Raw genomic sequence first — 72,089 nt, forward strand, 5'->3', positions numbered from 1 at the left:
CAAAAAGCGCCGGCAGCCATGCGCTCCGAGTATCGCGATTCAGTCGCTGAGCACTGCACATCCGTCCACATTGCATGCTGTCTAGCGCGTTCTGCCTGCACGCCGTGGGTTAAAGGACGTGGTGTTCAATCCTGGTTACTGGATTTGGGACGCACTGCTAGACCCCTGGGGCGGCTGTGTAAACACGCGTTGTAAATCTAGGAGTTTGCTACAGAACTTCGCGACTGTTAGCGGTTCCCACACACGAGTTCGTGCAAGTGACGTTAACATAGACGATCAACCCGCCCTCATTTACATCTACGTTCACATTCGCATCGTCATTACCAGCCTTTCCGATATCGACTCACCGTGCATGGCGTAGCGCCGTTGAGCTCGAGGTTACGGGTTCCATCCCGGCCACGGCGACCACATTCTGAAGAGGGCTGTATGCAAAAGCCCTCGTGCAATGTGCATTGGGCGCACGTTGAAGAAACCTGCAGGGCCGGTATTTTGTAGCGATGCCTTTCCGGTGCTAATGCCTTTTCGTGCTTATCGCGCTTTGTCAGTGGTCAGAGCGACGGCCCGCTCGCGTTATCAACGGGCCCAGCCGGCCGTGAGCGGTGGATGATAAGACTAGTATAGAATAAGTCATAAGGCATCGCTACTAAATACCGGCCCAGAGCCGCTATTCTGACATTCCGCCATTTTCTTCGAGGCGTGACGTAGGCGCGACGCTTACAAAATGGCGCTGATGGCCCCATTTTGCTTTCGTAACGTGACGCAAATTTGACGTTTTGCCTAAGAAACTGTAATGCAGGCTTTGAACCTAGCGTTATTGATAAAGTAAAACAGTTTTCCTCCCCAGTAAATATAAAGCAGCTAGCTCAAAGCGTACGATTATTCCATCAAAATCGTTTCTCGCTTCCGTCGTCTGCATGGGCACAAGCTGTCGTCTGCTTCATTAGCTAGGATGCGTGTCCTCGGGGAATGGAATGAGTCATCGTATATTGGCGCCCACGCGCTTGCTTTCTACCTTGAGACAACATACGCGACCTGCCAGTGATGATCAGTGCACGCTCTAGGCTGCGTTATCGCTATCTCGTGAAACGCAAGTGACTCAGCCCGACTCGTCTAGCTGAGTAGCCGCCGAATATCATCGATAGCGTTGCGCGCGCCACAGGTATCCGCTTGCGCGACGCAAGCGCCGGCGCTGCCATCTCTTGTTCACGTCGCTGCTTACTCGCACCGCCTTGCGTGCATTTCTTTTTTATAAATTAAGAAGTCACCGTTGTCATAGCCTTTGATGACGCGAAAAATCAATAATATTGATTACAATACAAACGCCATAGTGAAAAGTGCAAGAACTCGCAGAAAGTTTGCTAGTTTCAACCAATATTATTTGAAATAAACGTGTTTTTAACGAAAATCATGGTTCAAAACACAAATGCCAACACCACCCGAGAGCGATGCAAATGCTATGAGCACGCGTTGTGAACAAAAGATTTTCATGACCCCAAATGACAGGGAAAATGTGGCGATACGCATGCCTCTCGACCGCCGTTGCATATGGCCGCTCATTACCATAATTCGTGCGGCTCGTCGCACCACAAATTACGGCGGAAAATCTCTGCAATGGCGGCCCAGCGGAACGTCACGCAACGTCAAATTGACGTTTACGAAACAGCCCTTCCTGTTACGCTATTCACGGGATATTCCTTCAGCCAATTAACAAGCTGACAAGCCGGCTATCTTGGAACGCCACCACATATTCGCGGAATTGCAGATGCATTGCACGGGCTTCAGTACGCTACCGTCCACTTTCCTATTAAAGCGGTAAAGTCGAAATATAGGTGCCAAGAACCACAAAAAAAGTCTTAGTCGATAAAATTTGCAGCTCTACGTCACGTTTCGTCATTCTGATGACAACTCAAAATTGCATTTTGCAAAACTTCCGTTTCCCGGCACAAATTTCAAAACACGTGACCTCTGGACAGCCAATGAGACAGCCAAGATGGCGGATAATGACAGCCGTGCAGCCGCCATGCGTGTCCAGAATAGAGCCCTCAGGTGGTCAAAATTATTTCAGACACCACCACTACGGCGTGCATCAATCATGTCATGGCCCTGGCACGTCAAGTCCCAGAATTTCAACAATATTCGATATCGAGAGGAGTTATCACAGCCAACTATAGATGAGAGGCCTCTTGCATTCTAGATATGCAGCTGGAGTGTACGTGCCCCCAGTTAACAGCCCGTGCCCCTTCCGCTCTGTTTTCGACGATGGCCTCCGCGTGTCGCCGAGAGTTGGCTTTGAGGCTACCTGGCATGCGCTCCTGCAGGTTTTCCCGTTCATTCTGTTCACGATAGTACACGTGTAAACAAAACAAGGTGTATACTAGACATGCATTTTTTTTAACACCCCGTTGGAGAATTATATAGCATTGGGAAGCAGTTGCGACATCTTGCGACACTTCGTTCTACTGCGTATACGTTTGAAACGTCTGTATTGCTTGAATGTTCTCATCGAACGAAAGAAATCACCAGCCCTTCCCGTGTCTAAGAAATGGGGGTAAGCGAAGCTCGTGTGTGTACCTCACCTACTACTTTTCCTCCCTTTTCCTCCTACCTTTCCTTCCCTTTCGTGCAACTTTTCCTTCCCTTGCGTTATACGACTCTTTGCTCGGCGCTGTTGTCGTTTGCGTTCAATGTCTCGAGTTTGCTCGGCGGCGGGTGTCGCTCGCGATTCTTCGAAATTGCTTCAAAATTAAATCTGTTCATTACGTAAAGCAATGAATGGCTCCTACCCCCTTTAAGCAATGGCTCATACCCCCGTAAAGGTGGTCTTGCCATTACGACGACAGAAGTGAAATTCTACGCTGGAATGGCGAGCGGCAACGGAGCCAGCTGTGAAAGATGACGGCAACGATGAACGCGGGAGCAGTGGCACGAGCGCAACCCGAGGGGCGCCAACCAGCCATCTGTGGAAGACGACGCCGCTCGAGCCAATGCTGATGATACTTTTCCGCGTACACTGATCCCGACACAAGTGAACGGATAAAGCTTCGCTTAAATTGCGCTGCTGAGCACGAGGTCGCGGGATCGAATCCCGGCCGCGGAGGCCGCATTTCGATGGAGGCGAAATGCAAAAACGCCCGTGTGCTTGCGTTGTAGTGCAAGTAAAGAACCCCAGGTGGTCAAAATTAATCCGGAGACCTCCACTACGGCGTGCCTCATAATCAGAACTGGTTTTGGCACGTAAAACCCCAAAAAAGAAAAGCTTCGCTTAAAATAAGGACAACTGTGTATTAATGCGTACGGCTCTACCAATGATTTGCATCGGCATAAGAAGTAGATTATCGTTACTGTATTAATAGGTTCTTATACTCTAGTTTAAACAATGCACTGAGCACGGCACTATCGCGTCCCTCCTCGCGAGAGAGCAGTGTCGGACTGTTTAAATTGTTTTGCTGCACTGACAGACCGCACTGCCTTTGGGATCGGTTAACATTTGTACAGTACTATCTCCGGGAATCGACGCATAAAAGGATAGAAACACATACCCGATACGAAAGAGTCGGCGCAACTCACCGAGGTATTGTACTTAAAATGTCTGCAAACTCTTAGGAATACAGCGAAGCCGAACACCTTATAGTGCTCGTGTCATCTAACAAGAGCCGGCGGCTTGTTCAAGAGGATGTGCGAGATACTTACCCGTTCGTGAAGCGCCCAGTCAGTCGGTGTCGCGCCATCAGTTGCGGACAGTGGATGTGCCCCTGTGGTTGGTTAACAAGGCAGTCTTTGCACTACATGGAGTTAGTGAGACGGAGAGCAGGAATAATATTTTATTTTGACAGAAGACTTGTAAGGTGCAATTTTAATGCAATGGATGCTCAGTATAATCTGCGGAAAGCACTACTGTCAAGTGAATGAATTCGAAAGCGACTCAATGCCGCCTGACTGGACTTCATCCCCATACAGTGCATTTCAAACATACATATATGAGCATAAACATTTCTGCATAGGACATTCTGCGTAGGACATTCTGAGCAGCATCGCGCATGCGTGGTTTCTTGACTTTCCCGTCACAGCAGTACAGGTAACCATTTGCTAAGGACATTGCTCACCTTTCATTTAGTTTTCAAGCAACGCGGGGACAAGGTCATTAGAGGTTACCGATAACACTGAAAGTAGCAATAACTCAAGGTGTGCGTCCTTAAATCGACATCAGGACAACAGCGGAAGCAAGATTAAATTCAAACGCATTCAAATGCACCCGAAGAGCAATGTAAAGATTAACACAGCGTACAGCAAAAAGAGGTACAAGAGAAACTCCGGTAAACTAGTCGCTTTAAAAAAAAAAAAAAAAAAAAAAAAAAAAAAAAAAAAAAAAAAAAAACTAAATCGGACATTTTCTTTCGATGATTTCTTCGCGTGCACTCGTGCACTTGTCTATGCGTGTTTACATATGGTGTGGCATAAGGGGGAACAAATGTAGCTCTTTTAAAGCAGCCGTTTTACAATGGCTCAAGTAGTAGACTTAAAGCACAAAATGACAAAACTGTGCGTAATCTCTAGAGTCAGCAGACAACGACGTCAGAGCCATGTGAAGGGCAAAATGGTGGTTCATTGTTCCTACTGACCCTGCGCAGTATACATGATAACTATGCACACAAATCCCAATCAAACCACGGCGCCAATGCGGCACAGTATACGCGGTGAACAAGTGGCGACAGTGGGTAGCACTGTCCGATAAACAAAGGCCAGGCAATACAAATGTTAGACCATGTACAGATACATGCTACTCTACCTCGTCGAAGAGCAGTACGCTGCTCCGACTCCTGTGTCTACGATGGCAACAAATCTCTGCGAGGTTCCACGGTTCACAGCTTACGAACCGCTGAGACCGATAAGTGACACAGACAACGCACGGCGTGAGCACACCACACTTTCATAGCATTTAATGATTCAGGCACGTCATAACTAGAAACAGCTAGCATGGTGACATTTATCACCAACCAGTTTTAAAATAGACGTCATAACCATCATGAGCTAATCATGAAAGTGTTGCTGGCGAGAGTAACTACCCTTTCTTTCCCATTCATTGACATTGTGTGCTTTTGTAGTGGCATGTTGATCTGTTGAGTCGGTGATGAATGAAGTGGAAGAACCGAGAATGTGTATGAAGCCCTCGTTTCCGATAGGAGAAAGATGCCTAAACAAATTCGCTGAATGCTGAAACGAGCACTGAGATTAACCCAAGAACCAAAACCTAAGAAACGAGTTGTTAAATCATTCCAAAAGCGGATGCCCATGGACGATAGTAAGCCATCAAACCAGGCAGCTTTCAACCGGTATGAATCGGAGAAATGAACCATCAACGGGTTGTGTATACAACGGTGACCTTGGAAATGCTACCGAAATAATGAATTCGAAGTGCGCCGAATAGCAGTGAAGCTTTGTCATAGATCCGTTCTCGACCGAACAAAAGGAGCACAGAACAGGTGTGCACATACGAAATGAACAAACCAATACGCATGCAACCGGGTAACACGCACACACACACACACACACACACACACACACACACACACACACACACACACACACACACCAATATCAACGTACTGCTACGATAGTGCACAATGTGAATGAATGTCCATTACTCTCGCCACCAAAAATTTTACAGATCAGCTCATGAAGACAATCCTTATGGAAAACTGGGTGGTGTCCACGTAACCAGACCTTTTTGCTGTTCTGCTTCGTATTATCCTAACTGTTAGAAGCACCATCCATTTGCTGAGCAACATACCACTCTTTCATACAAGAAAAGCTTGCTGTACGAAACATGAAATATGCCTGCATAAAAAAACAAAAGGCAACAGAGAAGAACTGTTGAAGTACATCCGATGGATGGTGGCGGGACGGCGACGACAAGCAGTCCTTCAGAGCATTAACACGCCGCCAACACAGTGCAGGACACAGCCAAGACGGAAGCGTACGACGGTTTCGAAGGTCAGAGCAATTTGACTGTTTAGAGTCTGCAGCAGGACGATCGGGCTGAAGATTGTCATTCTTGAGGTAAGGCCAGGAGTGTTATTGTCGTAAATGAGCGTGCTGGAACATTTCCTTTGAGTCTCAAGCGATGACACTGGCATCCTGAAACGATACAAGGCCTGTTTGTTGGTCATTCGACAACAGTCATAGTATAATGAAATAGTGAAACGCTGACCAAAATTGAAAAAGGTTTCAAAAACTTCAAGACGTTCCGACCATTGTTTGTATATTTACCAGCATGAAGTGTAAGGGTGCCAGGCGAAGTTCTGTCTGCCAGCAGGACGCCATCGGCGAATGTAGAAGTGATAATCGCTCCTGGAACGGGTGGTGCTCGTCCTCTAATCTCTGGAGCGTAGACCGGAGAGTGAATGTGCCGGAGCGGCTGGGCGTCCTTGAGAGCCGCAATCGAAAACAGGAGCTCAGAACCTGGAGCGACACCGCGCTTATTTGTTAACCATTGGGGGACATAGCCGTAGTATTACGAGCCGTCTGTACACGGCACTTACCAGTAGTAGTGCAGGGTGAGGAGGAAAGTCGAGTCTGCCAGCAGGACGCCATCGGCGAGAGAATGTAGAAGTGATAACAGTTGCTCCTGAAGCGGGTGGGGCTCGAAGTAATCTCCTCTGGAGCGTAGACCGGTGAGTCAATGTGCAGGAACGGGCTGGGTATCCTTGTGGACCGCAATGGAACATGAGCTCAGAACCTGGAATCGACCCTCGCCACCAAGAAGGACAACGGTGAAGAAAAACGAGGCAGCTTACATGCGATTGCCAATCGGGAACGGACGCCGTGGAGCTGAGAGCAACCGCAAAAGAGAAAGTAGAAGCCGTCGCTACTTCGTTAATGTAAGCCTGCATTGTGAACATGAATAGAAAGGTCTCGCAAAAGAGGGAAAACTGAGGATGGAGATAATGAACCTCATGAGAGGCAGAAAGAAAAATGAGCGACGGAGAAGACGTAGATTTTGCAACCACGAGCCTTCGTGAAATCAAGGGCATAACAGTTGCCGAGCCGCAAATGCACAGATGAAGACGCCTGTCATCGAGGAAACAGCGCCCGACGAATTTAAAAAGTAGTAGAATATGACATGAAGGTAATTACAATAATGTAAAGGATAGCCCAGTATCAATAAATCGACTAACGACGAATGATCGCGATAATGCAGCAATAGAAAGTGAACAGTCAGCGTCAGTTAATCGGTCTCCGGATCATAGAAATTACGCGAAGCTGCCGAAGCTAGAGATGTTTATGTTTGACGGCAAGAAGTTGACGTGGCAAAGACTTTGTAGACAGTTTCAAAGCGCAGTTCATCAACAGAATTTACCAGACGTTCCACTACTTTGTCTTTTATGGGAAGGCAGCTGCACTGATTGAAGGGCTACAGTACTCCGAGAATTACTAGACAGCTGTGTAGCTTTTGAAAGAAGAATACGGTAATTAAAGGAAACTCCCATGAATGCGTTGATCAAGTTAAAACCAGTAAAAAATCCTGATGGCTTCAAAGGTTGCACATGATTGCAGTGGAAGCGCTCGGAGTGAATAGATTCGTACGCTCCAATGCTGATGCCAATTTTAAAGCGTAGGACGCGACCAGAGCTATTCATGGACGACGAGTTTTACAAGGACAGAGTCCAAGCTACTCCGGGCAGAAGTGAGGATTCTTTACGAGGAAGAAACAAAGATGTCGAGTGCAGAGTCACTAAACACAGATTTTTTCAGGAACTTGTAAGGTGCATCGAATAACTCCATTATTCCTAAGACAGTGAAGAAAGAGCTAAAAGAAAATGGGTTAATAGACCAAAGTTTACGCGCAAGACTTCAATGCTCAGTCCCAAAATTATGTCGCTATTCGAATCAAAACAACTTCACTGAAGAGTGCCGCCGATCAGTAACATGACATGAGGCAGAAGCTTCCATACGAAAACAAAAGCTCCTGGTACGTCTGCCCAAAATATAGGGCAGAATCTTGCAGGGCAACAGTCGTTTGCAAGCGTTGCGAATCAGCATGAAATGTGCAAAACGAAAATCAACGAGAGCAAATCAAACGACGCAAAAGGAAAATGCGATGTGCCTGATGGCAACTAGCACGTCCTAAACCACAGGAAGACCGTTCAGTTCTATACACGGCCATAGCATGGGCAGAATGTTAAAATAAAGGAGAGGATGCAAGAATTTCACGTGGAAGCCAACAAACATGCATGGGCCTGTGTGGCACAAAAACAAAGTTGTGAATTCCACCGCACAGACACTCGCGCTGGGAGCATTCGGACGAAGAGAAAGCGAGAGGTCTGAAGTAGAATCTTCATCAAAACAAAATCCAGATGGTGAATTAGTAACTAATCAAGGCCATTGAAATAGACGTAATATCGAAAGGACGACTTCGTCGACCCAACTAAAGGTAAATTATATACGAACAGAATGGGAATAAAGATTGCGGATGACAACGGCATTCTGAACCTTCAGACAGTAAGAAATTTGAATACAAATGTACTAACACTAATAAATTTTCGAAGCATCTCTGTTGAAACGACAGCAGACGTGGGAAATGACGTCACCAAAACTGGTGGAGATTGCTGGTTACGACGACGACGACGCATCCCATGCACAAGACCCCGTCCGGCAGCGGGAACCCGAGTTTTACGCCTGTGAACACCCCAGTTCGTGAAGCAAGCCGTCGACAACGAGGCTTGCCACCAGAGACACTAGGACAGCCTGCTATGACGTCTCAAATCACCGCAGAAGTTCCGACGCTTCCTACTCTGACCTACTGTACCCTTCAGAACCCGCTGTCGCCCCTGCCTTTCACGGAGATTTATATGAGGACGTGGATGACTGGCTAGGGAGTTTGAACGTGTAGCTGCGGTCAACTGCTGGGATAATGCCACAAAACTCCGGCGCGTGTACTTCAGCTTAAAGGACGCCGCCCGCACGTGGTTCCAAAATAGAGAAGACGTTAACATCCTGGCGTGAATTCCGACATCACCCTGTGGAGTGCTACAGGAATACCGACCACCGCGAACACGCTGAGCGTGAATTACAATCCCACGTTCAGATGCCGAATGAAACCGTCACCATGTACGTCGAGGATACGACGACTTTTCAGACGAGCGGATCCTGCTATGCCAGATGACAAAAAGTTACACCACCTGATGCGTGGCGTGAAGGAGCAACTTTTTGCTGGTCTGTTGCGAAGCCCTCCAAAAAGTGTGGCCGAGTTTCTGACTGAAGCTGCGGTGATGGAGAAAGTTCATCGGCGGTGTGCCCTCTTCGACTGGCAATTGTTCGCCACCTTTGGAAGCAGTAGCACCGAATGGGTTCGCGAAATTGTTCGCTTTCTCATCCACGAAGAAATGAAGCTCTACGGAGGCTGAGAATTACACTGGCGATTAGAGCTAAGAATGAAGCTCTAATTGCCAGTGTAATCCGCGATTAGGTTCAGCAAGCACTGCACAGCCACCGATACCCACTGATGACCAACGTGGTGCCCACTGATGCCGGACCAGCCCCCATGTTCGCAGATATTCAACCCCGTTCGTATGCGGAATGCCTGCGAAACTCCATACCTGTTTCTCGCCCCGCAGTCTCGGACGACACCGCCAGGCGCAATTCAAGCAGCGCACGCTGGCTTTGACGTCGACGGTCGCCGTTCACCCCCGCGAAAGTCTGATCTCTGGCGTACGTCGGACAGACGACCCCTCTGCTACCATTGCGGTGAGGCCGGTCCTCAGGTTGGCCAGAGGCCCAGGGAAATTGAAGAGCATTTGGCCCAGCAACGGGTACCTTTCACACGTCAATCGCTCTCCAAGCCCCCGTCGGGAAAACTGAAGGCAGCAGCCTTCGGGGGCGAGGTCGCTGGGACTCGAAGTGCGGAAGACCTCCCATTGACGCTTGTACGGAATGTCGCAGATTCACTGACAGCGGCAAGTTCTACGCTTAAGGAAGATAACACATCGGTCGCACCCCCGTACGAGTGCAGTGGCAAAGAATCGCCGGTTCCCCCCATCTGAACTTGGTGACCGAGTCTCGCTTGACATACCTGTGCCGATAGACTGTCTACAGGTCAGCGCATTGGTGGACACATGCGCAGATTATTCAATTAGCGGGAAATTGACAACGATTCTTACGAAAGTTATGACACCTTGGAATGGAACGCGCATTCGCACAACTGGAGGTCACGTCGTTATTACTCTGGGCCGCTGTACTGCAAGAGTTAAAATTCGTGCGTCGACATTTGTAGCCACCTGCCTCGTCCTCTAAGACTGTTCACGTCAATTCAGTACGGCACAAGTACGGCACAATTATAAATCTTCGTGAGCGTAGCATGACCTTCTCGACAGTATACGTGCCACAGAGCAAGACGCCGAGAGCTGTCAAACCTGCGCTGCGTGTTGCTGACGACAGCGTGATATTGCCGCCACGTGCCACTGTTCCAGTAGAAGTCACGTGCGAGAACCTCCGAGACGGGGACGCGGTCGCCGAAAGCAACGTCTCTTGCTGCTTCAAGGTACATGTATGCGCTGCCCGAAGCCTGGTTCGTGTTCGTGACAGGCGGTCGCAAATACTCCTCACACATTTCAACTACGAGCACCGACATCTTTTCCGCGGCACTAGCGTCGGCCTATGCAGATCCTGTCGCCGACGTTGCAGAGTGCTACGCATCTGAGGAAATTAATGCTGATGACAAATTTCTTGATCGCATCGATGTCAATTCGAAGCTTTCGGACGAGAGGAAGGCTACACTTCACGACCTTCCAAAGGAATTTGTCTTGCTTCGCCTATTCGTTTAAAGTCCGCCAAACACCCCTCACCAAGCACCGAATTACCGAGGATGTTGATCGCCCTATCCGGCAACATCCCTAATCATGTCTGTTAAAGAACGCGAGGCGATTCAGACGCAAGGAGATGCTCGACGATGGAGTCATTCAACCATCCAGCAGCCCGTGGTCATCGCGAGTTCTAGTGAAATGGAACACCACGCTTCTGCGTTGGTTACAGGAAGCTAAACAGCATCACAAATAAAGATGCTTACCCGCTCCTTCGGGTCGATGACTCTGGACAGGTTGCGGCACGTGGAGTACTTTTCATCCATCGATTTTAAAAGTGACTATTGGCAGATTGAGGTTGATGAGCGAGACCGATAAATGACGGCGTTTGTAACCTCAGACGGCCTTTATGAATTCCGAGTTCCTTTCGGCCTCTGTTCTTCTCCGGCCACTTTCCAGAGGATGATGGATAGCGTTCTCGCTGGCTTGAAGTGGCAAGGCTGTCTTGTATACCTCGGTGATGTCATATTCTCTGACACCTTCGAAGAACATCTGAAACGCCTACGAATGGTACTGGAAGTCACTCGCTGAGTTGAACTCGCGCTGAAACCTCACAAATGTAATTTCGGCTATGAAGAGCTGAAATTCCTTGGGCATGTCGTGAGTGCAGATGGAGTTCCTCCCGATTGGGACAAAACTGCAGCCGTCGCCGCTTTTTCCTGTTACATCAGACAAAAGAGCAGTGCGACGCTTCCTTGGCTTGTGCGCTTACTATCGTCGATTTATTGCCAACTTCGCCAAGATAGCCGAACCGCTCACGCGACTCGCCCAAGATGATGTACTTCTTGCCTGGACCACAGAGCAAGAGAGTATTCGCAGAGCTACGAGAGCGCACGCAGACAGCAGCTGTACTTGCCCATTTCGAAGAGGAGGCAGATACAGAAGTCCCCACAGATGCTAGCAACGTCGGACTTGGAGCTGTCCTTGTACAACACGGCCGTGTTGAGCACGTCATAGCTTACGCCAGTCGTACACTCTAGCCGAGGCCAACTACTCTACTTCATAGAAAGAATGCCTCGAAGTCGTGTGGGCGACGACGAAATTCCGGCCTTACCTCTAAGGCCGTCCCTTCAAAGTGGTGACTGATCACCACTCTCTGTGCTGGCTGGCAAATCATATCCGTGTGGCCGTTTTGCGCGGTGGAGTTTGCGCTTGCAGGACTTTGACATCACGATTGTGTACAGGTCCGGGCGCAAACACTAAGACGCCGATGCGCTTTCCCGCGCACCTGTGGGACACCCTGCTCGGAGGATGACGATGGTTTCCTCGGGACCTGGAAGGCCGAAAATCTCAACTTCCTCGGCATATTTCTCGCGAGTTATCCACCTTTTGCTCTCAGAAGGGGCATCCTGTACAAGAAAAATGCCCGTGGCAGTGATAAAGCCTTTCCCCTCGTTGTACCTACTGACATGCGTGACGACATGCTCTTTGCATGTCACGACGAACCCACGTCAGGACATTTGGGCTATTCGCCAATTTCACTTGAGTGCGCCAGCAGTACTACCGGCCATGACTTTCGTCTAGCGTGCACCGCTATGTGAAAGGTTGCCGCGAGTGTCAGCGCCACAAGACACCACCTGTGAAACCTGCGGGCCTACTCCAACCAATTTCACCACCTAGGACACCGTTCGACCTCGTGAGAATGGACCTTCTAGGACCCTCCCCTTTGTCATTCACCGGAAACAAATGGATTATCGTTGCAATGGATTACCTCACTCGTTATGCCCAGACAAAAGCACTGTCCCGCGGCACGGCTTCCGAAGTCGTACACCACATCATCCTGCGGCATGGCGCCCCGTTGTGTGTGATCACGGACAGGGGGACGTGATTTACAGCACAAATGGACATTTTCAGACAGCTGCACGAGTCATCGAAAAACAACAGCCTACCATCCACAAATGAATGGACTGACGGATAGGTTAAAACCATAGCAGACATGCCGTCAATGTACGTAGACGTGCAGCATAAAACTTGGGACGAGATTCTTCCGTACATCGTTTGCCTACAATACGGCAATACAGGAAACAACGCGATTTTCGCCTGTCCGTCTTGTTTACGGACGCAACGTGCAAAACATGCTCGACGCTATGCTTCTGTGCGACAAAACCAATGAAATTGTTCCAGACGCCGAGCATTACACTCAGTACGTCGAAGAAGCCCGCCAACTGGCTCGCGTAAACATCAGTTACCAACAAGGTGCCGATGCACGACGTTGCAACCTCCGCCGTCGAGACGTAGCCTATCGCCCTGGCGACCGAGTCTGGGTGTGGACCCCTATTCGACGTCCACGCTTGTCCGAAAAACCTTTAAGCCACTATTTCGGACCGTACAAGGTTCTGAAACGTGTCAGCGACGTTACTTACGAGGTATTTCCGGACGGCGTCATGTCTTCGAGTCGACAGCTTCGGCCCGAAATCGTGCATGTCGTATGGCTCAAGCCGTACTTCAGACAGTAGCTCTTGTGCCGGTGTGGCATCGAGTCAATGCTTTCAGAAGGGGGGGGGGGGGCACTAATGCCACCAAGCGTTTTGGGGAGAAAGCGCATGGAGAAGACGAGAAAGTAGAGGACCCGACTGAACGGTTCCGAGCCAGGACAAAACCACCTTGTCATCCAACCGCGTGACCATATATACCTGAACATACGAAGTAGATAAACAATCAATCGCTAACATACGTTTGCAATGAACCTGGAGAACCTATACTCTACAGACCCGACTGACGGAAACAAAACTAGGAGGAGACATCAGCGAGGAATAGGACGGCAACCTTCAATAAATATGGAGACTACGGGAAGCCTGAAAAATATTGTCACGAGCCTCGAGAAGTAGCCCTGAAGGTTTAATAAACGTAGAGCAGCTGGCTCTTGGAAGACGCGACCGTCGGGGCTGGCTCGAGCAGAGAAGGAGCGCGCGGTCTTCTCTTGGGCTCGACCCACTCTTGCCCTCGACCCACTACCTACAGGTGGCAATATGGCCCTCGGTGTACAAGAAACAAATTAGGGGCGCGAAAATGAAACCAGCTCTGAAATATCACCAGGAACTGAAGGTGTCTTAGGTGGAGAGCGACATTTAAGAGCTTTTTGGAAAATTTGCGTGGCGAAGGAAGTTTTCCCAAGCATAAACCAAACCTCGAGGGTCTGCATAATAAAGGCAGCCGTCAGCAAGTTTCTTCTGGAGCCCACAAAGTTTCAGTGCGGCCCCGTGAAGGTGTAGCAACAGAATGAAGGAAAACAGCAGAGAGAACACGAACAAGAGCGTTCATTGGAAAAGCTCCATCTTCTGAAAACACTTAATTCAATAGCAGGCGTTCGGAATCTGAAATGCCACAGGTTTGAGAAACCACGCGAGAACACATCCGTAGTGCAACAGAAGATTACATCGTTCTTGCCAGAACTAGCGCAGGGAGGCGAACAACACCGAGTCTCCCTGCAGGAAGCCACAGGAGAGAAAATGTATATGTACACGGCCGGCCATATAGGACGAGTAGAGCTCAAATGCGTCTCTAGCGTAGGCCGGATACTAGAATGTGCAGAAGCGCGCCGGATATCCTTGTGAATAGCCGCAATAGAAAGCAGACGGTCGGAACCTGAAATCACATTGGGCTTATAAGCACTCGAGAACACGGGTATAATACTATTCGGGTGTTCAAGGTACTTGCCAGGAGTAGTGCCGGGCGAGGAACAAAGTATCGTCCACCAGCAAGACCACCTGCGAAGGAATGCGAAGAAGCCAGCACGGTCGGCGACGGTTCACAAGGTGATCCTCTGCAACGAAGGGAGGAGCGTAAACACCAAAAACGAACAGCTGAAATTTCAACGAAATGGACCACTCACATTAGCTGCTGCAGGGCCGAGCTCCGCTGCAGACCCAAGTCGACGTCCTATGCCGCGATAGCTAAAGCTGGCGAGGCAATTCCGGATGTCGTTTGCTTCCGCGAATCCACATTTCGCTCGATAGCACTGACGCGCCCGGGCTACCTTGTCACGAAATAGTGGTCGGGTCGCAAGGACATGCAGAACGGGTTAATGTCCCTGGCGCAATCGATAGAGGACGGCTGTCAGCTAAGCCTGCCCGCAATTCGCTAAGCCTGAAGCTACACGCGTCGCCACCACGGGCGTGGTCCGTCCTCTTCGATTCCGTCACGGAGAAGACCCGATGTGGCCGCAGCTGTGCCCACAAACTTTCGGGCTTATAATTAATCATCTTAACTAAGCTTGCATAATTTTTGAATACAGCTACACTCAACTCACAGCTAACTTGTCACAAGCGTGCGCCACCCTCGCCAGCTTGGAGAACACCTAGCATCTATCTTACTTGTTGAGCATTTAAGCTCGTTGCGCAGAAACAAGCTCGCTGTGACGAGGAGTTGCTCCGCAGGTCCTCGGTTAGTGGCCACGCTCAGACTTCGATGTCCATAGTTGTCGGCCTATGTGCTCAGGTGGACAGCCATGGGACGATGGCTGCTTAATATGATATCTGGAACGTAGGTAAGAAAATACTTGTCCAAGTTAGTGCTGGAACCAGCGCAGCAAAATTCTCACGTGTATTTCTGCCACATTTCTGGGCGAAATTTCGCGTTTCGTTACCTCGTGAACACATTTATTCAATAAAAAAAAAACACAGCGAGAAGGTCACGTTCGGAGCATCTGCAGTTTTAATCAATTCCTTCCACACTGACGTAAAGAAATTAATAGCAATTCGACAAGCAAACTTCGAACAAGATTGAGTCCCACATAAATGCTCCTGTGTGACCGGCAGTTTAAAACGAGTTGCAAAACCATCTACAGTGCCTTGATAAAATATTTAAAACATCAGAAATCAAGCGTTATTGCCAGACGTTCACGCTTTCAAGCATTATATTATCTTAAGCTATCAGTAAATTCACAGTTGTACTTCCCGCTTCACATGAGCATGTTTCAAGCATCATACTTGCCCGAGAAAAAGAGTTAATCACTCAACACGCAATGATGGCCCAAACCGCATGAAGCTAGAAGTCACTCTTAACTGAAGCAACTCCACCCTTTAACAAAGGACCATCCAAGCAGCGTCGCTAACACTTCTTTCAACATTTGATCTTACTTGCACTGCAACCCAAACAACTCGCTAAAGCCGCTTACGTGAGCCTTATGCAATGTCCTTGCAACTTCTGGTCAGCTGTAGAAAGCGTAACCAAAACTGGCCACACGTACGATGTTCACATTTAAAAACTATGCAAAACAGCGTCTGTAACGGTTAGGGCATGTCGCATTGACTTAATTCGATTGGCTACTAACAAAAGCAATTACTATTGCCACCGGTGGTACCCTGCACCACACACACACACACACACACACACACACACACACACACACACACACACACACACACACACACAAAAACGGACAAAGCATTTCTGACGTCAAACGACTTCCCACCTTTTGGAAACACTGCCTGGAATGTCCTAGTGCACCGCCATCGAAAACGAACTCCTGGAAATACGAAACGACGGAGGGCTTACTGTTAACCACTCGAGGACATAGCCGATGTACGAGTCGCCTGTACGCGACACTCACCAGTAGTAGGAGCAAGACCCGTCTGCCTGGAGGACGCCATCGGTGAGGGAATGCAATGTAACAAGCACGGTCTGCCACGGTGCGAGTGGTGCTCAAGGCGATCTCCTGTGGGACGTTGGGAGGATGGCAAGGAGCAGTACACTGATGCCCTTCCGACTCGTAGGCCGCAATCGAAAGCAGACGTTGGGATCCTGTAACAACAATATTCATACTCAGCACTTCCACTAATACATATGAACGTGCAGTGCACGAAATATTCCTCGGGTTTCTAAAAAAAGCATGAATTTCACTACCGCTGCTTGGTTGTCTACAGGATAAATAGAGTGAGATAGCCCTACAGCAAACAAAGGAGCTTATAATAAATATCGGACAAAAGTTGTGTACAGTGGCAACATTTCTGGACCTAAAAAAAAAAAAAAAAGCCTTCGATTCAGTTTGAGCACTTTTCAGTAAGCCGTCTTACAGAATTAGCTTCTAATCAGGTGTAGCCCGCACCCTCTATCTGCAAATTGGTAAGCAATATGCTACACTGGACGATTATGAACCCAGTGTAATCTCAGTGACTACAGGTGCACTACAAGGCTCATTAGGGCAGCTTTTGGTTTTCCTTTATATATGCACGATATCACTTGTATCTTACTAACCGAAAAGGGGCTTTTGTACGTGGATGACATCAATGTTTTCTTTTCTGGTGGTGAATTAACAGAGAAAAGCAAATAGGTGGTTAGGAGAGTTGTCAAAGTTGCTAGATGTAAACGAGCTTTTACTGAATGTCGGTAAAACAAAGTACGATTTTAAGTCTCGCAGCACGGGAGTAAAGCCCGTTTCACATTGTGCGACTGTCTGCGAATTCGCACTTGCGAATTCGCAGCTGCGGTAAATAGGCCGCCGGACTCTTCGTGCGTGCGATTTTACAATGTTCGGCGTGCTTAACTTCTCTGCGAAAACACAGATGCGGTGGAAACAGATGACCAATAGTAGGCGGCTCGCTCATAAGTCATCGCCAGTCAGAATGCAACTAAAAGCAGCTGGATCGCTTTTATTTTGTTTCATTAACTACGTTAACTTTCAGGAGTTTAAATATATAGTTTAGAAACATTGCAGAGTCGTTAATTTAGCAAAAAAAAGTTGGTAAAACATGCACCGAACAATATACGAGTTTGCAAACACTGCTACAAGTATGCGAAAAACGCAGCTGCCATAGATTCATGTGAAACAGGATTGCGAATTTCGCATTTGCGGAAATCGTAGCTCAAATTAACATCAAAAGGCTAGCGAAGTTGCAAAAAAGTCGGGCCGTGCGCTTTGAAGTTTGGGAAACGCGCACTCTACAAGGGATTTTCGTGATCGTTACAAATTGCTACTCGTAATCAAACTACACATGCGGACTCGCGACATCTATTTATACTGAGATTAAGAGATCCAAAAAATTAGAAACAGCTTGATAAAGACTTTCCAGCTCAGAAATGTGTTTATATGTGGATTTTATTGGCGCAAGGGCCAGGGATGGCCAAAGAGCGCCTCATAAATGTGCTATCGATTAACTAAGGACAAATTATGGCAGACAGAGCGTTATCTTCTAGATCTGCGCTTTCTTGAATTACAGCTATCTTGAAACTCAAATTCAGCAAGCACAGCCCCCGATACATTTCAGAAAGCTACTTTAGAGGTCTTTTAAGGGACCAATATTCCTCTTGATGCTTCTTACCTGAGGGCTTAGCTAAATAACAGGTTTGGCAATTTTATTTTTTGGATGCCAAGATATTTTGCTGTGTATTTAAACTTACGCCAGAATCGGTTAGCCGGTTTTCCTTGCATAATTGATTATAGAATGTTAAGTTGAAATATGCGATGCATTGGACTCCCTTACCGCACGATAAATGCATTTTCTGTTTATGTATTTCGTGATATTGCTAGAGTGCATCAAAATTTCTATTCCATTTTCTTTTATTTTAGTGACAATGGAATGTTACCGTTGTCACTCAAGTGTACAAAATATCGAGGTGAGGGGCCCAGTCAGGTGCAGACAAGCATGTTTAGTCCACGATTTTCCTTGGTTGCTTTTCCCCCTTTGTGGTATATCTGCTTTCCAAATGAGTATAAAACGAATATTTGTAACTGAAGCGAAGATTACACTGAACTGAAAATGAAACCACGAGACTTATTTTTAACCACTCGAGGACAGCCGTAGTACAAGTCATGGGTGCGGAGTATACTTACACGTAGTGGTGCAGGGTGATGAGCAGTATAGTCTGCCAGCAAGACCGCACACCGGCGATGGAGCGTGGTCGGCCACGGTACAACTGGTGCTCAGGGCCATCTCCTGTGGGACGTTGGGAGGATGGCTGACGTGGAGCGGAACACTGGATATCCTACTCGTGGGCCGCAACCGAAAGCAGAGGTCAAGACTCTGAAACAATGAGGCATGGGCGCAGTAGGGTCAATTACCGGGCGAGTTGGTACATATTCAACAAGGAATTAAACCAGTTAACTAGACGCATACGCAGAGCAATGAACACAGGACGATGCTGGTTTTACTATCAAGTGACTCAACTAGGATCTTCCTGTGCGCTTCTTTGCTCTGTATGCGTCTTCGCTGGTTTAATTCCTTGTTCAATAAGGCATGCGCATGAGCAGCGCTACCAGCACTCAGGTGGCAATTAACCCGTTCAACTACACTCTGCGGCTACTGTCCGCGTCGGTTCTGCCTGCGCACGTGGGACAAGCGGAGCGGTTAGATGCGGCTTGGGCTGCGCAAGAGCCCAACGCCACAAGCTGCTTCCTGCCACACTATTTTATTGGATTACCTGGCGCAACTCTGAACAGCTACACGTGTGGAACACTGTACAGGTGCCCACAAAACTCTGAACGCCGGACCGGTGGCCTTTCGCCGGCGGAGCGCGCCGGTGAAAAAGTGGTGCCAGGGTCAGCGCATGCGCCGTTCCCTTAGCACGCTCGCCTCGTTCCCCAGTGCATCTAAATAGGTGTTGACTCGCTCCAAAGGAATTTAGCGTTGGCTGCCTTTTAGCGTTGTCACATGGGGGGCCGTGCGGATGCGCTCTAAAACGCTCTGTGCGCGCGTGTGTTCGCGATGGAGCATAAGCTTTGCCCGTGCGAGCGCGCTAATGGGCATCGGTGCCTTTTAAAGCGAATGGCTTAACTGGCTCATTAGTCGCAGGACGGTGACCATCGTTGACAACACTTGCGGTTACAAAAATCGGAAAGCGGCATATTACACCTCTGCCTTTCAATAATGCATGCAAAAGTGAATTTAGCTCCAAGTAGCTAAAATACTAAAGAGTAGTTTAAGAGCCCCAAAGACTACTTAATAGTAACTACGGTAATTGACAAGACCAATACAGACATCATACGACACCTTTATTGAAGCGTGTTAAAGTGAAATACTAAGGAACTAAGAATTACGATTAATTAAGAGTAATTATTTGCGAACACAAATAGAGACTACTCAATAACAATTCGAGACTCCGTGATAAGACTGGTCACGCCAAATTAATACTAAGTTCCAAAGAGCAGTACATACTAATAAGGATCAATTAAAGACTCCGTAACAGCAAGTAAGAAAAACCGAATTATGACCAACTAATAGTTATTTAATTAACGAACATAAGCAAACAATCGCAAATGAAATGACGTCAACGCAATAAAGCTTTCGCCGTCAAAGTCGTCTTAGCAATCGATATGAGACCCCAATGAACGTTTATTTCTTCTTTCATACGCATTTAACTCGCAGTTGAATACCCCCTTGATGAACAACGTAGCACCCACTGAACGAAAAATTGAATGTTTGCGCCAACCAAAGCAGACACGCGATCAAATGTTAGAGTACTCCTCAGTAAAACTGCAGCGAAGCGGCCATGAGTCGTAAATAAATAGCGCACTATGCGACGTTCATTGTGACTGCGAAGCATTAAAGAAATCTTTGTTATAGTGCCGCATGCATAAAATTCCTGTGCATGAAATTGACGTGTTGGAATACGCCGTGTGATGTCATTTTCAGAAATTATTACTGCACGCAGTCATCCTTGTTAAAGGAGCCGTCGTGTTACAAGTTATGATCTTATTCCCAAGTAGTGAATGCGGCTCGGAATATAATTGCACAAGGACTAAAATACATAGCGGAACACGATAATCCGGTTGAAAAGCGTGCTAGAGTGCTTCTACAGGCTAGCAGTGGTGCTCGCCCACATGAAAGACAAGCTATGAATTGATAGTTTCTTTAGGCGAAATAACTCAGATGTACAAGACATTAGATATAATTAAAAGTAGAGCATTGTGAATTCAAGGTTCTCCAATCAGTTATAAACACTCATGGATTCCATCCCCGCAAGCTATCCAGAAAGCATGACTAGCTCTTAGAATGAATACAGATTCCGACGAGAATACGCCACAAGGATTACGCATGCGTTTAGCGATTACGCTGCATAGCAGCGCGCGAGCACGCTGTAGCGTATAGGCCTCGACCTCCATTGGGGACATTGAAACCAGCCCAGCATGAGACCTTAAGCAGATCGCTAAGGAACTTAAGGATCCTTAACAGCTGCCGATATCAAGGACATGAACGGAAAGAGACCGGTCGACTAAAAAAACCAAATAAACTCGCAACGATATTGCAAAAAAAAAAATGCAATGCTTGCGAAATCTAGGTTATTGGTATGAATGGAATGATTGAAACAAAAGAATCGACCCCATAGAAAGTAGGAGTTCAGATTATATTGTCTATTGCATCCCTTAGGTTGAAAGGGAAAAAAAGTAAGCTGCTACTACGGGGTTCATTGACAGCGGGAAGCCGTCACGCACGTCGGGTCTTGCCCAAAGCAGCCGAGCCGTTCCAGCCTAGTGCGAGTTGCAGCGCCCAGGCTTCAGTCCCCTTAGCAGCCAAGCGATAGGAGCGACGCACGAGCTCTCTTCGTCATTGATTAAAAAATCAATCGGGACATGCTTGGTCAGAAAGCGGGAACTATTGAACGAATCCACCGTTTATGGAAGGCAAGACGAAAGAAGGCAAGGGTCGTTACATATGAGCTTCTCAATTTGCGATGAAGATTTCAAAGAGAGGTTATAAAGCAAAAGATAAGGACTGGTCTATCGGAGAAGACTTTGCACGAAAAGTACGAAAGATCATAAAGAAGCTTCGGACGGGACTAAGGGAAAAATAGCGTAAAAAAAAAACATGAGAAAGTGTCGCTCGCGTTCCACAAACTTTGCAGCAGCAATCAGCCATACGTCTGGTGCAACCTAAATAATGAACTCTCAATGCAGATCCAACGGACATGTCGGAATGTGTGTGAAGCGAAGGTTTTGTTAGGTGGTTCATTCCGGCGTCTTTCGCGCAGTGGAAGCAGGCGTGTACCCGTGCTACGCTAAGTGTTAGATTCACTTGTATTCCTTCATTCATTATAAGTACACCAGCCACTTCTCGGGCAATCACCCGTTCTGGGCATGTGCCGTTGCACCACCAACTTCATGGCCAATCCCTCGTTGCATATTTGCCACAATATTGTGCAGGTATGTTTAAAATCGTGGGTCTGGCATATAAAGCCCCGTAATTCATTTAAAGTAACGCTTCTGCCGCGCGCAGGTGTGAGAATGACTACGCTAACCTTCGCGCCGGCTATTAACAATTTCGCACAAGCATTGTTAATAGGACACGTCTTGCTGTGTCCTGTGCCTAACGTAGACGAACGCAAGGTAACGTTTAACATGAACTCGCGACTCTCGTATCGCACTGAACACTCAAGAACGTAAGCATTCGACGTAAACATCGCCGCAAATTATCGTCAATGCCAACAGCACAAGGCTTCGCTTACATCGATACCGATAGTGCGAGGGATCCGCATAATTTTTCTTAATTTTTTTTATGTACTACCGCGCTCAGTAGGAGCTACAAAATGAAGACGCGTGGCAAAGCGGCCGAGCGTCGTGGGTCCTACTGAGCGCGAAAGTGCCTGCAAGTATGCCCACCTGCTATCCTCCCAGTCGATAGCAGTAGTATTGTAAATAATTATAACATTAAGAGGACATAGGGGTAGTACGAATCGCGTGTAAGTGATATTTACCAGAAGTAGCAGGGCTCCAAACGAAGTCCCGTCAGCCGGGAGGACGCTGTGCTCAAGGCCATCTCCTGTGGGAGGACGTTGGGGGGATGGCAAACGTGGAGCAGCACACTGGATATCCTTCCTATTCGTGGGCCACAATCAAAAGCAAACGTTGGGATCCTGAAACGACAACGAGGATTATTTTTTAACCACTCCAGGACATAGCTGTAGAACTATTCGTCTAGACGTGGTATTTACCCGTTGTAGTTCAGGGCGATGACCAAGGTCTCGCCTGCCAGCAAGACCACACCGACGAGGGAACACGGCAGGACGCGGCACGAGTGATGCTCTGGAAGGCAGCGAGAACAGTAAGTACACACTGAAAAAAAAAAAAAAAAAAAACAGCAACAACGGCAACGAAACGGCCCGCTTACTGTCGCTGCTGTCCGGCCGAGCTCCGATGAGGACCGAAGGCGACGTCCGGCGTGGAGGGCTGCATTAAGCATGATTAGTAGCTAAAAGCTGGCGAGGTAATTCCGAGTGCTCCCCCGATTCCACATTTCGCTCGATAGCACTGACGCGCCCGGGCTACCTTGTCACGAAATAGTGGTCGGGTCGCAGTGCAATTCGGAACGGGTCCATGTCCCTGACGCAGTCGAAAGAGGACGGCTATCAGCTAGCCTGCCTAGTGTGAGCTAAGCCTTGTGTCAGCTAAGCCTGAAGCTACACACGCCGCCACCCCGAACACGGTGGCCCGTCCTCTTCGATTCCGGCACGGAGGAGACCCATGTGGCCGCAGCCATGCCCACGAAACTCCTCGGGCTTACAGTTAAGCAACAAAACTAACTTTACGTAATTTCCAAATGTAGCTTTACAATCCTAGCGAGCGCTAACTAGTGGAACTCAAGAAACGGTTAACTTCGCTAAGGCGTGCGCCACCCTCGCCAGCTTGGGGACCATCTATAGGACTTAACTGGTGAGCGCTAACGACGCTCGACGTCTGGAAGCTCGCCGTGACGACGCTCGCCGTATCCAGGGGTTGCTGCGCAGGTCCTCCGTTAACAGCCACGCTCAGAGTTGCTCCTCCACAGTTCATTGTCCAGGCGTCGCCGACGAGTGGGAACGCGCACAAACAAAAGAACAAGTATTCGGCCGGCACTACTTGCGACTTATACACTGCGCTGGCTTAACCGGGATGCCCCAAGGGCTGGAATGCCAGCTGGCCGTCGCATACAATCCGGGAGTTCGGAAAGGAGGGCGATGAACTGCCGAGAAGGAGCAACAAAGTCTCTCGAAGCGTGCCTCACATTTTGCAGGCCTGGGGGGGATGAAGCCATAGCTCTTCCAGAGTCGGACGTAAGGCTGGAACACGCATAGCGTGCAACTTCGTCAAGCGCTGCCACCGTTAGCGCGTAATTAGGACCAGCAGGACCGCGGGGTACGGTACGACGCAGAGGGCAGCCGACACGAGGTCCATCCAAGTCCACAGAAAAATGCAAAATGGCGTCCCAAGCCTCCGGATGTTTGGTATATGGCCACAACAACCACGATGCTAAGCACTTGGGCGCATGCGTTGATACGCCCGGCCACTTCGTCTCTTCTCGCATTGGTCTCTTCTCGAACTACGTCACTGGCTCGCTAGCGGTCGCGCCAGCGTTATCACCGCGCTCGGCGCGACTGGTGATGGTGAAGTCAAACGAACAAATAAAATGAAAAGAAAAAAAAAGAGAAACCGTAGCTGGCATACAGTTGCCGAACTCGGAATGTTCTAGAAGATTCCACATGCTTCCACCGTGATCTTGGGCAGCAATGGCATCAGCGCTGTCACCGTTGTTTTATCGATATGTAACCCGCCGACGGAACCTTCGCGGTTCCGTGACCGCCTTGGCATTTGCACTGGGCTCCGGCCGCGAGCATGACTTGCAACTCACGAACGTGTGTCGCAACATGTTTCGAGTTATCTGTACACGTCGTCGCCTTGTGCTACCGCACCGTTTCTCTTCGAACCAAAATTAAAATTAATTCTAGGCATTTGCGTGCCTGAACCACGATCTGATTAAGAGACACGCCGTAGCAGAAGACTCCGGGTTAGTTTTGATCACCTGAGCTTCTTTAACGCGCATCTAAATCTTTTTCGCATTTCGGCCGTTATCGAAATGCGGCTGCCGCTACCGTTAGAGAACCCAGGACCTGGAGCTCAGCAGCGGGACACCGCAGCCACTCGGCTACTGCATGCGGCGGGCTGCTTCGGACTGCTATAGTGACATGGGTTTGGCGTCCATTAAAAGCATCCGCATTCAGAACGTTTCGATCTCTGTATGACTTGCGCCACTTGAGCTTTTTCACGATGTTGGTGTTCTAAAACGCTATAGCATCCTGTCTTTGCTAGCAACGCAATAGAAAGGCGGAAAACGACGATAGTGAATAGAAAGCATTCGTCATATACTCTGAATGACCTGGCGAAAAGACATCGCAAAAGTTTTAGGACGAGAAAATCTCACGCAAGAAGATTTCATAACCACAAGAAATGCCATCCCGAATTATTCGATAAAGCACCTAATCACAATTAACATTTAAAAACATTTAGAGCAATGACAATTTAAATGAATACTGCCCGACTCGCCCCCAAAAAATGTGCAAGCGCTCATTTTCTTTATTCATACAGCGCCGAAATGCCAGGAGACACCTTTACATCTCTACTAACAAAACAATTATAGGCATGTATACGTATCATTGAACAGGGCATACATTTCAAGAAACAAATGTCCACTTATTTTGCTTCTTATTTTACACAGATTGAAGTTCTTGTATCAACTAATAAAGGGGCATTATAAGATGGACATAACAAAGATCGTAGCCTTCTCCTCCGGATACGCTACTCGGCAAATACATAATTTCACTATAACTCCTTTTTCCTCACGCAGCAACTCTTTTAAGTATTCTTTTTTTCCGCGCACAATAGTGGACTGGCACCAGCTAAAAAATGACGTCGTCTCTGCGCCAACATTAACTTCTTTCTTATCATGTTTACTGTGACATTATTTTGTTTGTACCATGTTTGCAATGACAGTGTTTTACTTCTTTAGTGTAACGTTGCGGGTGCCCAACCTGTATGCTTTGTATTTATTCAAATAAGTTTTTCTTATTAAGCTGCGCATTTTCTGTACATACCAATGTATTAATTATGTTTGTACCACCCTGCTAAAATCACCGCACAGTGATTGCAGTATTTATAAAATAAAATAAAATAAAAATAAACACTAGACGCCATAAGACGCATTTACAAGGGCACCATATCTCAGAGGTGCGCGAGGACCGTAAACTTGATTTCTCGCTTTCCCAAAGAAACACTCCTTTTGGAGCCGCGTAATGCGTTCTTAATCGCGTGTCACCTCGGATAAGCGCTGCGATAGTCTGGACCGCAGACGAAACGACCTGGAAGAACTCGTCTGCTCAGTCGAGCATGAAGGTAATTTCGACTCGTGATATTGATTACTACTTCTTTCCGAGTATCCGGCGATATTTCTTGACGGTATGCAATAACTCAACACTTCACCTACGCTCAGCTACCATGGTAAAAGGTGCCGTCGGTTAAGTACAAATGCGCTCTAAAAAAAAAAAAAAAAAAAACGAAAAAAAAACGCGCATTTTGCCCGAAAGGCGAACCATCAATTGCGATAGCAAATTTACTAGTAGAGTATACGGACTAAGAATAGTAGTTTTATGGGCTGCATAAACTTGGACACATTTGCTTACTAACTGAATTAACAAGCATGGTGTCAGCGCGCTCAAGCACACATGAATAGATCACACTCGACGACCGCAGACAAGCAGTGTCAAAACGCTGGCGTGTGCAAGCACGGCAAGTGCAGTGACCGAAGGTTCGCGCTCAAGCACACATGAATAGATCACACTCGACGACCGCAGACAAGCAGTGTCAAAACGCTGGCGTGTGCAAGCACGGCAAGTGCAGTGACCGAAGGTTCGTGCTGTCTGTCGCTTCAACGGAAACTGAGCGGCGAAAGCACAGCGCATACAAAGGTCAGAGCCGTGTGGGGATCGCTTTCAAGATACGGTGCGCGCGACAGCCCTCAGCCGCGGGCGAAAGCACAGCGCATACAAAGGTCAGAGCCGTGTGGGGATCGCTTTCAAGATACGGTGCGCGCGACAGCCCTCAGCCGCGCAAAGTACGCAGTTGCTGGCAGAGTAGAAGCCGCGCATCCTTCCTCTCGCGCTGCCTTCCCGCTTTCTTCCTTTCGGGTGGGAGATTGAGTCGCTAGTTCCCCTTGCGCCCGGTCGCAAGATGCGCATTTAGCGCGGCCGGGATTGAACCCACGACCTCGACCTTAGCAGCGCAACACCACTGTCACTGCATGGGCTACCGTGACGGGTAACACGCGAAAACGGCGGGTGGATGGCGAAGCCCGATTGAAGTTCGTGCAGCAGCTTCCCGTGACGTCATATATTTAGACAGCATCTCTACCTGTGTAGATAAAATGTTTATCCGTAAAGAAGGAATACACTGTATTCTAAACGGGCCAGAAACTCAAGTCATATGAAGTATGCAGGCTTCTTTCCTGCGTTAATACTGCGCAAATACGAGCAAATAGTTTTAAGACCCATGACGCTCCACTGGCGTACATGTACTGCTGTTTGTGCGCGACATTAAAGAAAAGGATTAAATTTATCTTCTTCGCTGGTAATTAACATTATGCCGCCGTATAAATGAACACACACTTTTAATTTACTACTTCACCTGGTTTAAACTGATTTGGTGTATTTCTTTAGCATCTTTTAAAGGTAATTCTGGTATGAAATTCGGACGACTAACGTCTCTTTTTTTTTTCCTTGCAAGAGCGAGAGGCGATGAGTTTAACGGTACCTGGAGGGGTTAGCCTGGCAACCGGCTTGGCATGCTATTTAAGGTGAGATATTAAGGGATGAAGAGAAAGGGAGCAAGAAACAAAACAAATCAAAACAAAAAGCGATACACGCACATTCACACATTAGTTAAATTAATAACACAGCCATTTGTGGATGTTATTAATTTTTCGCGTAGGTATCCTTCCGTTAGCGATATTGTTTCTTTTGCTGCGACAGCAATTAGAAGCTTGAAAGTGGGTTTGCAGTGTTCATTCATCCATCCGTCCTCAGTCATCTTGAAGTCGTCGAATGCAAAGAGAAACAAAAATGTGTCCACAACCGCTTCTGGGAGTTGAACCCGTACACCTGCAGCAAAGTGCAGTTGGCGGCAACGCTAAGTGCATGGGAATCTAGCTGTGCACGTTTTCGTGGCCCATTAAGCCTTCTGCGAACGGTGGCGCCTGTGCAAATATTTCGGGGAACACAGCGGGGCATTACTGTCGGGGACGGAGACAACGTTGTTTGCATCGCAATGAAGAAGTTTTTCTCCAGGAGATGGCACTGTCCGCCGCGAGATCTTCGCTGCTCTCGCAGTAAAAATGAGTTCATTGACAGGGGAATCACTGGAGTCATGGCTGATTTCTTCCTTCGCTCGATTTCGGTCGCTTTGGCATTGATAGGGCACATTAGCCAATCGCATACCAGAGAAAACAGAAACAAAGAAAGAAAATAAGGAAAGAAAGAAAACGTTGCATTGTTGTGGACGACCTACATAAAAGGGGCAATACACCGATAGCATTATCTTTCGACGTCCACTCGTTGGACTTGTGAACTTGGCTTCAACGTGGGAGAGAAAAACAGAGGACACGTGCGCAAACATTAGCGCAGACGTTGCCCCTGGAAGTGCGCGACGATACCAGGCGGATTCCCGGTGCGCCGGCGCTGACTCACACGTGCGCACACCCCCCACTGTATAGCGTATGCGTGATCGCGAGAACCAGCGTCCACCGCAAAACGGCGCAGCACCGCATCGCGGGCGCGTGACTGGAATTCAGTTCGCGTTCACTCGTGACCCCTGGCGATCGTCTCCGCGGCGGCGTTCGGCGTGTGTATACCGGTTGATGATGCTCGCTTTGGTTACAAGAACCCGCTAACAAGTGGGCCTCTATGGTAATGTGGCTCTTCTGGCGACTGCAGCTGCTGGTGCGGCCGGTTCGCGATAACGCCTTCGGGAAAGCACGGCGGCGGTCCGTGCCTTTTGTCTGCGTGGGGTAACCTGGCGGCAGCCGGGGCTCGTTTGCAACTGCGAGCGCCGAAAGCAAGAAACAAAGCGAGTTGCTCAGCATCTTCTTCGCTGCCCGCCCTCCCGTATAACTCCTTCCACTGCGTTCCTTCTCTGGGACGCTGCGTACAGACAGCGTGTGTGCGTATGCAGAGAGCCGTGATGAAGTATGGTGGCCAGTTATTTATGCAAATGAACTCGGCCAAGAAGCCGAAACGAGGCTTCGCAGGGACTGTCCAGATTAGCAAGACCCCTCCCGTAAGATATTTGATTCGTTTATTTATGCTTCCCCCCAGCCCCTTTTAAAGGCCTCCACGGAGGGCTACATTACGTATATCGTTTCACCCAGTCCCGCATTCCCCACTGCAGCCATGCCATCTTTCGGGGGTGGCGCACCGCGTACAAGTGTAGTACACAACACACACACACACACACACTCGCGGACGCGGTGAGCTCTCTAATTGCTGGGTGTCCGGCCGTGTGCGCGCGCTCTTCGGACTGGCTCGCCGGCCACACACACAAAAGCGATGGCTCTTCTTCGCGCGGATGAGAAGCGCTGATACGCTTGCACTGTGGCGGCGTGCCTCGGCTCTCTCGCTCGCATTTATCATCGCAACCCGTTGGTTCGTTCACCGGCAAGTGGTTCGCTTACGCTGAGTACGGCCGACGGTGGCCCGATGCCAATGCAACCCCCCCGTCCCTAATCCAGTTGCCCACGCATTCCGCGCGGCAGTGCTGCGTTTATATAGCAACGCAATTGGTTTGCGCACCCAAATTTCCGTTACGATTAGCGATGTTCTCGAACATCGCGCATCACACGGTTCCCAAGTGGCGTGCTGCGGTAACGCGTTAATGCTGTGGCAATAGACGAGTCCTTCGGCGAGCCGCGTCCTAATAGAGTGGCGTGATAGCGAGGGATAACGGGCACGCCGAAAGCGGGTCGCAGAAAAACTGCGCTTGCTTGCTTGCTTGCTTGCTTGTTCGTACGAGGCAATCATTCTCGTGTTTGGCAAGAAACATAAAAAAAAGAAAGTTGCCTGAACGCCTCAACGCGAGTTTAACAGTAGAGAATTTGGAGCGTCTTGTAGTCTGAAGGCAGGATGATGGTTCACTGAGCGCTTATACCGCTACAGGTGCCGATACCTCATTGGCAGGAGCGAAGAATGCACGTTGGAAAACAAATGATGTGAAGAGTGTGTCCACAGTTAAAGAAGCCGTCAAACAGAGCCGCAGCATCCATCCGCTGGTCCTGAAGGCCTTCCGCGTTCGAGGATATAGGTCGAACGACGGCGCGCATGCTTTCCATTCAGGGCACCACCGTCCAACATCGGCGGGTGGCCAGTAAAATGTTTACGACGCGGCAGAACGCAGTCTCACTTGTCCTTGTTTGTCCATGCACGTTCGAGGATTACGTGGGACGTGTAAACATGCCGCATAAAAGGGTCATGCACGACGTGTGTGTATGCACAGACATTTCATGGCTTGGTAGCTGGGAGGGGAGAGCTCTTGAAGATGTGTGGCCACCACTAGACAAAAATAAAAAAACAAGAAAAATAAAATAGAAAATAAGACATGCACCATGCAAACTGCCTGGCCCCAAAATCAGATGCAACACACACACACACACACACATGAGAGTTCACGTCATGTTCAGCCTCTTTTCACGTCAGCGACAGTCTTGATAAGCGCCGCCCGCGGCTCGACCACCATACATACATACATACATACATACATACATACATACATACATACATACATACATACATACATACATACATACATACATACATACATACATACATACATACATACATACATGCATACATACATGCATACATGCATACATGCATACATACATACATACATACATACATACATACATACATACATACATACATACATGCATACATGCATACATACATACATACATACATACATACATACATACATACATACATACATACATACATGCATACATACATACATACATACATACATACATACATACATACATACATACATGCATACATACATACATACATACATACATACATACATACATACATACATACATACATACATACATACATACATACATACATACATACATACATACATACATACATACATACATACGCTACCTACCAATCGACACATGCCGCACGCGTCCATGTGTCCAATAATTCTGATGTGCATGCCTATATTCGCGGACATGGGCATACATGCTGACATTTATGCACATCGAGGTCGATGACCTGTGCAGATTGTTCCCGAGGATAAAATCGCTACACCAGTGGAGCTGCATATTTTCAATATGCCGAAAAGTACCAAATGTACCGCATGAAACAAGTTACTCACAAAGTCTTCCTCACTTACACTACAATTATAATAGAAGGAGATGACAGCCAACGCCTCGGCGCTTGTTTGAAGGCTCCATTAACCGACGGAGCGTGTAGCGCGTGACAGAACCGGATACTTTTGAGGCAAGCCCGCCTGACTTCCCGGAAGTCGATCGATCAGGGGAAAAAAATAAGCGGCTGTGCAATCAAGCAGCTTTTAAGGGGTTCGCGTTTTATGCAGCGTGCGACCTATATCTCGGCGCCGCACAGATAATAAAGCGTGTAATAGCGGGGCCCTCCGTGCGGCTTTAAAACTCTGCACGGTTCTTTGCTGCCCGAGTTGATGTAGATGGAGTTGATAGATACATATTGATAATGCAGCCGTTGCCCAGGTGCAAGCGCGTGCGGTTCGTGTAGCAGAATGTCATTAACGATCCTCTATCTTTATTGACCGAACAGAGTGCTTAAGAATCTGTCGCTGACGTGAAAAGCGGCTGATCATGCCGGGAAATCACAGGCACGAGTATTTGAGAAGGAAAGCACATGCAGACCCGCCGCGGTATATATACCTTAGTGACTACGGCGTTGCGCTGCCGAGTTCGAGGTCGCTGGTTTGATGCAGGACGCGTTTGCGGCGATATGCAAAAACGCTCGAGTACTTATAATTAGGTGCACGTTCAATTAGCCCACGTGTGAAAAGAATCCCGAGTCCCCACTATACGGTGTACCTGATAATCAGATCGTAGTTCTGTCACGTCAAACCCCAGAATCTGCTTCTTTGGTGTCACCAGTGGCAAATGGAGATTAAGATTTCTAAAGCTAAGGCCATGGGGTTCACGAGAGCAGATATATCCTGGGGGCGAGCTGCGACGCGATTCAAAGAATCGCTGTTCAAAAAGTATCCACATTTAAATATCTCGGAGTTCACTTTCTGTCTGATTTATCTTGAACGAGCACATTAATACCATAACCATAGTAAGGCATCCAAAACAATCGGCTTCATTAAACGTAACTTCTACTTGGCCAACTGTGCTTCTAAACCACTAGCATACGCTAGACTTGTTCGTTCTAATGTAGAATACGCATCCATTGTTTGGAATCTGCATCAAACATATCTGGTCGATCCACTCGAAGCAATACAGAATAAATCAGCAAGAATTAAAAAGAAATGCTCGCGCTACCACAGTGTTATAGATACCAAGGAATCACTTTCATTGCCCTCCTTCAAAATCGCAGACTAATAACACTGTTATCACATTTTCAAGCACTTTATTATAATGAATTCTTGTTCCGCGAATCTCACATCAATGCAGCTCATTGTATTTTTCAGCGTTTAGATCACCCATTTAAAGTACAACGCTTTTTTTTTTTTTGCACGCACTAATGTGAATCGTCATTCACCACTACGTTTGGCAATAAACTATTGAATAAGCTATCACGGGGCATTGTATCTGTCATTACTCATGATGTTTTTGTTAATGATATCGAGTTGAAGCTTTTCCTAAATGTCTCTATTTAAGTGTTCGGAACTTACTTGCAAAAGGTGTTTTTTTTTCTGTGTGTAATTTGGCACATCACTGTATCTTACTGATGTTCTTTTTTTTTCTTTTTTTTCACGTTTGTTATTGTAACTGACGAAAGCATACATACGTCTCGAGTTCTGATGGACACACCGTTTTTGGATACGTTTAATCTTGTATCAGCGCAATTTTGTTTCTCTTTGCTTAACAGGCAACTTGCTCTGGTTAAATTTGTTAGTCTCTAGAGCAATATGATGTGAACAAAAGTGCGATGGCGTCACCTATACAGCATGTAGAAGAATAAGAAAATGTCAAGGTACATATTTGTTGGCGACGGTTTCTGCTCATTTACACTAGCGCAAATTACATACACAATAAATGTTTTCTGTGAAATGGCTGGGGTGAAACGGAGCTCGGAATGTAGCCCTGCGGATTCAGTTAAACCGCCTCGCGACAGTTGGCTTGCATCTAAATCTAAATATACAGGCGTTTTTACATTCAAATGCCGTCAGAATGAAGCTGTAGTGGCCTGGAACAACCCGTGACCTTGCCCTCAGCAGTTAGCGGCAGGACACCGCAGCTGGTGGAGCTGGCGCGTCGAGGCAAGTTAGGGAGTAAACTTACACCAACCTGCTCATTAGTGTCCATTTAATTTTTTCTTTGTTGGCGTAGTGATTCCTGGTGCACACCTGGGACATCGAAGAACCGCTTCCTTACATTTATGCTTTTCTCACACCTTAGGCGCGCACTTTTGGTCCAGTGGAGTGTCTTGGCCACTTCACGAGCCGCTTCCAGCTGGCGCTGAAGGCGAGTACGCGCTGCATGCAGACCAGACGATGGCTCTTTGAGAATTTATTCATCCCCATCTCGTAGAGGAGAGAAAGGTGAGGTAGGCGCTGCGACTGAGTCGTACGCGCTAATCGCATTCCTGCGTATGTGCCCACTTCAGTGTAGCCCCGTATGAGCCAGGAAATGAGTTTTTCTACCCGAAAAAGAAGGTGCTCGGACCGCGTGAACTCTTAAGCGTGTGTACACGAAGGAAAATAAAAGTCAGCGCACACCGACAGCCCAGCAGCGGCTGTCAAGGAAAAGAGAACCATTTCAGCCTCGTCTGGCGCCGCGGTTGACTGCCCCTGTCGCGCGAGCGACACCTAACGATGTCGTCTTCCGAGACGAGACACAGGGTTTATTTTCATGCGCTCCGTCGCCTTGAAAAACGGTGCAGCGCTGTTGAAGCAATGGCAAACTATACCTGCAGTCACAGAGGATCGAACTCACCCCAGATTACCAGATCACCACACTACTGGACAATGTGCACATCCACCTCCATGTCGTCTTCCAAGAAGAAGCAGACAGCACCACAGACCACGCAACCGTGCCTTTGAAGCGCTTCTAGAAGTGATCGATGATGAGGGTGATAAGTATGCAGTAAACGTCTGTCGAAACTCCCCAGAAAAGAAAGTTGGTGACTGCTGGCAGAATGGCGCTGCCTTTTAAGGCCACCAAAGGGACCACCAGAACAAACGCAGCTGAACACTTTCGAGTTTCTTTCTGCCCGCGTGTAGTGCATCTGTACGTCCCTGTTTGGCCTGACTGCTTCAAAGGAAGCTGGCTTAGTACCTATTTCTTATTTTCAATAGTTATCGCTTGGGCACGCTTTCACAATGCTGCACAGTACTAGTGAGGTTATCTTCGGTCAACGGAGTTGACGTCTCGGAAAATAAAAAAATAAAAAATAAAAAGAAGTACTCGCTCTGCTTGGAACGTCCGCCTTAGCTTTGCCATCGGATGAGTGTGGCTTGCTTGCTTGCTTGCTTGCTTGCTTGCTTGCTTGCTTACTTACTTCTTTGGCGCCGTGACGCTCCTCGAGAGGACACTGACGCCGATAATGGTACGAACCTAATGAGCCGTATTGTTCACACCGGCAGCAGCGGACGCGCGCACTACGAAGAAAAGTTGGCTGTATACCCGCGCGGAAACGATCGCTGGCGGTCAGCCTCGTTTCACGCACAGAGTGTATGTAACTCTATGGTTTCACGGACGAGACGAGCAGGGCCTGGCCATTTCTGCATGGTGCCGTGATGGCTCTTGGCGGGGACGTGGTGCTGGCTTTCGGCTCTTCAACACGCCAACGGTGCTGAACGGACACTCGGGCGAAGCGAATAGAGGTCTGCATGCGCAAGGCTGCGCGTGAAAAAAAGCCTCTGACACAACGACAGCAATAACAACAAACGGCGGCTACAACAACCACAGCAACAACTACGGTATCTATAGCCAAGAGCAACAACAATTAAGATAGTCTTGTGGGCGCGCCCAGCCTCGAAGACACCGGTCGTACATATGCGACAAAGCTGTTTATTACGAGAGGGTAAGCTGGAAAGCTGGGCGGCCATAGAGGCGGCTGCTCCAAAGGCACACCTATCCGTATAAATGTAAAGAAAATATGTTGTAGAGATGCACTGAAATTAGTCATAAGCGCCAACGAGAACAGCTATAGCTGAATCGTGAAAAAGACAGCGGAATGACCATGATGCATGACAACATTAACATCACGATGGCTGGGACGTCGTGGACATGGGACTGAATCCTGAACAGGAACAGAATAAATTTTGCTTACTGCCCTGGTCTTTATATAATGTCCGCCGGTGCCGCCGTTTGAATCCCAATATCCTATGCGAGAGAATTACAAACTCTCATTGTACCGCGAGGATTCGAACTTACGACCAACTAGTTGATTGCCAGTGCCCAGGATTCTACCTTTCAGTCACTCTTCCAATGCTTACAGCAGTGAAGAATACTGATTCTGGAGAGCGCGATCGCGCCATCAGCTGCCATGACGGTCGCTCAACATCTGCCTACTGGATAGCCAGAGCTGGCGTCCGCGCCCTTCGTGTTATGGCACATCGCCACCGCAGTTGCGCAGGCGGTCATCAATTAAAATTTCTTCTTCTACATGTAACGACTATTATTGATGATGATGAGGATGTCCCTTCTGAACATGGTTTTTATTCACTATGGGGGGTGGGCCAGGAATCGGGTGGTTGTATGCAGGTAATGAATTCAGAAAAATGATTGAGCGCGTGTGCTTCGTCTTTTTCATTCTTCTTCTAGCGCTCGGTTTCTTCTCATATTTACTGGATGGCACTGACGTCATCTTGTTTTATTTAAGGTTAGCGTGAAGCTTATTAATGGGGTGGCCCAAATATATATTCGAGAGAAGCTGAACGAATCCAGCAGTAAGAAACTAAAGGGTTGTTTTAGTATAAGTCAGCGGCTCAGTCCGGATAGGTAAGGGGAGGAAAAGAGCCCAGTCTTTTACACTTCACCGCTGGGAGGCACAGCTTCCACAAACAAGTACAACTCACACTTCTTTTACATCTCGAAAGGAGATTGCTCACTCTCACCTGCGAATGTTCACTCCAACAAACACCACACGAAACAGTCCAAGGCTTACCGCGCACTATATTTCGCCAGCTATCGCGTTACTACTTCGTGTTACGGGCAAAATCGTAAATGTTTTTCTGGGACCTTTTGTGCCATATAGATGTTATGATTAAAATGACAATGAGATGTGCGATAGGGCCCATAAAGTCAAGACGAAGTACTTTTAGCATCTATCGCTGTAAAAACATACCTTAAAATATTCAGTGTCATTCCACTCTGTGAAGGTGGGTGACCAGCGGAGCTGTGTATGTGGGGATTGACCGTTGCTCCGGTGAAACGTTCCATGTTTGTGGGATAGGGGCCACATGGACGGTTCGTATTTCTTTCCGCCTCGCGGTCCTGGCGAGCAGCCCGCTTACGCTTGGCGTCCGCGGCACGCTCATCGTCGGTGGTCTCCTTCCGCCGCCGCCACGCCCATTCCATTTTCTGTTCACGCCGTCGTTCTTCGTAGGCACGCTGTTCTTCTTCAGACCGTACAACACGCGGCCTACCCATTTCACAGTCAGAGCAGAACTGAGGAAAGGAGCCTACGTAGAGGATGACGACAGGAGACAGAAGACACTCAGATTGACAGACACTAGTTTGAATACGCGGGATGGCGTACACATGTATGGTGGGAACGTAGACATGGCCGACGCGGGTCAAATTGTAGTATCTGTTCTTATCAGCTTAATATCTGATACGGCTTGTATTTTGACCCAAGATATTAAACTTATTTTGGCAAGTTGGCGGAGTGCTTGAAGCCTGCTTCACCTCCGCCGCGGGTCGGTCCGGTATTGCACTATCTTCGGGATCGGCTCACGTTTTTGGTCTATGCACATCGATCCGCTGGAAACTAGCCATATACAGCTTCGATGTAAAAGTAATGTGAGTAAAATCAAAAATGAAAACGCTAAACACTAAGACAAGAATTTCCGCACACATAACAAGCCTATGTATACAATACATAGGCTATATACACATACATAGGCGTATACATACATACATACATACATACATACATACATACATACATACATACATACATACATACATACATACATACATACATACATACATACATACATGCATGCATACAACACGAACTTCTTTAGAGCATTGTTTGTTGGGTTTTCTTTCGTTATTATCATTTGCTTTTTTTGCTACTAATATACTATTATGCCATCCACTGTTATGCTGCCAACAATTGCACAATTCTGTTGTAGTTTCTAACCGAGGGTCCCGTTTTCAGTATTAATACTTTGGAACCCTCGTCTGAATATAGATTTATGTACCTATGTTTTGCGCACGAATAAACTTCAACTTCCACTCACAGTAGATGCAAATATGGAAAGCTTGAAGCGCATGTACATTGTGCACGTGGGTGCGATGAAGGCAAGGCCGTTCTCGCTCTTTTTGTCAAAACAGAACCACTGTGACTCGGTTGAATCACGTTGAAAACTGGAGATGATGATTTTGCCGGGATGCCTATCGTGTCTACGTGTGTCTAATGATGCCTGATTCTTACAGTGATGCGCGATAATAGGTGCCTATCGTGTCTAGTTCTATACATAAGAGCGGAAAGAAGGGACGAGCACATGTTGGATGCAGACAGTGCACTAAAACCACTTTACGGTTTCAATGCGATGTTCCATGCATACCCGAATGAGGCCGTTTTACTAAATTTCATTCGGTGCTATGTCCACCCTAATAAATCCGCTTCCTTGCACGACTCAGTTACATGGCAGGGCGAGAATTCAACGCAGAAAGAAAAAGGAAAATAAAAAGAACTGGAAGACTTGAATTGACGTACACGCAAATGACGTGATGTAAACAAGTTTACAGCAGTGTTCACTCATCAAAAGTGGTTCACTGTTGTGCTCCTTATTATTGTCATATAGGGAGACATCGTATGTATAAATGTTTGCGCATGCTAACGTGCCCTGGGTTTTTCTAGTGCTATTTCCTAGAAATATTTTTTTTTCAGGAGTGAGTGTCTGCAGGACAATACTACTTCTAACATCTCTATGTGGGCTATAATAGCGCTAAACTGCCTACTAAATGTTTTACGATTTCCACAGTAGGATTGACTTGAATGATTTCATTTATGGCAGAGCGATGTGAAGACACTGCTACGTAAATTTACGGCGCAACCCCTAAGCTCTGTCACATTGCCAGCCCAGGTACACTACATAGGGTGTCCCAGCCAAGCTGCTCAACGAAAAAAAAAGAAAGAAAAAACAACAACCATTAAAAAAAACATTAAAAACATGGTGCAAGATACAATTTTAAGACCTACGGTGTTTGGTCGTCACAAGTATTTCGACCAAACACTATAGGTTTTAAGATCTTTTCTTGCACCATGTTTTTAAATGTTTTTTTTTTTTCGTTGGACAGATTGGCTAACGTTAGCTGGGACACGCGGTATATCGCACACCCTGTCCTGACAGGAAGCTTGTGCCTGCATGGCCGAGTGGCCTTTATATTTAGAACGGGGTGTACTTACATACCCGACGGCTTGGTGTGTTGCCTCAGTACACACCTGCGTCTTGACATTAACGCGTGTCCATTCAAACTATTTGTGCTTGGTTCAGATTCGCGAGTCATTCAGAACCCCGTCGTTGCAGGTCGTGACGATTTCGAATGAACGATACAAAGGTCTGCAGAGCGCCTTGCATACTGTATTTATCCTATGTGTTTGCGATTGACGAGTGCTCCAATTCATGCGTGTGCAATGAATATAGGTACAGTCAGAGTGTCAACAAAATTGAAGGGTGCGAAAATTCACACTTCGAGCTGGCATATTCAGTGCCAGAGTCCGCTTCAACAGGCTGCGCTCGAAGGCAGCAAAAAGCTGTTTGTTGTAACAGCTCATCCGCTGCTGCTCGTTCGTTTCTGACTCAAGAAAACGGATACAATGCCCAAGCGCTCGACTCATTGATGCAGACATGGTGATCGGCATTCGCGTCATGCAAGAAAGGCAACACAAGTCCCAGGCTCCATCATCCATAAATAACGTGCGGGATGTTTTGCTCCAAGCTATGCCTTCCCGCACACTGGGATGACCTTTCAGGAATAGATAGAGCTTTGAAAACAAGTGTACCACCATTAATAGCTTGCCAATCATTCCCACTCTTCCATTTGCTTGACTAAAGTAGGCACTCCGATATTAATTGGCACAAGTTCTTCTAAATCAACTTTTGAGGTCAGCGCAAATCTTGGACTGCAGATGAAAAACTACATACTTCGATGCATGAATACGGTTCGCCGTTCTCGAAGGTACCAAAATGATGCGCCTTCATAGCCCGGTTCCTTAACCCAGAAATACAGGAGATGAAGCGGGCAAATATATAACATAAACACTGAATCTATAATTTCTCAATGCACGTGAGGTAAAGAACACTGTGGTGCATCAAAACCCCACACGGTGAAGTGTGCTGAGGCAACGGGCAGTGGGAGGGAAATGCTTCAATATGGAACGTTTGAGAAGGGAGCTATTTAAACCAATGCCTGAAAATGTTGACCATCGATGCTACAGAGCACGGAATGGTGCACTCATTGAGGTCGCATATTGAGAGTCCGGGTAAATTTCACAGTGACGAGTAAGTAATCCTGCTACGCTAATTGTGTTCTTGTTGAGAGCGGTCCATGTATACGGAAACGGTGTCGAGAGCCACCTAGCACATGGAGTAGTTGAGACGTATAGAGGTTAATTAAACACGAGTACTATCCCGAGTATCAAACGACGTTAGGAGAAGTCTAACCTGAATGATGACAATCAGTCATTCGTTTGAAAATCCTCTAATCGAACCTGGTCATGCGTCTGCTGCCCTTGCGAGCAACAAACTGTCTCCACTGTACCTGCGGTGTGCAGAACTTACCTTACAAGCTTACACGGCGGCTTTGCGGTGTATGCTGGGCGTCGTCACACCAGTCTTCACACCCGTACAGGCAGATTAGTGTCGGTGCACTTCATTACTGCATGATGGATGCGCTAAGACATTGTGCGCAGGAGGAGGGTATACGTACTATACTGGCGTACTACCTCACCCTAGGCGCAAGTTGGAATCAACTATAGGGCAAAACAGGGGTAATTGGAGATCGCTGGGAGAGGCCTTTGTCCTGCAGTCGACATAAAAATAGGTTGCTGCTGCTGCTTATGATGATGATGATCATCACCTCTCCTTATAGACAAGCGGACTGTCCAGAAAAGTGACGACGCCACTACGTCCAGACATTAAAAGGAAGAAAAAAAAAAAACAGGTTGAGGATCGAGCTGTCGGGCGCTTCGCCATTTTAAATCTCCCTCTATCTCTCTAACCTTCAGCACCCGAGATTACACCCACACTAAGAGTGATAAACGTTCTCAGCTCCTCACTTTACAAAGCGCATGTCTGATGTGGACTTCGCATTATACGACCTGCGTTGTTCTCGATCAATGCTCAAAAGGCGAAGGGAAGCAAGCAGTAGCTCACGCACAGCCATCCGTCCTCACATTCGGGTCAAAGTCTTTTTCCAGGGCAGTGGTTACTCATTAGCTTCCGCGCAAAACAACCCAGACGAGCTTGCCAGGCAGCAGCGAGCAAAGCACTAACGACAGAGCCTGTTGTCGGTTGTGGTTGCCTCCTCTCAAATCGACCGCGATGGATGGCACAGACTGCCTGGACGGGTTGTTCTGAGGCAGGGCCCCACGTGCCTATGGCCGAACAAAGCAAGAGCCCGGACAAACTGCTTCTTTCAAAAACGTCTCGACGACGACGCCGACTTGCCGACGCAAGACTCGAAGCAACACGTTCCGCGCCACTGCGCAACTCTGCCGCGTGCATCGATAATTTGCGCACCGTGGCCAATTCACTAAATGTACGGAAGCGCCGGACGCGGCCCGTCGACCAGGCTATCGGCCGACGAAACGACCGAGTGACGCCTCTTGTTTCCGGGTTTCGTTATTGACTTCGTTTCTTCGCTTCTCTCCTCTAGCATGCAAAACAGATTGCGCCTCCAGGACAGGAAGACCTCCACAGCCATGCACTGCCTGAAAAGCAAGTTAAAGCGGCACACAACCGCTCCAAGCCAGAACTAGAAAAGAGGCGTTGCTTCTTTCTCGCGTTTTTCTTTCCATTTATCTCGCGTTGGGGTTTTGTTCGCGTCTCCCTGAAGCAACACGTGTCCTGGGGGTTGCTGTTTTTTCCTCACTATGAGAATTGGCTGCGCTCGGTAATGTCTTTACGCGGTGGGTCTTCGACTGCCTTTCTCACGTTTGCTTCCTCCTGACGCTAGCTGCATGCAGTACAGGCAGAAACTGCCAGGCACACTCAACATAACGCTTAAGTCTTTTAATTTTAACAGGGAAGTTGAAATTGTATTCTCGCTGCATGCAGAGTTATGGGAAAGCTCACACGAGAGGTCTCCCTAGCATTACTTGCAGTTAAGGCATGTATAGGGGGGTCAGTCATGCAAAATTCTTTTGTTCCTTCCTTGCCTCTTCTTTACTAACCCAGGACACCACCGCATGTCCAAGTTTCACGAGTGCTTGATCGCAATGAAACGCGCGCGCGCGCGCACGCACACACACCCAAATAACACAATACGCAAAAGACTAACCTGTTTCCTCGAACGTATAAATCTATACCCTCAGACAGATGAATGGATCTTGACAAAACCGGTCCTCTGTCAACTTCGTGGTAGCCTTCTCGTCAACTAAAAAAAAAAAAAAATTCCCATGGACGCCCTACCAGTCGCCGTTCTTCGTGATATCAAGGCAGCATTTGACTGTGTTGCACCATGTCCTGGTAGTGGTTGACTTTGGTAGAAAGCTTACACGCGGGTTGCAGACTATCTGCAAGGGCTGCGCAGCTGCTCACGCACACTTGAAACTGCCCAACTGCGTATGACGCTATTAAGAAGGGCGCGCCTCAGTGAGCGGTGCTCAGCCCTTTATTGTTAAATCTTACCCTTATCCACAATAAAGAAAAGTTGCCCCGTGGTGTTCTAATCACGATGTATGCAGACAAAATCTGCATTTGAAGCGCGCCACCTTCACGTTACACCACAGAGCAGCGGCTACAGAACGCGCGGGTCATCATCTCCCTTCAGTATTTCGCACACAAAGCCTGCAACTATCAAGGTAAATAATGCCGTCGTTACTTTTATATGAAGAAAATTAAAAGAGACCTATTTATACGCGGCGGCTGCGCTCTTCCCAAAATTTTCTTGCAGTGATGATTCACAGCAGGCATGTCTTGGTCAGCGCAGGTGAACCTGCTCTGTGGGTAAACATCTTAGTAATATCGCAAGTGTTAAGATACATGATTGTATTACGTTTCAGCAGCGATTACCGCTGAATGGTGCTCCTCCAAAAGCTTACATGGGCAGTGTTCAACTCCACAGTCTACTGATGCTGCAGCGAATATCGTTCACCTTGTCCTGCCAAGTGGATTGTTCAGCCTTGGAACAGCGGCGGAAGCTATATGTTCATGTCTTGACGCCTTATAGGCCCTCAAGAAACATTGCGCTATTATTCACATTATTATAAATATTGCGCCATCATTCCCATTATACACATTATTCAACTTAGGAAGCATTGTTTCGTGCACATATCACTAAACACTGGCCCAACTCTACCTTTGGGCATACTTATTGGTTAGCGCGAAAACAACTGAAGACATAAGAACTAGAAGGACGCAGGACGAGCGCTGACCAGTAAGTATGCATCCTTTCCAACTCGCCCATCTTTCTACCTTACTGCAATTTGTAGCTTTGGGCATGTCGCCCGAGGAATATTGATCTGCCCCCATTATTTCCCGCATGCATTAGCTCGCGCCTCTGAATTTTCCGCTTTGGACACTCTCCTCCATACGAGTCGAGTTACGCATTCCTGGTATCAGCATGAAGAAAATCATGCCTGAAGCAGGGACTCTACAAATCGTACTGGGTCACATCATCAAAGAATGCTATCTTCACCGATGGGTCGAGTTCACCATCGATGGGTCGAGTTCATCATCGTGTGCTAGGAAGCCGTGCTTCTCTTACCGTCTTCAATGGTTAACATCGAGCGCATCAGCTAGACTTTATTTTTTTTAATACCTGACACAGCCCAACTGGGGCATAGAATAAGAACGGGAGGGGGGGGGGGGGGGTGATGCATGAAAGTTGTACATAGCAATCATCAGTGAAAACACCTAATGTAAAGAAAGTAAACAATATAAGTGTAGCATAATCAACTGACGTAAAAGCGAACAATAAACTTAAACAGCAAATACACCAGTTTGCATACAATGAAGATACCATAACACTACAAAGAAGCCTATCTTAAGTACACACATGCTCACATACACACACACAAAAAAATAATCTCATCTGGCGCAAATACGGTATAAGAGAAGTCGTTCTTTACATCCATCGGCAAACTCATGGAGGTCAACATCATCAGGACGCCAACAACACACACCGAAATCTTCATGGACTGAAGAGCGGCCCTAACAGAGCACGTGTAATAGGAACCAGGCTTGCAACCAACACCCATCTGACCAGACATATTGACTATATGTCACACATATTGTTGTACAGTCTAGCGTTCAGAGGCCAAATGACTTTCTATTTTAGTAGAACAGGCTCTGGTTCCCAAGTGTCGCAAGAGCTGGAAAGCATACGCCGTCGACTACCGTTAATTGAACCCAATCGTGGGACCGAAATATTTGGTCGAATTATTTGAAAAGTCGAATTAACAAACGGTGGCCAAATGAACGAATTCAAATTTTATTGCGTGAAGTAGACTGTTATGTCTTCGTTTTGTTTCGTTTTCGTGAAGCACGACTCAACCAGTATGCGGCAAAGAGCGCCGACATGTTTAAACGCTGCCTCAACGTTGGACTCTCACGTTGCTGACAGTGTCGTCGTCGGAGAGTGACCCGCAAACCTCAGCACTGTCGTCGGCGCTCACAAAATCATCAAAAGACATAAGCAGTAGGGGGCTGTCTAGTGAATTCATTGTGTTTTCAAGGTAACCACCGGTGGGGGTCAGCGGGGGTCGTATTAACCGAAAAGGCATGCTTTCGCGTTCTAGCTAAACTAGTTATGTCATAGCAATCTATGGATTCTCGCCCGGGCCGCTTAGTGCGTTCGGATTAAGCAATATATACTTGTAGGTTGAGGACGCACGTACGAAAAAACGATACTTTATTTCCTACGTTTCGGCCGGGGTCCAGCCTTCGTCAGGGAATGCCGGACCCCGGCCGAAACGTAGGAAATAAAGTATCGTTTTTTTCGTACGTGCGCCTGTTTGCCCCTTGATGCCCATCTCCGTATTCCGAGAAAGCTTCATAAACGTGTGCAGCAGTACTGATGAGTGTAACAACAGCAGCATTAAAAAAAATGTTGCAATATTTATTCCGTAGAACGTTTGCGGCATATATACATGTATGTTCATTGGAATAACAAAAGCAGGCAATGCATAATGCGCAATGAATTTCTTTCTGCTCACAGCTACGATAACAATGTGCGTTTCAGCGTCGCAAGCAGATTCAACTACACAACGTGCATAATCATGACAATTACTTTGATAAAACTTTTTGTATTTTTTTTTTCATTTCATGTCCTTAGAACCAGAAGAACAGTGCGGCACGACTGGATGAGAGATTTGTGTAGAGTGGCATTGATTCCTGATCACACCATGCAATTTAAGCAAGAACAGTGTGTGTGTGTGTGTGTCTAACAAAAGATCAAAATCTCCACTTGTAGTTTTTGTTGGATACATTATTTCTGGCAGGTTCTGGCAGAAGGCACGTGATCTTTTGTGCTCCAAAGATGACGTCATTCTTCCCTCTCTATGACATCATCATCATCATCGTCATCGTCATCATCATCAGCCTTTATTTATGTACACTGCAGGACCTCCAGTTACCCCTGTCTTGCGCTAGCTGATTCCAATTCTACGACATACTAATCCGAAATTTGATTCTCTGCGGCAGCGTCGATAAGAATGAAGCAAAGCTTGCAGTTGAACATAAAGCTACATTGAGAGTTTTGGAGCCAGCTGCTTGCTCTCCTCGTGTCGAGAAAGTGGTCTAATGAGAAGCCCACTTGAGTCACCAGTCAATGACATTCCTGTTAGCACATTGTCTAGGTGGTGTTGATCAGACTGGCAACGAGAACCAAAACAGAAAACATTTTGACCAAATATTTACTAGGTGCCAGCCAACTCTCGGCCTCACAGTGAACTTGCGTCATTTCCTGAGGTCATAAATACCATCATCATTTACAAGCTAAGAAAACAAACCTGAGAACGAGGCGCACAATGCTACAGCGCCATTGTCAATACAATTAATACGGTCTTGTTAATTGCCAGCTTACCGAATATTCCCGCGGCGAAGTTAGTTCCGAAGGCAAAATATTGAGAAGCTTTAATTTGCGGGACTATTAATAATTCACTGATGTATAAAAGTTCGTGTCGTTGTGCTAGTGCTGGGAGCGATATGTCGGAAGTCGCAACATTTAAACCATTTATTGATATTTATCAATTATCTTTCTACGCGCAACGGGCAAGACCTAACTGGATTTAGCAAAGGAGCGCACCTTTGGGCCAATACTACGTGCATTTAGTCTCATGAATATAACCCCAAATACCAAACGATAGAACAGCAGGCTCATTCCCCTCAAGTAAATTATAATCATGATGCAGTTATGCTCAGTGTTGGCTGCAGCAAACATCATCAGACGCAGTCAGCGAGGGAGTAACAACGGGGCAAATACAAATAAGGGCTTCGTCGCGATTGCTTGAAATGTGTCCATCACGACCAGTTGCAGTACGCGACGGGACCATAATATCGTGTGAGAGCGCTGCAGCGAGAAGGTCCGTCATCTGGCGCTCGAAATGATATCGAGGATCGAATGTTATCTGGGAAAGCCACATTTCTTTCGTACTTTCCGGTGAGCCAAACAACGGACAACTTCATCGTTTTATAACAGAAGTTCGGCAACTTAATTCTGTTAGTGTGGCTGGTACAAAATAAACGAAGGTATTTCACGGCATTATCGCAGCAGTCCATGACATTTGTGCTGAGCCATTGTACTTGGACGTCAGTGCACATGCCCGCAATAGACATGCTTGCTGCGCTAATGCGCGAAGTGCGATGGCGCAAACGAGACAGTCTTTGGAGGGACCGCCAGTAGTTTGTGCGCAGGCGCGAGTACAAGCGGGTGCGAGAGAGAAAATCTAGGGGCTTTTGCTCCTTGAATATCTGACTTTGCCTAGGTACTACGCCGGAGAACTTTCTTTGGTGACGCGCGCCGACAGCGGCCGCTGTATCAGCTCCTCCTCCCCTATCCACCTGCGACTGTTGGCTTGCGCTGGCCCTTTTTTATTTCGTTCTTTTGGATCTCTCTTCATTGAGGAGAATGTGTGAGAAAGGGTGCTGCCGAAGGACGGGAAAAGGCAGACTGCTGTCACCTGCCAGACTTGTAGGAACAACTGTGGCCGCTGTTAAGGGATCGATGCTATTCCTAAATAAACGCATCACTTTTTTCATGATCCAAATATAATCTCACTATCAGAAAGGGAGCAGTCTACCTGACTGGAGCAGTATTTCTTTATTTGGGGTGTTGCTACGCTGCGCTTTGCAACACCCTAACGACCACCGCTTCGCGTCGGCGCCCGGCACCGCGGCTTCCGACGCGGCAGCGGGGCACAAACGAGAGCAGTATCCGCTTGCGCAGACAGAGCCACCTACAGGGTGCTAAATGTGTTTCAACACGTAGAAGTGCTTTCGTTCACGCGAATCTCCTGAACGGTGCAGTATGCACTGATAACCAATACATGAGCACGGAGTGCTTTGGAATTAAAGTTATCCAATTCGTCGTCAATCTCACAGGTTCAATGATCCCCTCGTGACTATCGCGCGATTTCCTATGTTACCGTTGGAACAAAAAAAAAACGCAACCAACTCACCAGAACCATCCAGGAGCACAAGAGCAAAATTTGTGCACGGCGCCGTCAACGCAAACGCACTTGCCGGCTAGCCAAGGGACAAACGCATACAAAACGAGCAAAGGAAGTTCGCTGTGGTATGTAGGCAAAGTCAGATATTCAAGGAGCAAAAGCCCCCAGCTTTTCTCTCTCGCACCCGCTTGTACTCGCGCCTGCGCACAAACTACTGGCGGTTCCTCTGAAGAGCGCCTCGTATGGCGCAATCGCTGGAAAGAATTATAGCACGAAAAAACTCAAATAAATTAAGAAAAGCATACATAATCAGCATTGTGTTCTAGATAAACAAAATTTAAACCCCAGACAGTACCCTATAAATAAGCAGCATACTTCAAATCGCGAGTATTGACTCGTAACGAAATGATGGCGCAAATGACTTCGGCTGGCGCCAACGTTCCTTGCCTCAGTGTGCGCGTATTGTGGTGGCATCGGACGGCACGCAAGAGAAACAACACTGCGCTGCTTGTAGCCTCCAAGATAAACGCGCGCCGACCCGCTTCCTGCGCGATCCCGGACGCTTCAGCGCCGCGTGCGCCACCACTACATCACAAAACAAGGCACCTTCTGGATTTTGAGAGGGCCAACGCCAACAAGGAGCTACGCACGCCACCAATCTCAGAGGACAGGTGCCGCACGCACGGTGTGGTATCAAGGTTAGCCACGCGTTGGCGGTGACGTCGCGGCACTCGCGCATCACCGCAGGTACTCGACAACCTTCACTCCTGTGAGCAGTTGTGTTTCAGGCGTCTAGGAATCTAATTTCAAAAGAAGGCACTTAGTTAAGGAGTCGGAGTTATTGCTTGTTACACCGAGGCGAGGTGAAAATTGACCATTTCTTAGCAAGAAAAACCAATTGTGAGTGGAATATAAATAATGAAAAGCGCAACTTCAGTATGAATGTCCCTACTGGAAGTCCAGATGTTGCATCTGTAAATGTCAATCATCACTGTCACGAAACCGTTCGGTGCCACGTGATGATAAGGTTCATCGTGTTGAATTACGATTTTTTTTTTCAGGCTCGATACTGTACGTATCCAAAGTAAAATAATGCAGGCATGAACAAACTTTGTTCTGTCATATAAGTTAGCTGTGTGCAGTATTGCGCAGCGTTTGATTTTTGAACAATCGAGGAACGCAAGTACGCCGTAAATGCATTGTCGCTCAATTTTGGCTACAGCTGTTGCAGGAATGCATGCCATTAACAGGCTAATTATATATAATTAACCAGTAGAGGACTTGAAGTGGCTGCACTCAGAGACAATAGGGGTGTCTGGTGAAATGTCATGTCGGTAATACAGTCCAACCTCGACTTAACGAAGCCCCATTTTACGAAACTGTCGGTTTAACAAAGTGATTGTGATTCCCCGACACATACTTATGGAATATAATGCGCTGAAAGCACTGAAGAAATGAAATGAACTAAACTTCTTAACTGCTTTAAGAATGTTTGAGGGTGGATATGGGTGAAATATGGGTAAGCCGAGTGTCATATCACGTGACGGGCACTTATTCAAAAGGTTTGCCGCTCCCATGACGGAGCTTAAGACGCACTGAACGGGGTCGCTGTCTAAGTGTTTTAGATTTAACGAAGTACTCAATTTCAAGAAATATTTCTCATGTCCCATCGACTTTGTTTAATCGAGGCTTACTGTAGCGAAATCGTAGAACATGGCGCAATGTATCAAAAGCCCGCCCTGGTTGTTTAGTTGCTATGGTGTTTCGATGCTAAGCACGAGGTGGTGGAATCGAATCCCGGTCACGGCGCCGCATTTCGATGGGGTCGAAATGCGAAAACACCAGTGTACTTAGATTAAGCTGCATGTTAAAGAAACCAAAGTGGTCCAAATTATTCCTGCATCCCACACTACGGCGTGCCTCATAATCAGATGGTGGTTTGGGCACGTAAAACGCCATAATTTAATTTACTTAATCTAATGTAAAAATATTGCGGTTCAAATGCAGTAGTGAAGTTTCTTATTTTTTTATTGCTTGTTTCATTTCTTTTTCTACTTAGCACGACACCAGGTTTTTGTTCGATCCTGTACATCCAACTAAATTAGCCTTTATGCGGAATCACAATTGTTTACTCGGGTGTCTTAACTTCCGTGCTCGACACAAGCACACGATAGAGACTTTGTGGACATATATGTGCAAGTTGACATTAAGCGGAAGAAATGGAGCTGGGCAGGCCATGTAATGCGTAGGATGGATAACCGATGGACCATTAGGGTTACAGAATGGATACCAAGAGAAGGGAAGCGCAGTCGAGGATGGCAGAAAACTAGGTGGAGTGATGAAGTTAGGAAATTTGCAGGCGAAAGTTGGAATCAGCTAGCGCAAGACAGGGATAATTGGAGATCACAGGGAGATGCCTTCGTTCTGCATTGGACATAAATATAGGCGGATGATGATGATGATGATGTAGGTGTGCAAGTACCTTTATTTGTACCAGCAACACTGCTGACAAGAACTTGCTGGGTACGAATTCAGCATGTGCGTTGAAGACTCAGAGCTGCGTATGAAGTTGCCATTCTTGTGCGTACAGCATCTGTAGCAGCGGCGAACACATTGAAAAGTAACATTAAGACCGGCACATCCCACAGGGAAGCTGTCTGAAGCACTCTTCTATTAACAAGAACCCGCAGAGTGCGGGTAAATATTGCATCCAAGCAGTGGCGCATCCAGGATCTTTGCCGAGGGGAGGGGGGCAAGCACTTTGCATAATATGCAATTTCCTTGCTTTAGCCAGAGGAATCCAACAACAAATAAAATGTCTAATAAGTATAATTATATAATGACACCAAGGATGATGACGATGTTTATTTCTTCAGCGTTTTACTCAAAGTAATTTAAGAGTGAATAAATAAATACAAGACAGTGATAGAGTGTTTTTGTTTATCAGGACAATTTGACATCAAGCCACCTCCTGAATTGTAATGACAATGTGAACAGAGCACTGAAGGTGCACGTTGGACACGCGCGGCTGGACGCGTGGGAGGGGTTCGGGTAACACCCCCCCCCCCCCCCCCCTCTCCCTGTCGGTGCGCCACTGCATCCAAGAACCTCGAGTTTCTGCCTAGAAAATCGTCAGAGAAGCAGCTCGCTCCTCAATTAGGAAAATTGGGTAATCATGTGAATAAGAGAATGTTCTTGCGACTAAATATAACATCTGTTAGGCATTATCAACGACGAAATGTTACTGTCTTGTGCCTGTACTTTCGTGTATCTTGTCGATGCTACTCTGAAGACCCTGCGAATGCAAATTTGCCTGTTCTAAATGTTTAAAAATGACCAACGGTGACACATTAAGCCGTTCAATCTTACCTGGATCTTTGGTGCATGTTAGCAGCTTCTCTTGCCTTTGCAGTCTGGCTTCTTTACTAACGGACGTCTCGAACGCGAGTAGCATGTACTCCTCTATCATGACGCGTAACATGTGGACATGGCCTGAAAATACAGGCATTTTGGAGCATGGGTAAATCGCGGCGCCAACATTTACATTATTGCGCACAAGCTGCAATGTGATAACCAGATCAGACATAATGCTCAACTCATAAACCCGGCACTGTGCGCGCGTGAACTGCTCAGCGGTAAAACGTCATTTCTTCTGCTGAATGTGCGTGTACTAAACAAGATAGAAGTGGTTGGATATCTCACAGTGAAAAATGCAAAGTAATTGAACTTCAACCACTTACCGAAGCTCTGAGCCCTGGACAGGGTCAAATGCCTCATGATGGCTGAGAAAAGCAGCATCCAGGAGAGCATGAAATCTCTGTATACATTGCTTCGACTATGTATGGTGCCACTGTGTCCTGTTTCCTGTTGGGGACACCAGAAAGAGAAAATACACACGCCTTGGCAATTCAGCAACCAAACCCAGAAGAAAAAAAAAAAGCGTGACATTATAACGGCAAACGGGACTTGTCATTTGCAGGAGATTATTTATTACCAGAGTTATGAGTTACAAACGTGAAGACAGAAGTGTTAACGCACCGTAACGACATTGTCGAGAGCCATGTCCATCCATTCCGTCAGGTCTTCAACTGAGGCGTGCTTCTTCAAGAGCGAGAGCAACTCAGCAACTCCTGCAATGTGACAACCTCTCGTCAACGTTCGACGTAGCCCAGCCACGAGCTGTGGTGGTTCTATTTAATTCGTCTATAGATTACTCTAATTAGGAATCTATGGCACTGTGTTGCATGACGTATACGAAAGCACGAAGCTCGGAATAGAAAGCGTAGATCTAACAAAAGCCCCGTAATAAAACAGAAGCATTTTCTAAAGACGTCTAGAGGGGACTCAACACAAGTTAACATGCAACAGAGACTTTTAGATAGAGGTGTCCTTTCCTTTTTCTTTTTTGCTTAAGCTATGCTAATGCTTGGTTGCAGTGCTCAGCTTTACCGTTGTTCGTGGATAAGGCGACTTCAAGTTTGTGCGGACGCTTCCGACATTTTTTTTTTTTTTTTTTTTTACTGTTGGTATTTCATCAACACATTACTACATCCCAGTTTTCCTTTTTCATGGATGCAATGAGATAACAAATACATTTTCACATAGACGATACAGTGTCTTACCTAGGGCTGACGCCGTTCTGCCGTTTTGAAGACAGGCGAAGGCTTCTTCGACGGTTTCATCCATGACAAGCTTGCTCAAATCTTCCAACATGCGCTGGGTGTAGCAGGCGTTCGATAGCACGCTTCGGCATGACTGAAAGGTGAAAAAAAATGACCATTTACATAGTTACAAACAATGCTATTATGGTGTCCCGAAAAAAATGACAGCTCACCTGCGCCAGCTTTGTAAACGACATCTCCCGCCTGAAAACCTTGGTCCATTCCTGAAGCACTACGCAGAAGAACAGGCAATAACAGGCACTTTCTTAAGCAGATAAACAGATTTGTCATGCGTTGACTGCAACGGCACTTACCTTGAATCTTTGTTTGCCGCAATAGCGAAGCTGGAATAACACTGCGGAGCCAGTCGGGAAGCTGGCTTGTAAAAAGGCTGAGTTCCTGTTGAAAACTAATAATTAATCAAAGAAAGCAATACGATCACAGCGTTAACCTTCCATCTGTGTGTTTTTTCGTGGCCTGAATTCGCAAGGACAATACCTTTGCGGTAGTTCCTGGATCTCTCTGGGAGTCAGAATCTCCTGCATCGCCTGCATTTAGAAAAGCAAGCAGCTTTTCGATTTTATTATAACATTTTTCACGTTTACTAGTTTCTAACTTGTTTCAGACATGTGTAATTTTTGACATGTCCTTCTTTACCACATAATAAACCTATGCGTTGTTTAAGAAATAAACTTCATATTTTGTGCGATATCTCGTCTTATTTTGTGTCGTTTGTTTGTGTGAAAGGTGCTTTCAAAGCTGGCGCATGAGCTAACGAGAAATTATGCACGTTTTCGGGTTGGTCACTTGTCAAGGGTATTGTGTTCACAATGAAGCATGCTACATTTTTGTTTTCAGTTAGTTTCTTAACATTCGTAGGAATGATTCGGAAGGCTTACCGCGTAGAGATAGTCGTCCCACACAGAGATAATGTCACACACAGTGGTGCTATGAGTAATGGCAAGAACGCTTCCTGAAGGCTGCTCCAGAAGTGAAGTACCATATCTTGAACCTTGAACAGACAGGCAAAATGTGTAGCTTACTCACAGAACCATTGCCAAACTCTAGTACAGACAGACATGTAGTCGGACTGCTACTTTGGCAGCAACAACTACAGTTTACGAAATGAAAGAAAAAAAAAAGAACATGAAAACTAGAGCCTGAAAGGTCTGAAGCACTTGTCCGCCTCCAATAGCTGGAGTAACTAAGGGCAAAGCTACAATCCCGCTGTCAAGAACAGATGCAGCAGCGAAACTTCGAGTGCTTGCAAACAATGCCACACAATCGTTGTGGAACACACCTAGTTTGCAGCACACACGTCTGCATCGACTGGACCCCTGTCTTCGACTTCGACCTCCACCTGGACTATCCCGACCTGAAACAACGGTACTTTGCCGATTCTGGCTTGGGGTCGCATTTATGAAGTCGTTTGCTTTCCGCATCGGATGGGAGGATAGTGCTGCATGTGAACACTGCACCGACGAGGAAACTATCGAGCACGTACTTTGTCGCTGTCCCCGATACAGCGCACATAGGCAGTCACTCTCGACCGCACTGGCGCGTCTTGACGACCGCCCACTTTCGGAGCAGACAGTCCTGGAACGCCGGCCTATACAGCCGTCACACAACAAGTCAGTGAAGCGACTCTTGAAGTTTTTGCGATCGAGTGGACTTTCTGACAGACTATAGTTCTCACAGACGTTTATAACTTCCTCTACATATTTTTTATTTCTTGTATTTTTTTCGTGACTGCTTTTTCTCTCCCATATTCTTTCCGCCTTTGATTTCCCCTTCCGCTTCCCCCAGTGCAGGGTACCAAACCAGAATCTTTTCGGGTTAACCTCCCTGCCTTTCCCACCCCGTTTCTATCTCTCTCTCTCTCTCTCTACAGCGCGTGACGTGTGGTTAAGGGTTCGCGCCGACGTTCACAGGTGGTTTTTCTTTCTTTTTGACATTTGTTCAAATGTGCTGCTGAACGTTTCGAAGCCTCTGCAGGCGCTATCGGACCGGACGTTGGACAGCCTTATCTAACCTCTGCAAAACTTCGTTGCTCTAAAGTTCCAGGGCGTGCGAGAGTCAGGGCTGCTCACTATCTTGAACATGGTAACAGCACGCGTGCTACAAATGCCCTGCCGAAGGACCTGGCGACAGATCTCGCCACTTGCGTTGTGTATTGAAAACTTGTTAGAAAGCTAGACCCCTGGTAGGAGCATAGAGTGACGGCATAGAGCTTAGAGCTTATACAAAAACATTCATTGAGGTAACAATTACTTCGCTCTAACTGAAGCGAGAAACCCAAAAACGAACCAGAACTGAGAGGGAAAGTGGAACTGCTATACTCACTGCCTTGAAGTCAGCAATCAGGATGGCGTCAAGAAGGCTGCAACAGTGTGCGCGGTACATTGACAGAAAGCCTTCCGCCTGAAGCGAGATTAAATACACTATAAGAACAAAAGACTGCTGACGACACCTTTCACGGGAGTAAATGGTTTCTGTTTTTTTTATGTATACACTATTGTTGACAATTATCAATCAGAGCAATGCAAGTATTAACACTACGATCGGGGACTAACTACATCAAGGAATTATGAGGACTCTCTAAAGTAAAATTAAATGTCAGGAAAGCTGTAACCGCCGTGTAAAGCGCAGAAACGAGTTACAAGCACTGCATTGTTCCTAAAGGCAATGTTACGTCACGCAAGGGCTGTATGCAAGATTTTGGTTGCTCGTACCTTTATTAAATCGACACAGTCTGATGCACTCAAGTCTCGAACGTCAGGAATAAACGTCCATTTCTTGCGGCTTGTACAAGGCGCCACTTGTTTAATCTCATCGCCCTGGTACGAAGGAAGGACTTGTTCTGTGCTCTTATCAGGAGGATAATTTTAATCTTACCTCAATGCACTTGACCTTCTGGCCTGAAAACCTTAAATAAAAGAAGCAGAGCATCAAAAGCGTTGTATTTCATCATGCCAATTTCATTGTTCACTATGCATATAGACTACGTGAGTTTTCCTGCATTTTGTATTTTTAGGTTCAATCGGCAGCTACAATCATGGTCGCAATACAACAAACGATAAGTGCAATAATGCAGTTGCTGTATTCGTAACACCACCTCGTACTCATGCAAGTTAACTGAATTTTACGTGCCAACTGTCACAAAGCAACGGTCACCACGTTTCAGCGAAGTTTTTCATAGAATCGGATACTCTCGACCAACTATTTTTATCATCGGCCATCGGATAATAAAACGAACAAGAGAAATTGCTGTGTCCATGGTCAAGTGAGAATCGAACCCTGTCGCACTCGTAAACATAAGCTGTAGTGGAATATTCAGATGGCTTAAACTGGTGTGCTACACTTGTAAAATGGTAGACTAGTAAATTGTGGCACACAAGAAGGGCGACCAAAAGCAAGTACTTCATAATTTGCGTTCATCAGCGCAAAATAGCGCTGTAATAAAGAAAAAAACGACCAGTTTTAGACCCTCAATCTCTAATGACGCAATCATTAATCACATTGAACGAGGATCAGGCCACCCCATGTTTCCGGTCTTCGGGCAGCATCCTAACGCGGTACGCAGGTACTGTAATATCCCCGCGCCCTCTGGTCACCCCACATTATCATGATGCCGTCCATGCCTTACACCTGGGGGAGCTGGACTGCACCACCCGAAGACCTGCGCTACACTCTGTGGCTGCTCCTGGCGCGCCGCGTCTGCCACATCCATGGGGCTCCCGTCGCCAATTCACTACCGCTGAGCGTCACGTCCACAAGCGGGGGCGACTCGGACTAGAGTCGCCATATGATAAAGTTCTCTTTCGGAGAGTTCGAATGTGATTCTTACCTTGTAATGTCTTTGCCGCAGTACACTTGATCGTAGTAGAATGATGTCGGTTTTAGGCCTATGCCGTAATAGTGATACCTGCACGACAAACATATTCGTTTTGTCATTATGAGTACCCTCCTGCCAAGCACCAGTAAAACAAGAATGTCTAAAATACTAGTGGCCCATGTCGCGAAACTAAAGAATTCGAACTGCTCGGGAAGAAACTTACCGCGATTGTCCCCTCGTTCCAAGCCTCCTGGTCGTGACGGTCGGGAACTTCTGCCGTATGAGCTGTAGAAAAGTGAGATGATGTTGAAATGTATGCAAGGGACACTAAAGAAGGCGAACGTTTTTTGGCAACCTTTGTTCTTCTTCTTAATGTATTTTTATAGTTGTATTCTCTAAAGATTGCTGCGAAAGCTACAGAAAAACTGAAATTTGGAACAGTTGGCTGTCCATGAAAGGCAGAGAAAGAGAGAGAAAGATAAAAGCAACGTCAGGGAGGTTAACCAGAGGATATCTCACGGTTGACTACCCGGCAACGGGGAAGGGGGAAAGGTGCACGAAAGATGTGAGAAAAAGAAGCTAAGAATGAACTATATAAAGCTGCCTGTGCGGGCGCAGTCACACAGTCTGTGAAGGTACCACATAGTCATACAGTGTCAACGTCCCACTGACACATTCAACGTCACAATACATAGTCACACAGTACACAGCGTCACACAGTGCATAGTCACAATTTGTCACACAGCCCGGTATCTCTTAAAGGGACACTAAATGCAAATAGTAAGCCAAGCTAAAGTGATAGATTAGTGCTCGAGAATCTCTATGGCGTCAGTATTTTCGCGAACAGAGCCTCAGTAATCGAGAAATTGAGATATATGCAGGACACGATTAGAGCCTCCCCCGGGACATTCAAGTACTTGTTCCGATGACGAAGGCAGTCCTCATTTAAATTCTGTCACTAGTACTTAACCACTCGTTATTACAACATTGTTTTATTGCATTACAAGACGAAAGAAAATGATACTTGTCCAGTTTTATTTCATTAAAAAAAAGAGCTCATTAACATGAATTTTCTTACCGCGATGGGTTTTGGACAAACCAATACTGCGCGGAGCCTTCGGTTAGAACAAGGGCCGGAAACGTAGTATTTGACCTGAATAAAGGTCCCGCAATTGTATATTATAGTGTTAAAAAACTACGTTACCTAAAACTTACTCAAATGTTTTGGAGCCAATTTTAGTGACCTCATAGCAAAATTTAGCAAGAACTTAACGACTTTTACGTCTGACTTTAGCGACATGCTTTTAAAAACCTGGAGGACGCTTCAGCTTCGCCTTTAAGATAGCATAGCATTCAAAGATCCCTGACTGCTTCTCACGCTGCCGGGCAACTGCAGCTTATGTAATCGTAATGTTTACCGGGAAACGCTGGCGGCGAACACTATGTACGAAGGCGAGCTTTCTGGTTCTTTTTTTTTTCTTTCCCCCGCATGGAGAGCGCCACCACTGCCGCAAGTGCAGGGAGGCGAGCGCCATTGAATGGTGTTGCAAGGAAACGAGGAGCGCACGCCGCTCTGCGACTGGTCGAAACGAGGCCTCTTGCATGGGCCGATCCCGGAGGTAGTGCACAGATGCGCCAAAAACACTCGGACAGGCCTCAAACGGCAGCTGGAAGAGGGGTTTGTGTTGGAGTTTCCGCGTACTGGAATTATGTTTCTCGTATATTCAAAATATTTTATTGTATACTCAAATTAAATCCGACACTATCATGTCTGTAGGTTGTGTGTAAGTCACACTTTACGAATTTTTTAATGCATTTTGCTTTGAGAAATTACACCAGTAACGCCTATGCGCCACGCTGAGGGCCTGAATGGTGGATGCGTGGTTCGTTACGCTCTTTCTCATACGAACAACGTCGCCGACGCCGACACTGGATTTTCTGCGACACGGGGCCCTTAACGCTCTCTCGTTAAATATTATGACACCACTGGGCATGACAGAGTGCAAAACAGAGCATATTTCCAATATGTCCGTTGTTTCACGCACTGTTTCTTATCCATTGCAAAAACAAGTTCGAAAACTTAAATGTCGGATCCAAATTAACTTGCTTCCACAGACCTACGGGCAGCAGAGTATGCGTTGACGAACTTCAAAACACGTGGACACGAGAGAGCGAGAGAATGTACTAAACACTGAAGATGTCAATGTGAAATCTATCTACTTACACGTCTCTTCACTACGTTAGGTGTTATTGAAATGTTCTCCCTACCTTTCAATTTGTTCCCCGTTGTCCCCTACCCCAGCGCTAGATTACCAGGCCGACCTCTCGACTCTTCTTCTAATATATATCTCTTTTGAAGAAGACAGTACAAAAAATGAACTACAAGTAACCATAATTCTAGAAGTAAGTAAAGCCGAGATGTTCAAAAGTCGATGAGTGCCTATGCAAGCAATCAGCATTTTAAGAGAACCAAAAACGACGACAACATCAGACTACACATTGCACTCAGTGCTCTCAACGTAATACCTCGAAGATACATACTGGTGTAAAACTATTGTAGGAGGAGCGTCATTTGTCATCGCTGTCCTTCACTAACCTTGCCGAATGCCGCGGCTCCCATCGGCGGTTTCGCGCTCCGGCGGCAGTGGTCCAGGTAATGCTGGTACAAGGTGCATCGCGGAAGGCACACACCCGGCGACGCGATGTAGTTGGCCGACACCCTGCGTTTGGCGTGTTTTCGATTATTAGCGGATCGGGACCACAAACTTAAACGGTTGCAGAAATCTACAATGTATGAAGAAAGTATGTTGCTGTCTCATATGTCGAATGATTCACAAAGCCATGAACCGAATGTGGAGATTTCAATTCCGGTTTGTAGACAGAATAAGTGGAATTTTTACACAGCTTTAAAACCGTACAAATATATATACTACAGGCCCCAGTGCTGTTGACAAGTTCGCAGAAAACGTTTTGGTATAAACGCCACGGATTACCGCAAAAGCTATGGCACGTTTCTGGATGTCTCCAGTTCATTAAGGTTAAGTTGCTTGGTTTCCAGCGACTTCTTCTGGCACAAGAAGAATAAGGCGCACAGTGGGAAATGAGGCCGTATAGTTGTACTTGAAGGTAAGTGTGACCGTTCACGCACAGAAAGTCATCGTGTACATGAGCAGACACGCAAACAAACACGCACACACAGGTGGGGAACGATGCAGTCCTTACCATTCCAACGTATCCTTATTGTGGTGGTCGCTTTCCACGACTTTGCGTTTCCTCGATGACTTCTGTTTCTTTGCGTGTGCTTGAACAACGTCATTCATTACTGCTGAAATCGAAAACTGTAACAGACTTGGTTGCAATTGTTACGCGATATGCGGCGGCGTTGGTTTGTCATCGATGCGCGAAAACGCTTGCAGGGGCTGATTGTCCTTAGAGAGGAGAAGCCTGCGTTAGAGTGATGGGGGCGATCCTTAAGCTCGAGCGATCGCCTTTGATGTCCGCTGAGAAACATCTGTTGCTTCCGGCGGCTGCTCCCTTTGATCTTTTGCCGCTCCACAGATAGCGTTATCTCATCTTGCCATAGCGGTCCATTAAAAAGAACAACGAGGCGTGCTTTCCGCGCAGTCCCCGTGAAAGTCGGTGTATCACCTCGTAAACGACCGCGCCTATAGGTGCGTCAGAAATACGCCCACGCACGTTCGTCAGGGGTTCCGCCCGGACGTCCGAAAATAGGCCATGTTGATGCCATTTTTGTAAATTCCCAAGCGCCATGCCCTCTGCATTAAGAGACAACGTGTGAGAAATAGTATGTACAGCCGGCCACAAACGTTTACGGAACACCGGGTTTGCGAAAAATTGTAATTCCCTCGAAGCCTGGGCGCATAGTCCCGAATTCAAAGTTAAAAATTAAAATTGAATTATGGGGTTTTACGTGCCAAAACCAGTTGTGATTATGAGGCACGCCGTAGTGGGGGACTCCGGAAATTTGGATCACCTGGGGTTCTTTAACGTGCACCTAAATCTAGTACACGGGTGCTTTCGCATTTCGCTCCCATCAAAATGCGGCCGCCGTGGCCGGGATTCGATCCCGCGACCTCGTGCTCAGCAGCCCAACACCATAGCCACTGAGCAACCACGGCGGGTGAATTCAAAGTTCAAGTGTGTAGTAGTCCTTGTGACTTGCACAGTGATTCAATAAATTAAAGGCACCATACCTAACAGTGCATAAATTCACATATGTCGTGGAATCCGTGCCTGTAAACATTTGTCACCGAGAGTATGTGATATGACTACACGCTATGGAATCAATGAACGTTGCGTGGCGCGATATTTGAAATGTGTTTGCAGTGATTCAACGGACAGCCGCCCGAGTGCCTGACTATAGCTGTGTGGGAGTCTCCCGACCTTACTACATTGCGGCGACAGTGAAAACCAAAAGCAATGCGTACATTGTACGAAAAGATTGGCTGTATACCCCGCATGCAACGTGTAGATACTCCGCTCTTATAGAAAAAGAGAGATGCATATAAAGAAGGTGGCGCCCGATTGGCTACGCTACACGTGGAAAAAGGGGGAAAAGCAAGATAAGAACGAAGAAGGAGAGCAAGGGACTCATTGTATAACTTAGTCGTTCAAGCACGCCTTTGGTACATATCATGATATAACACGTTTTATATAGTCCCATTATTTGAAATAGTCCCCAGACAATGCTCTGGAAACAAAGGTTACATTGTTAATAAATAAATAAATAAATAATTAATTAATTCAATCATTCATTCATGAACGTTTCAGCGACGTTATCCTAGAATGTCGCCGTCCCCCCAAAATAACGATCGAGATATGTTGCGACGCTTCTCTGTGACCAATACCAACCGAACTTTAATGACTAATCTATACAAGACAGTGGTGCGACTAAAGTTATCCGAAGCAACCTCGACTTAGAAGTCTCAAGCGTCAGACTTGGGGTTAAGAGTGACAAGGACAGTTAAAACCGAGCAACAATCAAAGTCATATACCCCCGTGAAGGAAGAAAACCATAGCAGAGGCTCAGGCCAGCCCGGCTGTGCTGAAGAGAGTGTGGCAGAAGTCATGTGTTTCTTTTAGTAAAGGAGCACTGGGACTGTTGGTCCAAACAACCTCGTTTTCATAGCATCCACACCCGTGAAGAAGTCATTGCTCTCGACCTCCGAAAAGTGAGATAAGAATTTTCAGCCTGGGCCTTTCTCGAAGCACATTCTCTTCGTGAGACGAGCCGTGTTTAGAGTGTGGTGTATGAGCTTGAAAATTTTGCTTAGGTCTGCGAGCTGCGAGTGTCAGTGTTAGCCAGCGGCACAGGCTCCCTTACAATCACTGCGCGGGTCATCGTCGTCTTCAACCTGCCGCGGAAAAACACAGGGCAGTGTCTGCTTCATGAAAACAGTGACAGAAGTTTCGTGATTTTGTTCTGATGCGCGCCAGCTGCGGCGGTAGTGTCGTCGCAATGGCGGTCGTCGACACGAAAGGAAAGGCCGTGACGGCGGGCTTCGTCAGGACCTGATCGTCGGAGGCAGCGGAAGAAACGGCAATCGCATTGGCCATAATCAACGGTTGGAAACAAGACAGATTAATAATCAGAGACTCAAAGATGGCCATTAGTAACTTCACAAAGGGCTGGGTCTCCAAGGAAGCGGCCAAAATCCTGAACAGCAGAGCAGCAGACTTCAAGAATGGCAAAATCACACCCAAATACCTCAGATGGATCCCGGCACACATGGGGGAAATAACCACAGAAGACCCGAGCACCCCTCCCAACCTCAACGAGAAGGCGCACCGAGTCGCGCGAGAACTAACCCACCGTGGTTCGGACTGCGGTAGGACTGCGGCGGAGGCAATGGGGAAGACGCAGGAGGCGACGACGACGAAGTAGCAATACAGGATGACAGAGACAGACTAATCACGTACCACAAGATACTAACACACTATAAGAAACAAAGAGAAGCAAACCCACAACCGCACAAACAATTAGACATATCTTAAGAAACAGATTGGAAAAGGTTACAAACCAGAACCTTCAGAAACCCAGTACACTTAAACAAAGTAAATTTGACACAATACACAGAAGCGAGCTGCAAGCTCTGCAAGCACGAACACGTAGACATGGCACACGTCTTGTGGAAATGCCCAGAGGTCAGAGCAATATACAGAGAGGACAACATAGAACCGGACCTTCTCGAGGAGCGATGGCTAAGCGCTCTGACTAGCTCAGATCTACACGACCAACTATGGGCAATCCAGCTGGCCCGGGCAGCGGTGGAATAGCTATGCAGCTCGATCGCTTCGTGCCTCACCGCACATAATGCCCGGGTGGCCTGAGCCCGGGCCGGCAACCTCGCAGGTGCTTCTATCAATAAAGTTTTTTTTTTTGCATCCGTCCATCCGTCCGCATTGCTCATCGCAATGCAAGTTTGAAGCTCGCGTCCATCTGCCCCGGAGAGCTGATTGGAGACGCAAAAGGCGATGGCACACAAAGATGGCTGCACTTCCGGCTTGGAAAACGCCACGTCCGGGCCTTCCCTATTTTCTTTCGTTCTGCCATGTATATACCACTTTTATTTTATTTTATTTATTTTTATTTTTTCGGACAGATTATTTTTAAGGTTGATTCCTAGAAGAGAAATCAACCATCTGCATGTTAAATCGCCATCTTCAATGAAATCTTTAAATATGTTCGGTAATTTACTTTTAAAAAAATATTCACTTTTGGGCCCAAGTTACGATTGCGGAAATAAGACAAAGTGGCGATGCGGTCATATCCACTTAGCAAAAATACAGACTATAGCACTAGCTTAGAGACATCCACCCCTAAAATATGCTAAAGTATATGCGTTGGCTAGCACTGACAATTGGGCGAGTTGGTACGGATGCATGGCTTCAGAACGGCGCAACAAGGAAGACGAAAAGACGAAAGTTCGTGTTCTTTCGTCTTTTCGTCTTCCTTGTTGCGCCGTTCTGAAGCCATGCATATGCGTTGGCGTTGCAGTTAATATCGTCGCGAACTGAAAAAAAGAAAAAAGAAAAAAAAATAAAAAGGCTTTTGGAAAATTAACAACTGGAATGTCAATGTATTTGAAAAAAAAATATGGGGTTTTACGTGCCGAAACCACGATCTGATTATGAGGCACGCCGTAGTGGGGGACCCCAGGAACAATTTGAATCGCCTGGGGTTCTTTAACGTGAACCTAAATCTAAGTACACGGGTGTTTTCGCATTTCGCTTCCCCATCGAAATGCGGCCGCGTGGCCGGGATTTGATCCCGCGACCTCGTGCTTAGCAGCCCAACACCTTAGCCACTAAGCAACCACGGCGGGTTCAATGTATTTCACCACAGATTTTGAGGACGTATGTTCTCGAAACTATAGTGCTAAACACAACTTCTGCTAAATGAAGGTGACTTAATTACTGCTTAGATTTAATTCCGCAACTGGGCCATGTTCCCTAATTGAATAAAAAATATATTCAACCTAGTTCAATTTTGAACGACATTTAGTGAAACTTAATTCGATAATACTACACAGCGATTCGTCGTACGAATAATGTCGCCCTCTGCAGTTAACTCAGCTGAACAAGCGGAATATTTTCGCGCGCTCCGGGCTATTTTTAAACATATTTTCGAGGCTAGAAAACGTCTGTAGGCATACATGGAAAGGGAAGTTGAACAAAGAAGGCCGAGATGGTTGGCCGCTAATGCGAAAGAGAGATAGAGAAGGGAAGATGGAAAGGCAGGGAGGTTAACTAGACTTCTTCCAGTCTGCGTTGCTAACGTGAAGAGATCATTGTCACATACGGGGTGATCACTCTTAAGGTGCATGGAATTTTTAAAAATCGCCTCTTGCAGATAACATAATTCTAGTCCTTGAACTGGATTATTCTGAGGCGGATATTACTTGCACGAAAAATCGAGACACATATTCAACTAATTAAAAAATAACTCGTTAACTTCATAATTACTTTACGGCACATATTGCGACATGACTGCACAGCGCGAAAGACGAGGACAGAAGGAAGGACACAACACAGGCGCTGACTTCAACTGAGATTTATTTACGAAACCGCAGAAATATATACTTTAGACGTGAAAAAAAAAAAAAAACTTTTGCACGACGTCACACTTCTCATGCATGATCCCCTACCGCATCACAACCAGATACTTAATTTCGTTCGTGGTGAGGGCAATAGACGGCGCGCTGATGTAAAGGTCGCCCAGCCGCTGTATCTTGTCAGACTAAAATCTCACGGGTAAACTGTTCTCGGTGTTTGGAAATTACGACACATTTATCAAATTCAGGCACACAGCCGCAGTCTCTGCAGTGAACGCCAAGATGACCTGGAATGGATGTGTGAATATTTTAGAAATGTTCTTTCAATCGCTCATTTAAACATCTGCCCGTTTGACCAACGTACCTTCTTTCCGCAAGTCAGGGGAATCATATAAACCACACCCACTGCGCATGCTACAAACCACCTCCTATGGTTAGTAGTGAAATATTTCGTCGTGTGGAATGAGCATTCACACACCTGAAGAGCATTGATAATTTCTCCGGAGCAGGAAAAGCAACTCTAACATTTACTTTATTGCCTACCATATTCTATCTCGAAACTGGTGTCATATCCTGGAGATTCATTTCAAGTGGATGCGTCTTGCAAACTCACCGGCTACAATTCGTAATTTGCCGTATGTGCCGTAAAGTAAATAATTAAGCAGTTAATTTTTGAATTTCGGTTAATTAGTTGAATATGTGCTTCAATTTATCGCGCTCGTAATGTCCGCCTCTTCGAATTTATTTATTTACTTTATTTATTTACATATACTGCAGCCCAATTTAGGGCTATAGCAGGAGTGGGAACATTATACATTGCTATAATCCAGCTGAAGGACAATAATTATACTATCTGCCACAGGCGATTTAAAAAAAATGCCGTAAAACTTAAAAAACATGTTCGCTATCAATAACAGCTAACAGGTAGCGCCCCCTTATATAGGTTGCTGTATATGTGTGTGTTGCTCTGAAATAAATCTCACGGCTTCTGGAATTCGACGGGAGCAAATGTCCTCTTTGCTGCTGCTGCGTCAGAGGCACGCGGCCGCTGGGTTGGAACGTTACGCGATTACTAGATCGCAAGGAAGGCAACAAAATTTCTATTTTAAAACAAGAAAAAGCCAGAGGACGGTGGACATCGAGGGTTCAGGACATTAAAAGCAAGGTCTCTGGGTAAAATTAGAGAACAAATGCAGATGGAATGGTGCAAAATGTAAGGACATCGTTAACAAATGGCGCGCCCGTATGTAGGAACGAGAAACGGCTGCCGGAAGATGACACAGACAATATTTATAAACAGCGATGTGTTGAAACAACAAGAACGACGACGACAAGAACAACAGCATCAGCAGCAGCAGCAGCAACAACAACAACAATGTGTTGAGGCCACAGGACAACAACCGAGAAACGAATTTGAGAAGCAGGCCTTCTTCAGCCGAAATAAAATCGCCATATGTTCCATGGTAAGAACGCCTTCCTAGCTTGCATGGTAGATTCATAGTGAGCAATAAAAAATATATATATATATATATATATATATGGAATTAAGTGACGCAGCGGCAGATCACTGCACTTGTCAATTCCCAGAAAAGTACTGCTCCGAACAGGCTTGCAGTCATATAAATTGCGCAAGTTCGTGCTCATACTCTCATAAGGGCCCTAAGAACTTTGAAGTGAAGTGGACACCAAGCGGTTGATTGCAAACAGACAACCAGGTTGCGAGTGCCTCGCTTGGTGTCGCATCAAACAGCCATGCATGTCTACCTTCTCTCTTCTCCTTCCTTAGCCTTTTCGTGGCTGCTGTTCTACAACGTTTCCGACAGAACGTAGAGCAGCGATCGTCGTGCAGAACCTGTATCTCGTCACCCCGACTTAAGATTTCTATGCTCTGTGGATCGGCTTCTCTGTCTGGCGCGGTCTTGTGAGGCAACTTCTCCCCACATACCGGCAGATATGCGGTGAAAACAACTTCCGAAGCACATATCGTCACGTTGTATGCAGTGAAGGCATCGTAATCTGCATACAAGAATGAATACTTCAAAATTTAAAGTAGCAGCGCTGTTAACACAGCTTACTTGAAATGAAACTGGCAAAATTACTGCACCATCCGGTTTTTTTTTTTTTTTTGAGTTCAACGTATTCGTAACTTGCATGTTCTAATCTTTTTGGCAGAGGCGCGTTGTTAAGAACTGTATTGAAACACTTAAAATTATCAACGAAACTACAGCTATCCCGTGAGCATGCTATCCTGCATTGTAATTTAACATACAGTTCAGAAGGACGGGAAGATGAGCAATTTGTTCCCAGCTACCACAGGCGTAAGGCGAAATACACAACACCGAGGAATGAGCGCCAATTGCCGGCAGCACCTCTTCTGTTAATACCTTTCTTAATGTTTTCGTATTTCGCGCTGAGTGCATACTAAGTAGCACTAATAGCACACGTATTTGTCTTAAGTAGAGTCGAACCCGGATATATCGCATCTGAAGGGGATCACAAAAAAAAAAAAACTCAATATATAGGTAATTTGATATATAAAATGAAAATTTTATACAAAAAATTTCAAGAGAGTTTTACTGCTGTTCGTTATACACAATAATTCGTTATATGTGGGTTCGATATATCCGGTTTCGACTGTATACGCTATCCCAATCACCGTTATGTCTGCGCGGATTAAAAAAACATTTTTTTTTTTAAATTTCGAATAGCAGCTGTTCTATTCGAGGATAGAAGTACATTTGACTTGTGGGATGAACCATGCGGATATCGAAGTACCACACGCACACTGGAAATTCGATGATTTATCGGCGTCATATTATAATCGTATGTCCTTGAAAGCAAACCTGGCGCCGTACTGGTAATCTTAGAAGCCATTTGAATACGTATTGAGGTTACATTAACAATTGCTAGGTGGCGACACGTTGATTTTCACGCTGCCCGCCAAAGCAATCCTAGCTCTCTGCATTACGCGATTATGGAGGCGATACCACTCGGCATTATTTAACAGCATTGCTTATATATTTAAAATTGGCAAGCAAAGCGCTGCTGAGGTTTGGAGCTCAAATGTATGGTCTCCCATAGGGCGCATAGACGATCGCGCGCGCGCGCACACACCAGCCAGTCTCAGAGGCCATGCTCTAAAAGAAGTACTTGCCGCGCTTTTCCATAGAGCGCGCCACATGTACAGAGCCCGTTGACCGAGTTACTGAAGCGGGAAGAAATAATGCTCTTAAAAATAAACCTTTTCATCCATACGTTTAAGTTGAAGAATAGGCGCTGATTTCAGAGAGAGTAAATTAAAAAACTAGAGGTGTTCGGAAAGCGAAATTTCCGAATCGAATCGAAGATGAATATTGGAGAAACACGACCTTCGATTATCGAATAGAATGACGAACAATAACTGTGCCGTAGACCAATCCTGTTTGGTAAAAAAGAAAGGCCTATTTACTAGGCATACGCACAAATAGCTATATTTACGAAAAATATCGAACACGAATATTCGAGAAAAATGTCCTTTCAATATCGAATATCTTCAATTTCTAAACAAAGTGAAATATAGAAGTTCCGCGGAAACTGTTTGACAATATAAGGCTTATATGTCTTAATTATCTGCTACATCCAAAGGCGTTATTTACTGAATGTCAGGTCAACTAAGAAGCTTTTAAACGTAAGACAAAAAAATTGATCGTATATGATGCAACATGACAGTGACAATAATGAAGAAATTAAAAGGACAGCAGTTCACCAGAGAGAGAGAGAGAGAGAAAAGAAAAGGAAAGGACAGGAACGTTAACCAGAACAGAAAATAGCGTTTGCTAACGTACACTGGGAAAAGTGGGAGGGAGAACGCCCACAAGAAAATAGAGAGAAAACAGCACGGACACACGATCATAGCCGGTCGCTATCAGCGCAGACTATAACAGATCATGGACCATTTGCAGTACGACGAAAACCAATTCAGGCTGCAGCCCCTTGCGCAGGTCTGCTGTCCCTAAAAAACTGTACCAGTGCCTTCGTTGCCTTCAACTGCGATGGTTTATGAGGTCAGCATTCCAAAATGATTTGCTCTGATCACAGCGAGCTAGCATAACAGGGAGCGATCGTCTTAGTGCACTGTAGATGTAGGCAGTAGATTATGGGGCTAGTTGATGGCGCTAAGTGCATTACTATAGCACCGCACATCGTTTTGAAGGAATACAAACAGGGCTCAATGTATAGTATAATGTACTTATACGTACACGAGTCTAGCGCGCCAGAATATATGTGTGGCTGGTAAAATTAACTCGTAACCTAAAGAAACCAAGGGGAACCTTCACTAACGCACGAACAGGTAGCTTCATGCTCAGGTGGCTCATGAAACAGTATGCTGTGCCAAGAATCTTAGTCGGACAAGGGTGGTGACCGTCATGTGGTCAAGGTGGTGACCTGCAAAAGAAAAATACTCTAAACTAGGCATACTCAAGGTAAGCGAAATGTTTCGGTTTTCAGTGGTTCTGCGACACTATTTTGCAAGTGATTTCAGGGTAGCTATCCACAAAGAAGTGACACTAAGGAAAACAGACAGATACGTTAAGCCAAGAGTTTTCACAAACTATGGTAAAAAAACGAGGAAGTATTATGTCCCAGCTGTATTTAATGATCTCAGTGACGATTTATGCAATATTGTAAAAAGAAGAACACTGGTGAAAAAGATGAGAAAGTGGTGCTTAGAAACAATGCAAGAATGACAATTCTGTGTGGCTTTAGGGTCATGATCGTTCCATGTTTACTCTTACGTCATGTATCTAGTCTACTTATCACAGCTTGTCAAGTTATACTTGCTTTTCTATTCATCGATTCCTTTCTTTATTTCTATTTCTTTTTTATGTCGCGCAGGACGGGATCCTGCTATCTGGTCTTTTATGTATCATTGAGCCTTGTAACTGCTGATGTATCCACCAGCTGCCAGCTCAGCCGACAAGCGCTATGTGCTTAGGCTGACCAGCAGAGTCACGTGTATGAAAAAACGGGCGAATAGAACTGTATTGTATTGTATTGTATTGTATTGTATTGTATTGTATTGTATTGTATTGTATTGTATTGTATGTGCAGTGCCTCGGGGAAATGCATGCAGCCGTACGACAATACCTGATTCCCTGTTTCTGCTCATGTCGCATCAACCGATTAATTATGATTAAATCACCAATCGAAACATTGGAGAGTTAGAATGGACGATGCACTACTGGTAATAAAATCACTGCCAGCGCTTGTCGAATGGGTGCCGCAGTGCTACAGTTGACCTGCCAGGAGGGGGGAGGGAGCCCCTCTTTGAAAAATAGAGGGGAACCGCCCCCCACCCCCCCCCCCGACTTTGAGCACTGAATACAAACATGGTGCAATTGGACAAATAATATATTGCTTCACACAAATCGAGAAAGTAAATTCGCAGGAGGCCTACGGCGGGACGTCTCCATTTGATGATTGCCTCACTATTCCTTGCTATATTATATATTTCTATGCGTATCCAAAGGAACTGCTTTGTCTGCGCAACATTCGCTGTTCTCCTGCAGCAGAATCACTCGAAAGAGTCGCCACTGGCATCTGCATTTCTCCTTGTAAACTGCAATAGTTGTTGCGGTCCCTTATGGTATTCTAACGGAACGAATATTCGACAACTTCGAATAGCGAATTCTCGAATCCAGTACAAATAAAATAGCAAGGACTACTCGATTCGCATTATTATTTTCGAAAATTCGCACACCCCTATTATTTACATAATTTGGTACTTACGATGCAATTCAGGGCGGGACGTCCTGTTAAATGTGGAGCTTGTAAATGAGAACCAACTGAAACGTGACCGTATCTTCCCCACTAAGATCTGAATCAGAGTTAGTGAGGCAATGATTGAACGAAACAGCTCTAATGACTGGACACGGTGAGTGGCAAACACACGCAGCGCTCTGCGTGTTTATTTGTCACTCCGGGTGTCCCGTCTTTTGCAGCTGTTTCGTTGAAAGATCTCATCTTCCCCACCTTCACACTGACAGTAATGATGCACAAGAACATCATGTCAGCAGCAGTGGCGGATAGTGGGAGGCCCTCCGGCGGGAGATTAATCATGCAACATTGCACCGTTAGTGATGATGGGATATTCGAACTACAGAGAAAACTGTCACCCTCGTTTTTGTTTCCTCCAGGGCGCAGCCAGTTTCTTGTCACTGCTTCTGTAGTTAGAGGCGATTTCTCCGAAGCAGGTTTTACGAATTAATTTCGTTCATGAGAGCAATGTCCCTACATAAGAGCACGCCACATAAAGGACTCCGAGATTATTTATAAGCGTTGACGGGTACGGCGAAGGTCCGCGCGCCGGAGAACGTTCGTTATGTGCCATAAAAAGTGACCAAGTGACGTCAGCGTTGTCTGCTAGTGTCCGGCACATTTCATCGCAGGTCGCTATTTGTCATACGTAAAATATATCTGCTTGAAACTTTACGGTGGCTGATTTGTAGCGAAAGACGAATGTCTATGCTTTGCCAAATTTCCTTTTATTTTTCTTCATTTTGGCGCTCAGTTTCCACTTTCACCCCTCGCAAACATCGTGCAACTTCCCATGACGCTCACGGATCGGTACATCTGCTCCACGTGGGCATCACCGGGGCAGAGATCAGACGCTCTCAAGATGGGCTTACATATAGCTGCGACATTGGGAAAACAGATGATACCGTGCAATCATCTCGAAGAGAAGACCTGCCGGTTCTCCACGCAAGCTGCACTACATGGCGCATTCATTACTCCAAGCGCAACATAGGCGGGAAATCGACTGTCAAGTAGCCCGACGGTGCACTTTCTCAGTGCGCTGCAGACACAACGATGCGGCTTGAATAACGATGCTGGTCTTGGAAATGAAAGCGCGTATCCGAGGACGTAAACACGGAATACAGATGACTAGCGCATGCGGGTGGGTCTTTCGCACGGTTTAAACCGGTTGACCTTACATGAGCGGTCGCTGTTAGCTGCGGCAGAACGACGGTCAGTCTTAGAACGTTCTCTTTTCTCTTGCCTTCTTATTGTCGCATCTTGCACGCTACTTTAACATAAACAATACACAGTTTTAGCATTTGCGGCCGCTTCAGCGGGCCTAGGCAAAAAGGCCGCGGCCCACCTATTCGCAAGTCTTCGAGGAGGCTTTTTATAGTAGAAATTTCCGTACCGCCAACGCATGGCCACCATGCCGTGGCATCACCTTGTATATATGAGAATGCAAGCACATTCGCGGCAAGGGCATTACTGGAGTATTTTGTTAGGCCAAGCAGCGTTTAAAGCACAGCTATCGCAACCATAAAGAGAAAACATCGCTAAAGCTTTGTTCTCAAAATGAGATATTCGAAGCCAAAGCTCATTTTGCCATCATTTCTCGCCCTCGCGACGAGGAGCAGGTAGCAAGGGTGACAGAGAGAGAGAGAGAGAAAGAAGAACTTTATTTAACGAGAGAGAGAAGAACTTTACTTAGTCCTTGTCCCCTGAGGAAAGCAAGGCCTAGTCATCGGCCAGGCGAATATCATGGAGGAAGGAAAGAAGCTTTCCTCCACGGCAAATACAGGTCGAAGTGGGCGGCCTAGGTGCCGCCATGTTGTTATGCGCTACGCATGCCAGGCAAAGCGGAAACAGTAATCAGAATAGCGTGCGTACGTAACAAGCAAGGCATGTGCACTTTGGACCTGCTATACATTACAGAATATACGTAAGGGTTTTGCGTACGCGCTTCACTAAAACTCTATATTTACGCGGTCGGAGCACGAGGGCTTTATTGAAGAGAATTAGAGGGTTGACAGAAAAACGAAGGCAGAAGCACTTATTTCTTTCTGCCACTCTCTTCTCTCTTTTTGGGAACAAATAAACAAGGGGGGAATCAGGGCTGGTATTTTGTAGCGATGCCCTTCCGGTGCCAATGCCTTTTCACGCTTATGGCGCTTTGTGAGTGGTCAGCGCGACGGTCCGCTCGCGTTATCAACGGGATCAGCCGGCGGAGAGCGGTGGATGATAAGACTAGTATAGAATAAAGCATAACGCATCGCTACAAAATACCGGCCGACGGTCCGCTCGCGTTATCAACGGGATCAGCCGGCCGTGAGCGGTGGATGAGAAGACTAGTATAGAAGAAGTCATAAGGCATCGCTACAAAATTCCGGCCCAAGTCGTCGCTTGCATTTCCTCGCCGTCACGAGCTACGGTAGGCAGGCAGGCAGGCAACGAACTGCGGTGCCTTGTTTCTTTCCGTATTACCATTTTTCCCCTTTTAAAGAAATAAGATCCCCCTCCTCCTCCGCCTTCAAAGTGGACTTGCAGCCAACCCTTATTAGCTCCACCGTTTCTTCTCCGTTCGCGGGCAAAGGAAACGCGCTGATAGCAGTGCTCGCCGCCACACCCAACGCACTTCGTGGTCATTGTGTACTGCGAATTAGTGCATGCGCAACGCCCCCTAGCGGAGCCCCGCTTATTATACGTCTCGCTCAGGCCGCGCGCACTTTTAGCCGCCGAGGCAGGATTTCACTTGCCGTCAAATTAGCGGAAAGCGAAACCCATTTCCCAGGTGATGCAATGTGGCGCCGCGTTCTCACGCAGGGCCCGTGGCAGCATTGCCTTACAGTCCGCCTTGCAGAGGCGCCGCTGCAAGAAACGGAAAGGCAATGCGAGGAACACAGGCGCGCTGCGTGGG

The 72,089-nt window shown here is 46.7% G+C and overlaps 2 protein-coding genes, 2 long non-coding RNA genes and 1 pseudogene across 4 annotated transcripts; 1 reads left to right on the forward strand and 4 right to left on the reverse strand.

Moving 5' to 3' along the window:
- Positions 1-4,326: 4,326 nt before the first annotated feature.
- LOC119449522 (uncharacterized) lies at positions 4,327-13,690 on the reverse strand. The gene is made up of 3 exons (XR_005191222.2): positions 6,540-13,690; positions 6,268-6,459; positions 4,327-6,135 (listed from the first exon to the last, which is right to left on the reverse strand). It is a non-coding gene; the product is annotated as an uncharacterized LOC119449522 (long non-coding RNA).
- Positions 13,691-13,828: 138 nt separating this feature from the next.
- On the reverse strand, positions 13,829-23,943 carry LOC119449524 (uncharacterized). Its single transcript, XR_005191223.2, has 7 exons — positions 22,898-23,943; positions 22,722-22,812; positions 22,485-22,643; positions 18,628-18,817; positions 16,408-16,598; positions 16,270-16,323; positions 13,829-15,331 (listed from the first exon to the last, which is right to left on the reverse strand). It is a non-coding gene; the product is annotated as an uncharacterized LOC119449524 (long non-coding RNA).
- Positions 23,944-36,538: 12,595 nt separating this feature from the next.
- Positions 36,539-36,718, forward strand: LOC119451113 (U2 spliceosomal RNA; annotated as a pseudogene).
- Positions 36,719-49,310: 12,592 nt separating this feature from the next.
- On the reverse strand, positions 49,311-52,490 carry LOC119448048 (DNA-binding protein RFX6-like). Its single transcript, XM_037711543.2, has 9 exons — positions 52,384-52,490; positions 51,983-52,032; positions 51,799-51,893; positions 51,658-51,716; positions 51,446-51,578; positions 50,862-50,953; positions 50,564-50,687; positions 50,193-50,315; positions 49,311-49,416 (listed from the first exon to the last, which is right to left on the reverse strand). The coding sequence occupies exons 2-9, from the start codon at positions 52,027-52,029 to the stop codon at positions 49,355-49,357; spliced, it is 735 nt and encodes a 244-aa protein (XP_037567471.2). The 5' UTR covers positions 52,030-52,032; positions 52,384-52,490; the 3' UTR covers positions 49,311-49,354.
- Positions 52,491-53,874: 1,384 nt separating this feature from the next.
- Positions 53,875-58,967, reverse strand: LOC125945173 (DNA-binding protein RFX6-like). Its single transcript, XM_049666785.1, has 6 exons — positions 58,542-58,967; positions 57,916-58,039; positions 55,543-55,604; positions 55,332-55,409; positions 54,217-54,410; positions 53,875-53,905 (listed from the first exon to the last, which is right to left on the reverse strand). The coding sequence occupies exons 1-5, from the start codon at positions 58,637-58,639 to the stop codon at positions 54,356-54,358; spliced, it is 417 nt and encodes a 138-aa protein (XP_049522742.1). The 5' UTR covers positions 58,640-58,967; the 3' UTR covers positions 53,875-53,905; positions 54,217-54,355.
- Between the last annotated feature and the right edge of the window lie 13,122 nt (positions 58,968-72,089).

Source organism: Dermacentor silvarum, chromosome 4 (assembly GCF_013339745.2).
Source record: "Dermacentor silvarum isolate Dsil-2018 chromosome 4, BIME_Dsil_1.4, whole genome shotgun sequence".
NCBI classification, from domain to species: Eukaryota; Metazoa; Arthropoda; class Arachnida; order Ixodida; family Ixodidae; genus Dermacentor; species Dermacentor silvarum.

Coding starts and splice junctions, on each gene's coding strand:
- LOC119448048 (XM_037711543.2), bottom strand. CDS start 52,029: ATGCAGGAGATTCTGACTCCCAGAGAGATCCAGGAACTACCGCAAAG. Junction 51,717..51,798: donor GCGGCAAACAAAGATTCAAG/GTAAGTGCCGTT, acceptor TCTTCTGCGTAG/TGCTTCAGGAATGGACCAAG. Junction 50,954..51,445: donor CAGAACGGCGTCAGCCCTAG/GTAAGACACTGT, acceptor GTCACATTGCAG/GAGTTGCTGAGTTGCTCTCG.
- LOC125945173 (XM_049666785.1), bottom strand. CDS start 58,639: ATGAATGACGTTGTTCAAGCACACGCAAAGAAACAGAAGTCATCGAGG. Junction 58,040..58,541: donor AATAAGGATACGTTGGAATG/GTAAGGACTGCA, acceptor CGCCAAACGCAG/GGTGTCGGCCAACTACATCG. Junction 55,410..55,542: donor GGAACGAGGGGACAATCGCG/GTAAGTTTCTTC, acceptor TTTGTCGTGCAG/GTATCACTATTACGGCATAG.